The sequence below is a fragment of the Chlamydotis macqueenii genome, chromosome 9 (genome assembly GCF_036417535.1).
Source record: "Chlamydotis macqueenii isolate bChlMac1 chromosome 9, bChlMac1.mat, whole genome shotgun sequence".
Classification (NCBI taxonomy): domain Eukaryota; kingdom Metazoa; phylum Chordata; class Aves; order Otidiformes; family Otididae; genus Chlamydotis; species Chlamydotis macqueenii.
Window position 1 is genome coordinate 17,881,934 of NC_141564.1, and position 69,223 is coordinate 17,951,156.

The window sequence follows — 69,223 nt, forward strand, 5'->3', positions numbered from 1 at the left end:
AGAGCCCCCCAAGAACCACACGGGCACTGCAGACCTCCATAAAATTCCTTAAATAATTTAATTGAAAAAAAGTCTTTCCGTTAAAAAATATTTTTACAAATAACGCACGCTCGCATTAATTTCCCTTGCTGCTGTTTTTCGCTGCCGCTTTTCCTTCACCATCGAACACACCGTTCCCCTGCGCATCTGTATGAGAAGGGAGGTGGCAGGTACAGCACGCGAAAAGCTGCTGGGTGCAGCCCTGGGCGCAAACCGGGCAGCGTGGGGGGCTGAGGCTGGGGGGGCTGCAGGGATGCTGCGTCCCACGCCGGGGGAGCAGGGTGGGCACGGAGGAGGCTGGGAGAAGGGGTTTGCTGCTGGTTTGCTTTTTAAATTGAGCAGAACCCCTCTCTCCTTTCAAAGCATAGCCAGGCCGGGATGGAGGGTTGAGGTGGGATTTTTGGGATGCATCAGGGTCAGTGGGACCCCAAACCTTGCAGCAGCAGGACCCTCGCAGCACCGGGGCTGGGGGAACGAACCGCACCGGGAGGGGGGTTGAGGGGTTTAGCACGCACAAAATTTGGCCACCTGCTCTTAAAAGCCTCCCAACGCCAGGTTGCTTCGCCTGACCTGGGAGAGGGCAAGGTCTGCATGCACTGCTATTTGGGGTCCCACCGTGGTGGGGGCTGGGGATGAAGCGGGGAGCAAGCCGGGGTGCGCAGGGCTGGGAAACCCCAGGGAAACGTGGTGTCCCCGGCAGCCAGCACCCCCGACGCACCCCACGGAGGAGGGATGGCGGGATGCGGGAAGCCCTTTCCCTGGCGCAGGAAGCGATGCCAGCTGCCCTGCTGGCCTTGTTTACTGTTCCCTGGGGAGGAGGATGGGGTTAATGGGAAACCCAAGGGCAGGGGAGTTTCAAAGAAAGGGGAAAAACAACACCTGCTCGGTCAGCCTGGGGAGGAGCAGAGCAAAGCATGAGGGGAGCACAGGGGTGCACCCCCACATTTCAAGGAGCACCCACTTGTGCCTCTGCACCGCCAGCAAAGCACCCTGTAAGCAACCCAGCAAGGTGTACTGCAGCTGAGGGGGCCTTAGGACACAAAACCCCTCAGCACAAGCAACCTGGGGTCCCACTTGCCTACTGGGGAGCAGTCCCCGCTGGGCTGAGAGCATGGGGACCCCCCTGGCCCGGCTCTCCCAGGGACAGCAGCCCCTCGGAAGCGGGGGGTTACCTTGCTGCCTGCGCTGGCATGCTCCCACCTGGCTCAGCAGCTGCCATTTCGCGGGGAGGAAGAGCGAAGCTGATGATTCAGGGATGCTGGTGGCTGTTGCAATGCTCCTGCCCGGGGCCAGACCCTGCCTGGGGAGAGCAGAGGGCCGGCTGCCTGCAGAGAAGCCCTGGGGCTGAGGGACCCGCTGGTGCTGGGATGAGCAGCGAGCCCGGCTGCTCCCCGCTGGCTTTTCACACACCAGCTTTGGCTCCCACAGCTCCAGCTTGACTTGAGGAAGGGATGCGGGGGGAAAAAAAAGTGATGAGCATCTCTGTGAGCACATTAGATGGAGTTTCATGGCTGGCTCTGCCCTGGGACTCGTAACCTCCACCCTACACACCCTGCAGGGGAGCATGCCGGGACCCTCGACGCTGCAGGGTGGGCATGGCATCGCTGCCGAGCCCGTCCCTGCGGCAGCACCCGAACAGGTGCCAGCGAGCAAAGAGGGGCACAGAGCCAGCCTGGGGCTGCCCAGGAGAAGAAAGATCCTGGTGGGCAGCAAAGCCACAGGCAGCCGGGCTCGCTGCAGGGAGAGCGCGATCGAGCAAAGGAAACTCCGGTAAAATTCTTATTGCCTTTATTCTGCCCATTGCCTCACACAGTCCTGCCGGCCAGCACACACCCACGCACGCACGCACACACTCACGCACACTCAGGCACGCTGGGAGTCTCTCCCTCGGCTCGGAGGAACCGGGCTGCAGTGAATCCTCGGGGAAAGGTGAGTGAGTCTTTTGGCAGCAATCACAGCGTGTGTCAGGAGCGGGGTGGCCGCGCCGGCGGCACCCGCTCCTTCTGCATAAAAGAGGAGGCTGGGGGAGGCCAGGCCTCGGCCCCCCGGAGCGACCCCCCGCCCCAGCCCCACTCTCCAGCCCCTCGGGGGGAGCGCGGCTGCCGTGGGTCCGGGGGCGGAGGATCCCTGTGCAAACGTGCTGATGGCCTCGCTCTGCAGTGCAGAGCCGGCCAGGAGAACCAAGAGGGTAAGAGATGTGGAGCCGGGCGCCGGGTCGCCCTCCCCCCCCTTTCTGCTCCCTCTTATTTTTTTAATATATTTTTTTTTCTTTTTTTTTTTTTTTTTTTTGCCTAACTCCCTGCATAGTAAATCTCATGGGGTTCAGGTTCCGGCGTGCAAAGCCAAGAAAGGGAGCGAAGCCTTCCCTTCGGACACATTCCAGTGCAGACCCTCGGGCGGAGGGGCCGCCAGGGCTGGAGGAGAGGAGTGATTGTCTGGGGCCAATGGCCCCGGCCCTGTCGCCGTCTCCACTGTGGGCATCTCCCCTGGCAGCTCAGCCTCCCCTGGCTGCTTCCATGTGGGGACCAGAGTTAGGGAAGGCTTCGGACGTGTCTGACGGACTCAGCGGACAGGTCAACAGTCTGTGGCCTCGGGGTGGGGTGGGAAGTGAGGACTTGGGGGGAAAACAGGGTGAAAAGAAATCCAAGAGCAGAACAACTCTTCAAACTGATGAGCACCGAGACAGGGCGGGAAGCGGGGTGTGCCATCTCTGTCCCATAATCCATCTTCAATATGAAGATGCGTTGCTGCCTCACCGCTCCAGGACACGGGACGAAAAGCTGGGCTCCCTCTCGGCACGAGTGCCTCTGATCCAGGGAAGGGCGGCCCGTCCTGTCCCATCCCAGGTGACCGTCCGAGGCAGAGGAGCGCCATGTGAAGGGGGAAACAGGAAGCCGGGCTGCACTGCAAACTGAACCTGGTTGGCAGGTTCCCTCGGTCCGTTCCAATGCAGAGTCCCCTGCGGTCAAACCTGCACCGGGAGTGTCTGGTTCATCTGCAGCCTCATGTCCTGAATGCTGCTCAGGATCTTCTTCTGGTGTCCTGCTAGCGTCACCCCTATCCTCAGCAGGTCTCTGCAAGGAGAAAGTGAAGACTCAGCTCCCCGCCAGCAGCAATATCAGCACGTGGCCTTGCCCCATCTAGCAGCTGCCAAAGGACCCGTCTTCATTACATCCCTCTGCCAAGCTCCAGTGTCACTCTAACACCACAGGGGACCGTACGCTGAAAGCCAGACCTTAACCCACTTGGGAAAACCCCATGCACAACTCGACTCTCTGTGCTCAGATGGGAGGAGCTGGCTGCCGGAAAGGCAAGGGACGATGTACAGCATTCCCAGCCCCAGCCCTCTTCCTCCTCTGCAAGCGGGAACTTACTCTGCAGTCATCTGTGCCACCAGATCAAAGGAGGCAAAGCCGGCATTGACAAAGTTCTCCTTGTACCGTCCCATTTTGATGGCATCCAGCCAGTCTCCCACGGTGGTAAAGGTGGTGTAATCCGGGACGGTGCGGTCCAGGAGTGGCTGGGAGATGCTAGAGGACAAGAGGACAAGAGCCACAGGTCACAGGGAGCAGTGGACAGAGAGGGGTAACTGGAAGCAGGGGAGATTTCTCATCCCTGCCCTCCCACATCTCTTGTTCCAGTCACCCCAGCATTCCCCAGGCTTGTGGGAAGTCCTGACTGGAGGCAGGGATGCCACTGACCCAGACTGGACGCTGGCGATGACTTTCAGGCTGGCCGCGTTGCGGATGAGCTTGTCCAGCGTGTTGACGATCTGTGCAAACTTGGGCCGCAGGTTGCGGTCCCGCACCCAGCAGTCCAGCATCAGCTGGTGCAGCGCTGTGGGGCAGTCCATGGGGGGTGGCAGGCGGTAATCCTGCTCCACTGCGTTGATCACCTGCGGCGGGACATGCAGAGACTGGCTGTGAGCCACTGAGGCCCCCAGGGGTGGCCTGCAGCTCCCCAGTCCCTGGGGAGAGCACTTACGTCCTGGTTGGACATGTCCCAGTAGGGTCGCTCCCCGTAGGACATAACTTCCCACATGACGATGCCGTAGCTCCACACGTCGCTGGCCGAAGTGAATTTGCGGTAGGCGATGGCCTCAGGAGCCGTCCATCTGATCGGGATCTTGCCCCCCTGCAGGGATACACAGCCCAAATTATTTAGCACACACCCGAGGAGTCTCCCCCCACTCCCAGACTAGTGGGTCCCCCACGAGTGTCCCATACCAGGGAACTGGTGTAGGTGGGGTCAGCCGGGTCGTCCTCCAGAAAGCGAGAGAGCCCGAAGTCAGACACTTTGCAGACCAAGTTGCTGTTGACCAGGATGTTGCGGGCAGCCAGATCCCGGTGCACGTAGTTCATCTCCGAAAGGTACTTCATGCCGGCGGCAATGCCGCGCAGCATCCCCACCAGCTGGATGACTGTGAACTGCCCATCGTTCAGCTGCCAGGGGAGAGATCAGTGGGGTTTGTAACACCCCAAACAGACTAGGAAAGCAGCTCAATGCGCTATGACCACCTTCCTCCTCCCTAGAGCCACCCCTCGTCTCTGACCCCACGATGTCTATGCGCAGTTTAGCATTAAGGATGTCAGCACAAGAATGCAAAGGGATGGAGAAGGGGGGCTCTGAGCTGCCACCCCTAAGCGCTGCAGTCCCCAGCCCAGGAGGGGATGGATGCTCACCCGGAGGAAGGAGTCGAGCGCGCAGTTCTCCATGAACTCCGTGATGATCATGACAGGGCGGCTCTTGGTCACCACGCCCTCTAGGTGGATGATGTTTGGGTGGTCAAACTGGCCCATGATGCTGGCCTCACTCAGGAAATCGCGCCGCTGCCGCTCTGTGTAGCCCACCTTCAGTGTCTTGATGGCCACGAAGATCTCACGGCGGCCGGGCAGCTTCAGGCGCCCACGGCACACCTCGCCGAACTCCCCTGTGGTGAGGAAGGGGAGAAGGGGGTGGCACGGTGAGCCACGCGGCAGGGGGAGAGGCGTCGTCGGTCTCAGCAGCTGCTGTGCCCAGCCCTGGGACTTACCTGCTCCAATGACCTCCTCGATTTTGACGCAGGAGATGTCAATCTCTTTGGCGAACTCCCGGACGGCTTCGTTGGGATCCTCATAGGTGAAGGGGTCAATGTAGACCTTCATCCCAGGGGTGACTGCAAGGGCAGAGAAGTCATCACCAAGAGGGATGCAACATCGGTGACAGATGCTGAGCCAGCTTGGCCTGCTGCCAACCCATCCCCCCTGGTCTCTGGCTCTCAAAGGCTGCCCCTTCACTTGCGCACGGGACAGGAGCTGGGAGAGGGCAGGCAGAGCCCATTTTCTGGGTTGTCATACTCACCGTATTGCTGCAGTTTCTCTGTGTACTCAGGGTCCGTGCTGTTGCGTTGCTTCCTGCCCAAAGGAGATGAGAGGAGCTGTTCAGTAACCATCCCTTTCCTGATGGGGCAAAGACATTCACTGCCAGCTTCCAAATCCCAGCACAGACAGTTTATGCCAGAGAGTTTCCCCTCTGGCAGCTGGCGAGCAGAGCCATCTCTCCACCCGAGGTGCGGTGGGAGAAGATGGCCTAGTTGTGCTGAGAAAGGATAGCAGGAGCCTGGGCAGAGCCCCAGCTGGTGCCGGGGAAGCAGAGAAGCACACTCCTCCCACAGGACCTGTGCTCTGGTACCCACGTGCTTCGCTCTCTGGCTGGAGCTGCCAGAGCTCTACCCACGGGCAAGGGGGAAAGCTCTGGGCCAGACACAAGCAACCCCCAAACTCTGCTCTGAACCCCCACCTCCCTGCAAAGCCAGTACCTGAAGCAGACGATAGCGATGATCACCACAACGATGACGAACAACAGCCCTGCAGTGGCCGAACCCACGATCAGAGGCAGCTCCTGGAAAGTCTTGCTGGTGGAGCCTGATGGAAGTAGAAGCAGGAATCAAAGTCAGACTGGGGAAGGAGCATGCATAGGAGGGCTGGGGGATGGAGGCAGCCCCGTCCTGGTACCTACCGTCCTCCGCAGTTGTCTGAAACTCTGTGGGGAGGCTGTAGCGGCCGTATCCAGCCACTGTGCGCGCCCGGACCTGCACCATATACCGAGCATTGGCCTTCAGCCCATCCAGCCGCACCGTGTTCTTCTGGCTGGTGACCGTGTTGGCAATGCCGTCGCTCTGGCCCTGCTGTAGGGGAGACACAGGGGTGTCACCGCTGTGAAGCGATATCCTCTTTGCTGCCCCTCCATCCCCTGGGCACCATCTCTGCAGGGACCTCTTTGCCAGAAGGGTTGGAGGAGGGGAAAGGCTGCTCTGCCTCCTGCTTTACCTTCTCCGAGTACTTGATCTCGTAGTCAAGAATGATGCCATTGGGTCTCTCTGGGGGAGTCCACGACAGCGTCATGCTGTTCCCAGTGCTGCTGTGGAGGTGCATCGTAGGCACGGCAGACGGGGCTAGGAAAGAGGGCAGGGGAGGAATGAGCCATCTATGCCAGGCTTCCCTCTCCGCCATCCCATGTCGGCTTGGGGGACTCTCAGCCAGGGACCTGCTTGGATAACCCCAGCGGAAAGGGATGGAAAAGCTTAGGGACTGGCCTTCCACGAATCTCCGTAGGGAGGTGCGGTCTCACTGCCTCACAACCAAGGTGAAAAGGGACCAAGGGGACCCTTGGAAATAGCACTGAGGTAACACTTCACCCCATTCCTAGCTCCAAACTGGTCCGGGAAAGGGTCCTGCCAGCCCAAACTGGGGCTCTTTCCCCTCCTCTTCTCGCCAGGAGCTCCACACTCCACCCCACAAACGAGACTCGTGAAATCAGATCAGAGCACGGCGGCTGGAGATTACCAGCGTGCTGGAGCTGGGCCAGAGCGGGAAGAAGGAGGGAATGGCAGAGCACTCGGCTGGCTGCGAAGGTTTGGGCTGGTGCTGAGCCTTCCCAGGCCCACAGGGGAGAAATCTCATTTCCTTCCTCCTCCCTTCACAGCAGGTACTGTTGGTAGGTCTAGAAGATCCTGAGCTCTCCAGAGCATCTGCCAACCCTGCCCTTCTCCGCTTGCATGCGTTCTGATCTCATATCCTCCAGGGACACGCGTTAAACGGAGAGGAGAATTTACCCAGGGGATTAGATGCAGGCGTGGAGAGCCAGTAACGCAGCAGCACAAAGGACTGCAGCCTCCGAGGCTGTCAGCAAGAAATCCTCGCTCCACTCTGCGGCAGAGAACCACCCCTTGCTCTCCAGCAACTCCACTGACCTGCCTGGTTGGTGGTGATGTTGACAGAGGCGAAGTGGGGAGCGTAGGGGCTCTTGTTGGAGATGCCATTCACAGCCTGGATCTCGAAGGTGTACTGGGTGTGGGCCATCAGGTTGCTGATGTAGATGCGACGCTCGGTGAGGCCGAGCTGGCGCGGCACGAACTCCACGTTGTCGTCGCAGCGGGTGCACAGGCGCCGCTCCACGCTGCACTTCTTGCAGATGACGTTGTAGAGCAGGTCATCCCGCCCGCCCGTGTCCTGCGGCTCGCTCCACTCCAGCACCAGCGACGTCTCGTTCACGTTGGAGATGACGCTGCGCGGGGCGGAGGGGACGCCTGCGGTGGGGAACGCAGGGGTCAGGGATGGCATGCCCCCATGCCTGGCTTACCTCCGGCATGGGCACAGCACACCCCCCCCACCCCAGATGCAGACCCCCGCTGCTTCCACACCTCCCCTCCTTGCCCAGGGTGGGACTCACTGGTGCAGGCGCTGTCTGCAGGGTCTGTGTCTGCCCGGAAAAAGCCGTTTCGACACGTGCAGACCATTGCCGCTCCAGAAGTGGTCCGGCTGTTGGGAGGGCAGGGAGAACAGGGACCTTCTCCCTGCTTGGACTTGAAGGTTCCTGGGCCACATGCTAGAGGAAGAGAAAACAAACCCCAGTCACTAAGTGCACCCAGAAAACATTCACGGTTCCCCCAAAGGCTTGGCAGACCCCCACCTCACTCCTTGCCAACACTCTGATCGGTGGCTTGAGGACCACCAGCCACTTTTCTGCTGCCATCAGCCACATCCAGGGATGTGGTGCCCCAGGCTGAGCAGGGCAGACAAGAGCGTGCTGCTGGCACAGGGTACGGGCACCCGTCAGCGCAGGCACAGCTCTGCCCAGGAGACACTGTGCTTCGGTGTCAGACCTGTGGCAGCTGGAGAGGGGAAGAGCTGGTCACTAGCAGCTGTACGGGGATCAAGCCCCATTTTGTTTCTTCACTGCACTTCCCAAGGGCTTTGCCATGCATTAACTCTCCCTTCCTCAACTGGTTTCCACACCTAGCACCCTCCATAGGGTCAGTGATCCATTCCCCAGGGAAATAAGGCTGGGAAGGAAAGGATCCCTCAGCCCTGCCTGCAGCAGCCCCCACGAGAGGCCTCTGCAGCCCCAAACTCTCTGCCTCTTCAGCCACTTCTCAGCCCCGGGGTGGCGGCACCTCCTGATGCCGGCTCAAGTGGAACGCCAAGCAAGATTAAAACATTCCTGCAGGTCCTTGGCTAAAGAGCTGCTTCGGCATCGCTGCCACCTCCTACTCCTGCTTCCGATCAGGGTCCTTGAAGGAGCCACAAGTCCTGGGATCCGGCCCGGCTGGCACCGCGGGTGTTTAGTTGTAAGGAGGAGCACGTGAAAGGATTAACAGCACTTGAGCCAAAGGGCAGAGTGGCCTCAGGAACCCGACCCACACCTCCAAATAGCCTGATTTATCGCAGTGCTGCCCCAAGGAAATGGGTCTCGTGCTCTGTGTTTGCAGCTGGCCAAAGCAGCCAGAGACCCACCAGTTTGCCAGGGCCAAGGTGGCATCAGCACCGAGGTCCCCAGAGGAGGGGGTGGATCCTCCTCGCTCTGCCGGGATTAGGGTAGCTCCCAAGAGCACGTAACCCTCCTGGCAGCCCCGTCCCACATCCCACGCCTGCCGCACATCGCTTGTAAACAGAAGGAAGTTTCCTGGTGCTTCACTGGGCTGCAACAAGTGGAAGCTTCCTGCTATGAGGCATATCCTGACACTCTCTGTGGAAGTTTTCCGGCTGATTGCAGCCCCACGTGTGGGGCGTGGAGCACTGCTGAGTCACACGCTGCCGAGCCAGCCCCACACACAGCTCTGGGGTGTTGTCCTGGCCCCCCGGTTTGGCCAGGCACCGAGCAGCAGCAGCCCCAGAGGAGAAGCCCTGCTCCATCGCGGTGCTGCCAGGCAGGGGAACGTGTGAGCAACCCCATTACGAGGGAGGCATCCTGCTGCCAATGAGGGGACCTGCGGACCTTGTGCTCTCCAGCCTCCCTGTCTGGATGGGCGGCAGCAGCCGCTTCCCGCTCTCAGGGCACAAGCCTTCCAGCAAGGAGACTCCTCTTCGGTCAGAACAGGACCGGCCACATGGCTCGACTCGCTTCAGCTCCTTGACCTGAGTTCACCCAGCCTCTGGGCCTTCCCTTGGAAATTAAAGCTCAGCCCATCCCGAAGGGTAAAGGAGCATGCAGACTGGCAAGCGATGGAAGCCCCCGGTGAGCAGGTCCATGGCTCCTGTCCCCCCAGCCCGGGCCACCCTCACCACCACGAAACGCGAAGATGTGACAACAGAAGCCCAGAGGTAGCAGAGCAGCGCCCGCACAGGCAGACCCACCCCAGCCCAAGTCTGGGGCAGCTCAAACTGGGTGGATGCAGATTCACACATAAGGAACCAGATTGCTGAGGAATGAGAGATGACTGAAACCTCTTGGACAGGAACGTTCTGGGCTCAGAAAGCCGCCAAACATGCTTCGGTTATGGACAGCAGCCCAGATCCATCAGGGACAAAACCCCCTGAAATAACGGGCTCGTTGGGGGAAAGCGAAGCTGGAGCAGCCAAGGCTTTGAGAAGCCGACAGCCCGAGCGCAGCATGGCAGCCGGGGACAGTGAGGTGCTCTGCAAAGGACGCAGGAGGGATGATGATGGTGCTTGGCCTCCTGCGTGCTCAGCGCCAGCTGCTGTGAGTTATGGGCACGGAGGGGACAGTGACCTCCCCTGCTCCCGGACACAGAAGAGGAAGGGGCAGGCAGGGGCATCCTTGGGCAGCTGCACAAGTGATGAAGGTCATTTCTCCGCAGCCCCATGCCATCCCAGGCAGGAGGGGGACGAGCCATGTCCCAGCCCTGTTAGGCAGGGGAAGAGCAGGAGAGGGAACGAGGCCCAGATGCACTCGAGTGTTTAAGTTTCCAACTCCGCTTAATAAATCAGAGCATAAAGACCTCGGTGGCAGCGTGACAGCTCTCACCCGCCACATTTGAAGGCTGTAACCGAGCTGAAAGCTGATCCCAGGTCCCTGGTGGATAAGCCGCTGTGTCATCTCCTCTCTGCAAGAAACTGCCTGTACAACAACCACTGTCTTGGCCGGCACGCCGGGGAACGAGCCTGCGAGCTCTGGAGCAGGAACGTGACTCCATCCAGCCGGAGCTGGGGATCCAGGCTCCTCTCTCCCCACCAAGAGGTTTGCATAAGCACTTTTCCTGCTGAAACGTCCCCAATAAAATAACAACCCTGAACCTCTGCACACAGATCACATCGCCGGGTGCCGGGCTGTGGTCACCTCTGGGGAGAACATGACAGTTGCTGACAGCCACAGGATAACAGGTCAGAGAACCGAAGCGGAGCGCTCTGGTCTGAAGAGGAGCCGCTGGTTTGATGGGAGGGAGACACAGCCCGGCCTGACAGTAGGGATCGGCACGGAAGGGATTTATGCGGGGTGAGGGGCTGGGGGCAGCAATGAAGCCCTGGGGCTGCTGCAAAACTGCCCCCGTGCCCTCAGCAGGGGCATCACACACCCAGCATAGCACAGCACCCGCCCCCGGCCATCCGGCTTCCCCTGGCAGCCCCTCCGGGATTTCCATCAGCTGCCCACCTCTGGACCTGATCCTGCCCTGAAGAGCCGCAGTGCAGGGCTGGGAGAAGAAGAATCTTCCCAAATACAGTCCATACCTCGGTGAATAAAGTCCAAGGGAGGGAGCCGAAAAAACACCGAAATAAAACTCTCCTGGCAGCAGCAGAGAGCAGTGACTCATCCCACAGGCAGCCTCCATTACTGCAACGAACGAAGCAGCAATGAACCCTGTGTGCATCCCCAAAACTCTGGGGTCCCCTCCCTTGGGAAAGGGAGGGATAGCCCATGGTACATTGGGGAACACCAGCCCCAAACCTTCCTGTTCCAGGTCTCGACTGCTATTCCAGCCCGGGCAGCATCCTTCCAGCTATTTCTCTCCGTGCAGGACTGAAGCAGAAAGCCTCGCTTGAGCCCAGATAAATCAAACCGATCGCATCCCTTTGTCCAGCAACCCTGTAATTTCTTTAAGGCAGCAATCGCGTTTGCCAGGGACGATCTGTGCTTTATGAACCTGCACGGCTCGCTCCCTTCCCACTTTCCTAAGCGGCTGCATACGGATTAGAGCCGCGGAATCAACAGCCTGGCTACGGCCAAGGCGGTAACCCTCATTTTTAAGTCTCTCTTAAAAGGCACTTTTAATTTTTTTTTTTAAAAACCCACCCTTTGGGTGGAAATATTTCATGCTAGTGCAGCCCAAAAGTGAATGGAGTAAATTTGACAGGGAGAGAAGGGAAAGAGCCCTTTGGGGTTTGAACAGCAGCATCCAAGGAAGAGGCGAGAAACCAATTTTTTTTTTTTTTTTTTTTTAAAAGGGGGAAAAAAAAATTTTTAAGAAGCAAAGCTGCTTCTTGAGCCACAGTGGGTCACAGGCAGGATGGCAGGAGCAGATTTCCTCGACCATGTTACAAGTGACCCATTGTGGAGCTGCCCGGCTGTGCCCGCACCGCGGAGCCGCCTTTGATCTGGAAGCCGGGCAATTAACAGCAGGCAGTTTCACTTCCTGGGTTTCATGCAGCAAGCCCGTGTTGCAATGCAAAGCTGCAAACAGTTGGCAAGTGCATTGCTTGCTTGGCAATTTTTTTTTTTTTTTTTTTTTAATCCGAGGTGATGTTCCCATTAGTCACCGATTGCAAAGGAAATTTATTTTCACAAAAATTTGGATTTTTTTGCCCCAGCCTGACCTGCTATCGCCTACAGACTGTGCTCAAACGTACAGCGCCCGGTGAGAGCAGAAAAGGAACGTCAAGAAAGCTGAGAAATGGGTCTGAGGAGAGCACGGCGTCGTGCTACACACTGCCTCTCGGGGTGCTTTTACAGTTTGGGTGTCCATCAGCTGCACCACACAGCCCCAGTCCCCCTCCCCTGCTCCAGGACCCCCCCCATGGGCATCGAGGGCCATGCAAGGGCACTCGCTGCCAGCCCCGGCATGGAGGCCAGCCAGAGCCCAAACCTTTCTGCCTTTGGGTGAAGCCAGCGACACGAGGGGTGCAAACCCCGGTGAAGGAGCACACACCCAGGAGCATTTTTGGGGAGGTGCTGCACGTCGAGCTGCTCTGCGTCACGAGCCCCGTGTCCCTCAAAGGAAAATTCCCCCGCCTGCCTGTGCAGCGCCTGGAGCACCTTGACACCAGACCCCCTGAATTATTTGGGTGCTTGCAAACCAAAAGGAGAAGGACCAAGGCTGGGGGAAAAGCTAAACCTCGGGGGACGCAGGGCTCGGGGTGCGAGGGGGCAAAGGCAGTGCACCCCTTTCTTCAGAGGCACGTAGGAGCCTTCGTCTCCCTCCCCGGCCGGCAGCTCCTCTTCCTCCAGGGAGAGCAGCCTCCGCAGCTCTGCGTGGCGGGGAGTGTGTGGGAAGCGGCACAACCCCCAGAAGGGCCGTGTGCTAATTAAATAAAGATAATGAGGCTGAGAATGAGATGCCAAATCAATGCGGTGGCAACTCGGGACCGGAGCGCCAGATACCAGCCTGGCGCGCATCGCGTTACAAAGCACGCCAAAGAAACCGCCTTCAGCCGGGCGGGATGAGCCCTCGGCTCCCGAGGGACCGGGATACGAGCTGCATTGTAACAGGTCTGAATGCGAGGCCTAATCCTGGCTCTGGATGGAGATAAAGAGGAGGAGGAGGAGGAGATCTTCAAAGGCCACGGAAAGTCTGGGGAAAGGGGGAGATTTACAACAGGGCTTATCCCATCTAAGCAGTAACCGGGTATTGTTATTTATTAAAATGCCATCTGGCATTCCGGAGCGCTCCTCGCCCGCGCGGTGAAGCCTTGGCGGCATCCCCGGGGCGGGAGAGCCGAAACCCCAGCTCCGCAGGGCCACATCCGCACCGCTCCCCGCACTGCGGGGGCCGAGAGCCCTCTCGGCAGTGCCAGGCTGCCGAAACGGGGTAAGGGAACATCCAGCCGAGAGCAGAAAAGGGAGCCGCGGCTCCAGCTTCTCCCAGCCCTTCTTCAGCTGTTTCCACTTAAAACACAAGATCATATGGCGGAAAATCTGACGGTACAAGCGCGGCACAGCTTTCCCAGAGAAACGTGAGGACGCCACCGCTTCTGCCCAGCGAGAGGGCAGGCTGCCGGATGGAGAAGTGGCCGCGGCTCAGTGCGGCTTCCCCGCACACTGGGGAAGAAGCCTGGGCTTGGGGGTGGAAATCAAAGGCGCTGGGAGAGCGGCTGCATGGGTGTCTGCCCAGCTGGGGGGATGCAGAGAGGGGACGCAGCCCCAGGCCACAGCAATGCCCTCAGCCCGGCTCAAGAAGCCCTTGGTCCTGCCTTGGGATGCCTCCCCACGTACTGTCTGGAACCGGTGTCACCTTGTGCCCAAACCCCACTCCGTGCTGGGAAAGAGCAAACACCCTGAACGGTCTAAGGTCTCCCAGCCCAAGCAAGAAGGAAACTAGCCCCCTAGGAGCGGGGACCCCAGCACATGCTTTTAAACGTGAGCTCTTCACCCAGCGATGGATGCCTGGCACCAGTGTCCATCGGCTCCGGGAGGAGCCAGGTCGGCTGCTTGCAAGACTGACACAGGGGGCCAGGGCACGGCAGTCGGGGCTGTGCTGGCACCGGTGGTGCTGGAGGTTCCCCAGCAGAGCCGCGGCCCTGTGGAGGCTGAGCTCTCCCCGGCCAGCCACAGCGGCACGGCCGACAGTTACACTGCTCGCAAAGCCAGCAGAGAGGCTGGCCTGGCCCGAGCTCCACGTCACGGGCTGTCCCAAAGCGCATTGCTTCTGCCAAGAGCAAAGGCTGGCGCCAAGCATCCCGTCATCGGCGAGCACAAGGCATCCAGCGCTGGGGGCCCAGCCAGCGTCCCGCTCCCTGCGCAACGTCTCCAGCCAAGGGGAGCAGCAACCTTTCTGCCCTAAATCTGAACCACCCCAGGGCAGGGTCCTGCATGCCGGAGACAGCACCCAAGGACAAAATCACCCCAAGGAAAAGCAACATCCATCCGGGATTTTTCCTTATCAACACACCCATCCTGAAACAGCAACACTAAAGCTGTTGTGGGAGAGCACAGTGGCTCAGCCAGACAGGGCTATCCCACCACCCAGGGCGGCTCTCGATCCCCACAGTATCTCCGTGTGCAGGATGCTTTTCCCTCTTCTCTGAGCAGGGACAGGGAGCTCTGGCTCCTCTGCCTTCATGCCGCTCCCCACCCTCCCCGCTGCAAGCCCTCAGCACTGGCAGTGGAATCATGCATCCACACGGCTTCTCCCGCAGCCAGCATAGCGGGGCCCCGCTCATCACCGGGGTTTCCGAGTGCCTCCGCACAAGCAGCGTGAAATCTCGCCTGCTAGGAACAATCACTTGCCCCAGCCACAAGCATCGCAGTGGGGAGAGAGGGGAGACGCTGGACGCAGCAGCAGGGGTGAGGGGGAGGTTTTGGTAACGCTCAGGGGATTAAACATGCGGGATCCCTGCTGAGGACCATGTCTTGAGCTGCAGCTCCTGGTGAGGAGATGCATCCTGCAGAGGACAGCGCCGGTGGATGCTAACCAGCGTGTCACAGCAGACACCATGCCAGTCTGGACCACAAAGGCTTTAAGGCTTCCAGACACTGAGTCAAACTGCAGACCCCTCCTCTGAGATACCACCCTGCTCCTCCTCACAGAGCCTGACCAGCTCCCAAGCCTCTGAAAACAGACCGAGCTCAACGCAAAACCGCCTCCTAAGCGTCAACGTGTCCACGGGAAATAGAGCCATGGTCGCTCCGCCACACACGTACCTTGGCATTGGGTGTCCTTCATGGCTGGTTCATACCCGGCGGCACACGTACACGCTCCCACGGGTACCATCCACTCGCCGTCGCCGTTGCAGTACAGCTTCAGGGGTACAGACACCTCCACCGCGTTGGGGATGCAGGTGCCCGGGGCGATGACCAGAGAAGTGGGCTCAGCCCCCGTTAAAGTCTCCGGGAATATAGCAAAGCCAGCAATGGTGTTGGAGCATTTCTTGTAGAAAGCCCGGACGGAGATGAGGGACATGCAGGCTCCCAGGTCCTGAAAGGCCAGGTAAAAGCCATTCTTGGAGAGAGGGCCAAAGCTGCGCACCTTGGTGTTCACGCGGCCAGACTCCAGCTTGGAGAAGCTCTCATCCGGGGCAATTGTATCCACTTTGATATAGGGGTTCTCCATCCAGAAAGGACTATTCGCAGAGGCAGAATCAGTATCCGACTCGTAATAGAAGAGGTTGAAGGTCTCTTTGCAGGAGCCGGGGATGTTGGGGATGCTGTTGCAGTCCCGCACAGTGAACTTCAGCTCCACGTAGACGCGCTGGACATCCTGGCGCTGGATGAACTTGGTGCGAAGCCAGTTGTTCTGGTTGGCCTCCCGCACGTTGCACACCTGGTATGTGCGGATGGGGTTCATGGCCTCGTCATAGCCACTGACTTCTTCCCACTGTGAGCGAGAGGAGAGTGGGTTAGACCCCCAGCCATGGACCAGCGCAACATCGCGAACGGCACGGGGTGGGGAGGACCACGCAACAGTCAACAGGGAAGAGAAGCAGCTGCACCTCCACCCGTCCCAACCCTCGTCATCAAGGTGACTAAGAGCAACCTGGGCCAGGGACCATAGTGCTGCTGCTCTGCCAGCACGGAGTCAGGAGGAGATGGTTTCACAAGGCGAGAGAATAAGCATGGGAGGGAAGGAGGAAGACGCAGCCAGCTCTGTGAAGGTGCTGGCGAGCAGCCCTGGTTCCCGTGGGGCCGGGGCCAGCCATGCCCTTTGGAGGTCACGACCAGGGCTGGCTCCAGACTTACCCCCGTCTCCGGATGAGTTGTCCATGCCAACTCAGAGGTCACCCACTTCGTGTCCATCAGGGTCTCTGGAGAGAGAGAGAGAGGAGAGAAAGAGTAATTGGAGACGAAGGCTAAGATTAGAGGAAAAATTAAAAAAACAGGAGGAGTGGGGGAGAGGAGAGCAGAGCCTGACATTTCTGTGGAAAACAGCAACTTGGGGGGTGAGATGTGGTGGGAGGAGGGGAGAGCGGCGCAGACAGACTCCAGATTTCTCTTCTCCCATCAGCAGAACAGGAAGAGCGAGGCGTCCCCGGAGAGCCGTGCCGGAACGGGGAAGCGGCAGGATGAGGAGCTGGCCAGGTGGCGAGGGGGACATGGGGACAAGCTGCCACTCCCGGCACCGATGCGGCCAGCCGTGTCTCCCAGACAGTGTGGGGGGGTGCCAGAGGAGGGAGACCAGGCACCCCTATCCGCGCCCTCCCCCTCCGCTTTGGCAGGGTGCGTATTTACTGTGGCTGGGGTTGAAAGGGCCCATTCCCATGACAGGGCGGTGCGGGCCAGGCAGGTTTATCCAGAGGAGGAGGGACTGGCAGGCTGCTCTCCCAGAGACGCCCCACATCACTCATTTTACAAGAGGGGAGAAGAATTTGACCGTCTGGCCAACATTCCTGGAGCAGACTACAAGACAAACCACCCCGGCAGCATTCCCCAAACAGCCCCAGCCCCAGCCTTGGGGAAGCGAGACGCTTGTCTGGGAAGAGCTGCAATTGCAGGCAGCTGTCGCTAATCCCAAGCAGATCCGCACGGCTCCGCACAAGCACCACGCGCAAAAAACTGGGAGCGAAACGCAAGGATGGCGAACAGTGTGCTGGCTCTGCGACCCCTACTCCATGGATGGCCCCCTAGGCTGTTTGGAAGGGAGTAGGCATCCCTGGGGTCCTCCAGCCCCTCTCCTGCCCTGGAGGGTTTTAGGGTAATAGTGGTGCAAGCACCAGAGCTGGGCAAGGGCCCCCTCCAGACCCCAGTGTGCTCAGAGGGGTTCCAGTACCTGCCCCGAGCAGGGCCCAGGACCAGCTCTGAAATGCCCTGCCTGCTGAGGGCATCCTCCTCCCCAGCTGCAGGCACAGCCCCATCCCAGACCCCACACAGCTCCCCAGGGGATGTCTGTCCATCCGTCCATCCTTCAGCCCACCCAGCCCCGAGACGCAGGGGAGGGAGCTGCGGCTCTCCAGCCTCCAGAGCTGGCAGGGCGCTGGGAGCCGCTTGCGTTCCACGGCTGGGGCACAGGACGTGCCGGGGCAGCTTGCCCATGCCCGGCACCATGGCTCAGCCCGACACGAGAAGCAGTTTCAGCTTAGAATCATGGAACGGTTTGGGTTGGAAGGACCTTTAAAGGCCATCAGTCCAACCCCCCTGCAAGGAGCAGGGACATCTCCAACCAGATCAGGCTGCTCAGAGCCCCGTCCAACCTGGCCTTGAATGTTTCCAGGGATGGGGCATCCACCACCTTTCTGGGAAACCTGTGCCAGTGTTCCACCACCCTCAGCGTAAAATATGTTTTCCTTATGTCCAGTCTGAATCTACCTCCCTCTATTTTAAAACCATTACCCCTTGTCCTATCACAACAGGCCCTGCCAAAAAGTTTGTCCCCATCTTTCTTACAAGTCCCCTTTAAGCACTGAAAGGATTCTTTCCTTCCACCCCAGGAAAACCACAGGCTGACCCAGCCAGGGAGGAAGTGCGGAGGAGGAAGGAAATGTTCACGTGTCGCAGGGTTTTGGATAAAGCCCGGCTGGAAGTAAACACCTTCCTCCCATGTCCCACCCCAGGGAGACCCGCCAGCAGCTCCCGAGCCAGCACCCACGGATAGGCCAGGAGGACAGACTGCAAGAGCTACCACAGCGCAGATAAACAAGCACATTTGGGGACACGTGGGCTGTGACTCGCCTTGCTGTTCACCAGGATCCCAGCCCAGCCGGCGAGCCTGCCTCTTGCCCAGGCTGTTCGCATGGAGCAAAGGCAAAAGGGAGGGCAGCAGCTACCACAGTGAGGACAAACTGACAGCAGCTCTCGTTTGCAAGCAGGAGTGCAGAGTTGGTTCTTGGGCAGTGGTTGTTTGCTGCTTCTCAAAAACACAAACTAAGGGGCCCCTGGCAAAAACAAAGGGAGAGAAGGAAGGAGCCCTCTGCACAGCAGGTAACAAAGAGCGACTTGAGAGGGGCATGTCCGCAAGATGACAGCACAGGATGGGGCTGGGATGGCACTGCCTGCCCAGGGGATGCAGCAAACCGCCGTCCCTCTTCCCCTCCTCTTCCCTTCCCCGCAGCATCAGCGACTGACCGCCAGTAGAGGCCGGAGAGCAGCTCTGCACGGCCACGAGACCTCCCCGAGACGCTGCTGAGCTCCCCAGACCCCTGTGCCGGGGTGGGCTCCCAGGGAAGGCGGACAGTACTGGACCATTGGGGAGCAATTTTTGGAGTGGGGCCACCTGCACCTCTCTGAGGGATGGGTCCCAAGCACCGGCTGCCCTAATAAGGGCAGAGCGGTGTCGTGCAAGGGCCCAGGCACGCCGCGCTGGCGGCAGAGGAGAACCAAGCTGACAGCATGCCGGGCTGCCAAGTCTCAGCGCAGAGACCCTGCACAAGTCCGGCCAGCGAAGGGCCCCACTCCCGGCACAGGGAGCTGGATGGGTGTTTGCAAGGGGGCTGGATGTGGCAGGAGGAGAGGGGAAGGGGTGCCCTGCGTGCTCAGGGCTGGTGTGGATGAGCAGCCATGGTGGTGAGTCAGGCTGGAGATGGGGATCTGGGTGGCAGGGCGTGCCCGCGAGCGGGGCGGCACAAGGATCCCATGGCCAGCCATAGCAGAGCCAGGCCGGACCTGACCGTGTGGGCATCCCCCTGCTCCTGGGGTGGGAGGGGAGCTTTGCTCCCCAAACCTGCCCAGGGTGTGCAGGAACTCTCCTGCCTGCCAGCAGTCCTGTCTCTGGCAGCATCCTTCCCTAAAAGTGCCGGCCTGGGGAAGAAACATGGCTCGGACAGGAGGCTTGCTGCTTGCATCCTAATTTGGCAGCATCTGCCATCTGACCGGCAAAGGAGGTGAAAAAAACCTGACAGAGCCAAGTTGGCCCCTGGCGCAAGAGCCACATAAATTGTACAGAGAGAGCGGGGAGGGGAAATAATAAAAATAAAATCACTGAGCAACTTAGCTAAAGGAAACGGGCCGGGTGCGGAGGGCAGCAGGGGTTTCCTGCAGCCACAGGAGCGAGCGGCGCCAGCGGAGCTCCCCAGCCCCTCACAGCCTGCTGCCCGTGAAGGTCGCGAGCAGATGGCCCCGCAGGCTGCTGCGCTGCGTGGTCCTGAGGCTGGCTCAGCACGCTGAGCTGAGCCAGCCGCAGCCGAACCACAGAAACTGCGCTCTGCCCTTAAAGCTGCCGCAGAGATCTCTCAGCACCCTGGCACTGACCCTGTGTCCTTTCTCCAGGAACCATCAGGGCACAAACGCTGGCCCCCCTGAGAGGGCATGTGGTGGCATCCAGGGCTAGGGAGATGGGCAAGCACCAGGCTTGAGTGGCTCAGGAGGTGCCAGCTGCTCTCTCCCTCCAGCACTGTGGCACATAGTGCCAGAGGCGGGCTCGCAGGTGGCACTGGCAGTTTCCCAGCTCAGTTCAGGTTTGTAGGTGCTTCAGAGGGACGTGAACAGCGTCAGGGCTGGCCGAGCAGTGAGTCAAAGCCACCTCAATCTCGCGCACCACAACAAGAGAATGGTCCCATTAGTCAATGGGAAATTGTCTCCCAATTTTGCCAGCTTGGGGAAGTCACCCTAAGGCTTGCTTTATCACTGTCTGCAGCGGTGGGGAGTTGTCCTCTCCTTACCTTCGGCTGGGCGAAGGATGTAGCTCAGCAAGTGCAGCAGGCCTTGGTCAACTCCACATAAAAGCAGAATTTCCACAGCAAAGTGGGATCCCGAGGCAGGGAAAGACCCTCACTCCTCAGACGAGGCTGTGAGCATCACTCCAGCTGCCTCCTCCTTGCCCCGCAAAAATCTCCTCCTAGGCACGCCCCAAGCTGCAAAGAACAGGGGTCCCTTGCCAGCAGCCTTCCTGTCACCTCTGCAGAGCCCCGAGCTGTTCACTGGGTGTTTCAAGCCCTGTCGAGGACCCATCTGGAGCTGGGGACCTCTTCCACCCTGCGCAGTGGCTCAGGAATGCGGCACGCACTGTCTGAGGCCAGTGAAAAAGTTTGAACTCCCCCCTTAAGAGGCCCAGAGAGCCTGTCTTGCACTGCTGAGCGGCAGACGTGCGCAGCAGCGACGGCTGAGCCAGAAAGGAGGGGGGGAGGAAGGGAAGAAAAAAAAAAATTCTTTCAAGATGAAGCCACTGGGGAAAACTCAATCGTCTCCACCAACCGGCTCTGATTTGAACACTCTTGCCTTTGAACATGAGGACTGCCGGCTTTTATCAGGATGCGCTGGCAAGGTAGGACGCCAGCTCCTCGCCCCAATGAGGAGAAGGCAGCTCGCGCAAGTCCAGAGCATCCTGGAAGAAGGTAAGGGAGGAAAGTTAGTAAAGACGCCCACACAGCCTCGCCGCAAACAGAGGAACCTGTTCTGCAACATGCCCGTGCTCTCCAGCAGCCATGTACACCGTGGCACCATGTCTGCAGGAGCCCAGCGTGGTGCGAGCGGCCCACGGCCGGGCTGCTCGCCCCACGCCAGGCTTCTGCAGACAGCACGGATGGCTGAGCCATTTGCCCCAGGACACGGCTTGCCTTCCACCGCAGCGGCTGCTGGCAGTGGTGCCGGACGCCTCTCCCCCTCACCGCCGTGCCGTGCTGCTCTGGAAGGGAAAGCAGCTTGTTTAGGGATGCACCTTCAGACTTGGCGATTGCCTGCTAGTCAAAAAGCCACCAAAAGGGGCATCTCCCCGCACATTTTTCATTTCCTCCTTAGTTTTGGAGATAATTACGGCAGGAGCGAGCGGCCTTGCGCGCTCCCTATTCAAGCACCTATCGGTACAATTAATCCCGGCATCGTTCTGAGCAGCGGCACAAAGCGCCTTTGGTGTAAGGTCCTTTATCTGGGAACAAAGAGCTGCCTGTGGGAGAGAACCTGAGGTTGCACTTTTCCCGCTGACGAGCGTTTCGCGTACACAAAAGCCGAGCCACACAGAGCGCCCTGCGCGCGCCTCAGGTCCGGGAGACCCCGCGATGCATTTTCTCGGAGCGTGCCTCCCACCCGGATTCCTCCTCCTCCGGGAGGGTCCTTTCGCCTCTGACCTCAGCTAAACTCCATGGCCATCCTCTTCCCTGGCAGGGGATGGCCCTGCTCCGAGGCCAGGGGACTCGCACACGCTGCCTGCAAGGGGAAAGTACTCTTGTCCTGCTCAGCCCAAGGCAGAGCTGTGCTCTGTGGACGGAGCACCCTGCAGATGGCAGATTCGGAGACGTTGTGCTGGGAGGTTTCGGCACTCGGCAGCCCCTCGTGTCGGAGCGGCACTGCGGGGAAGAGGAGGCTCTTGGTGCTGCAGCTGAGAGCCAGGAGAGCAGCGAAGAAGGCTGCGGCCAGGGAGGGAGGCAGGCAGCAGGGAGGGCACCGGTGGGGCTGGCAGCAGCCAGGGTGGGCTGGGGCTACCCATGATGGAGGTGCCAGGCACGGGTTTCGGGAGCCTGGCAAAGGTGCTGGTAGATGCTGTCTGCCAGCTCCCTCTGCAGGGACGGGGCTGCCAGCACTGCTGGCTTGCCACACAGCTCACGAGTCCCTCGGCCTTCCCGGGAGAATCCTGGCTCCTCCAGGAACCCCTCCTGCATGTCCGGCTGCCCGAGCGTCTGGCGCAAGGACAGGGGGCCATGCAGGGTACCACCCTCACCCTCCCCGGCTGTCGGGCCGGGCAGGCCAGGGGTGGTGTGGTTCAGCCCAAGGGAAGGGCTGGAGTGCTCCCTATCGCCGCCCACGCTGGGAACCCGTCCTTACGCCGAGCAGGGCGCCTGCTGCTCCCCAGCGCCAAGGTGGGAGATGCAGGGCTGCTGTGAGAGCCAGCCCCCCACCCTGAACCTCTCCACGGGGGCTCAGACGGCCTATGCCTATCAGCATGCGCTTTCCACAGGTTTGGGGCGAGCCGATGACTTGCCAACAAACTGGGAACAAAGGGAAGAGAGGAAGGGGGAAAGAAAAAAAAAAAAAAAAAAGAAAGAAAAAATGTGGCCTGTATCACAGCTGTGGCCCTTCGTGCCAAGGGCGTTTGGCCCATCATCAAAGGGGATCAGATTTGCTGAGGCAAATGATGACACATCCACTTCAAGTGGGACAGGTTCTGCCTGCTGCTGGAGGCAAGCCACTGGAGTGAAGAAGTACTGTGGGCACTTAATAATAGACTCATTATTTCTGCATTATGGCAGGGCCCAGAGGCCCCAACTGAGATTAAGGCCCCTTTGTACACACCACACACGCACACACAAGGGCAGGCAGTCCCAGGAAAGCCTGGCCGAGGATGGGCAGCACCGCTGGTCCTGGAGCCATTGCTGGATCTGGCCCCAATGACACCATTGCCTGTCTCGGTCCCGCTGGCACCATGGTAAACTCGCAGCACAGCCCAAGATGCCAATTCCAAGGATGCTCCAAAGATGCATCCTCCATTTCCCAACCCCGCACCTGCGCTGGGGTATAACAACCTCATACAGGGAAATGGCCTGGTGACTCTGAGCCATCAGCCAGCTGCATCTCCCTCACAGTCCCCCCCATCCGACCCCAATGTCCCACACATTCTGGATTGGCAAATCCAGCTCCTGGATGATCGGGAGCTGCCTGGCACATGGGACGGAGTGGGATGAGAGCACTCCCTTCAGCCCTGCCCTGTCGCCCACTCGCTGGTCGCTAACCGGCTCAAGAGGGTTTTCCGGCCGCGTGCTCCTCGCCAGGAGCTGTTTCCTGACGGCAGCGAGACAGACTGAAGCATGTGAGAGAGGACAGGTGCCAGCTCTGCGAAAAGCAGATCAAGTGGCAGCACCCGGGATGCGGCGAGGGATGGGCGTTCGCTTCCTCCTGGTCACGCACTGACTCGAGCCGGGGAGGGCAGATTTCTGTCATTTCACGAGCAGGACCACACCAAGCCAAACTCCAGCACCGACAAGCACGCATGCTGCCCCCTCCCTCCAAAGCATGATACTCGGAGCCCAGGGCTTTTGCAGGATGGCAGGCTCCTGCCCCACAACCGCATGCCAAGGACACGTGCAGCCTACTGCCCGAGCCCTGCCAGGTCCCGCTGCCAGGCCCCAGTCCCGCAGAAAGGCCGTACTGACGCCGAGAAAGGACGCGAGCCAGCTGCCCGAGTCCAGCCCTGCACTGCAATTACTGTTCTATTAATACCGCGGGGATTTCGGATGTCAGAGCCTGGTGTGCCACGCCGGGGTCAGCTCAGCCAGGGAAGAGCTGCCATTCCTGCCCACGTGGTGGATGCGCCCCGGTACTCGCTGCTTCGGCTCACCCGGGGGGAAAAGCGGCTTCTGCTCTGCCAGGCTGTGGGCAAGGGGAACAGACAGACCCCACGGACAGCCGCTCAAGCACTGCCTGCTGCCAGACACATTGCCGGTCTTAAAATGACTGCTGCCCACTCAGGATGGGCATGTCCCTGCCCAGGTGAAGGGGCTGCCTGCTGCAGCTCCCTGCCATGGGGACAACGTGACCAGCTGCACCGGGCGGGAAGGAGCTCTACAGGATAGATTTATAGGTCACTGTCCCCAGCAGGAACGGCCAAGCAGCCACTCTCTACTGCCACAGAAATAACTCATCCGATTGGGAGATGCCAGACCTGTTCGAGCTGCGAATGCCATTGACTGGGACGTAGGCAGTAAATCGACCTGGAAAGCTGCCTTCGTTTCCAGGCCCTGCTATGACAGGGATGCTCCTGTTGTCTCCCTCCACAGTCCCATTGCCCCATGGCCATGGCTTCACCGGGCAGGTGTCCCCTTGAGGCCACCAGCCCGAGCTGGGCTGGCACGGGACGGAGAGCCCCAAAGTCCCCGGGGGAAGGAAGGGAACACGGCCGGCGCTGCAGGCCTGCCTCCGCAGGGCAACCATTTGCAGCAGGCTGAGATCCAAAAGGCCCCTTTCCCCCCTCCAGCTCCATTTTTTTCCAGGTTGTACTTTTGGAAAGAGCCCAGGGAAGGAGTAATGATATTTAAAAAAAAAAAAAAAACAACCCACCTCCTCCCCAAAAAAGGTTACTAGCTGCACATCCAAAGGCTCGCCCCACAGACAGGGCGGCTCGGCTGCCAAGCTTCATCCCATCCCGGCAGAGCGGAGCGGGAGTTTCTGCCAAGATCCCCTCCTCTCTCCTGCCTGGGGCAGTTACCCAAATCTCCGCGCTGCTCTCCGCTCGCTTCCTCGGCTCTCCTCAGCACCGAGCCCATCTGGAACTGCTTAAACCCAAATATCCCCCCTCTTCCCCACCTCCCCCACTCCCAAAGTCAGATTCTTCCAGAGTTAAAACAAGCACAGAGTCAGGAGGGGGTGCCGGGCCAGGCTGACTCGCTCCTTCATTTCAGTTTAATTTCTGGGGAACTAGAATAAATCTGTTCCTGGCGATCGTTCAAGCCCTGCACATTTTTCTCATTAATAAAAAAAGGCCTTGGATCGCACGCCGCGTGTGCGTGCGCGCCCATCGAGTGCCCCCCCCTCGGTCCTTCCTGCGCCCCAGCCCTCGCCGGGCAGGCGGCTGAGCACCCAAGGGACAAGCAGGACTGGTCGGGGAGGAGGGGGCCGGTGTCCCCTCCCTGGTCCAGGGACGGGTTTTGGCAGCCCTGTGCGACGGCCACACCTTGGAGAGGAACACGGAGGCCAAAATCCTTCCCACAGCTGCTGCTGGGCAGGAAAGCCCTGGAGAAGAGCTCCTCTGGGAGGGGCGAGGGACCTGGGGAGGGGGCATCCCTGCTGGTCCCCCCTACCCCCAGCATGGCAGCCCCTGCAGGGCCCCCGGGGCATTCCTGGGGAGGGGGCCGGGAAACAGGTGTTTGTCAACAGCTCCTGCCACATGCATGAGAAACACCAGCCCTCAGCAGCGCGGAGCTTAGCGACGGGCAAAAATAAAATAAGAAGACCCCCACAGCAATCTCCCCCTTCCCCAGCCTGGGACGCCCAGCCGGCACGCGCAAGGAGAGCGGCCATGGGGCCGGCGCTCAGCCTTGCTGCCGCGCTCCTGCCTTTTCCCAAGATGGCTCCCTTTCCTCCTCAAAGGGGCGGCCATGCGAAGCCAGCTCTGGGCTCGCTCCCTCTGGCTGCGGGGAGCACGGGCTGGTGAGCTTGGCTGTGCTTAGGGGAAAGCGAGCGGTGGGGGAAGGCTGCAGCCCCTCTGGAAATGGCAGCCCTGCGGGAAGGGGATGCAGCCCTGCTCCGGAGCTTGGCCCCACAAGGCCTCGACGGCCGTGCCGAGGGCGGGCGATGCCGAAGCACAAGCATGGGAGGACGAGGCCTCGCCAAGAGCGCCAGGCTGGGCCCTCTGCGAGCAGGGTACCCACCCGTCCTACAAAATGGCTCCCGTTGGGCTCCCCACAGAGTCTGCATGGGGCTTGGCTCCTGCCACCAGCCCCGCCCCAGCCTGAGCACAGGACTGGTTTTTGAGCAACAACAACAACAAAAAAAACACAACAAAAAACCAAAACACGAATTCAAATGGGACCGTCCCAGCCAGGTGGGAGTGCCACTGCAAAAGGCTGCCTGGCCTTCAAGATGGCAGCCTGTCCCCACAGGCATGGGGCTGTGTCTGGCTCCCCACAAGGGGCTTCACCCCCATACTCATCATCCTCAAAATGCTTTGCTTGGGAATGTGCCTGCTCCAGAAGTGACGCCAACTCATTATGGCATCAACCCTGGGAAAGTACGGGGTGATGGCAACCACCAGTTCCATGGCAGCCCATGGGGATGGTGCCCCTTTCCCAGGCAGCATCTCGAGGCGGGGGGCTGGCACCCACCCTGCCAACTCCGCCAGCCTGGAACGGGGATCCCGACCCCGGGGCCGCCCCAGCACCCTTCCCCCAGCGTGGCTCCCAGGCGGAGACAGCTTAATCCCGACAAACCAGTTTGACTCAGCACAACAGGAACAGCTACAATTTTAAAAACATGCAAGTCTGTGATTCAGATTGCTCGGGCTGTTTTAATTAAACGCCAAGCTCCCCTGCTCCAGTGGCAGCAGCAAACGGCTCACGGAAAGAAAATGCAACAAACTGGTTTCCCCAAATATCTCTCGCAGTAAGTCATCACAACAAAACAAGGAGTTTCGGTTCATTCCTTAAAAACCAGAGGCCGCTATTCCCAATCGCCAGGGCCAGGCGGGCATGGCTCCGCAGCCTCGCCGTACGCCGGGGCAGAAACGCAAGGCTGCAAACGGGCCCCGACACTGCAAGTTTTCCCTCTCCTCCGCTCTCCGCATGCTCCGCTTGACACAAAGGAAAGCCCTTCTCCTCCCCGCCTCAGGAGCATGGACGGGGCGGCTTCCTCAAACGGAGCTTTTAGCAAGGAACAGGAGATTTCATGAATCCAGCGAGCACCGCGGAGCCCCACGACACGACCCGCCTTCCTTCGCAGCCCTACCCCAAGCATCAATAAAACAGCGGGGCTAAATTCCCCCCATCGCCCTGCTGAGAAACATGCCATTTCAGTGAAAAGTAATTAAACGGAAAGCAAATCTCCCTGCCAAGAAAATACCTGGCAGTTCCAGTACAGGGGTCAATTAGGCAGGGGTTTGCCGGCGCAGAGAGGAGCGTGGTCAGCCTGCATAACGCCCGGCGGGGGTCTGGGAGCCGCTTCGGGGGAGTCTGGGTATTTTCCTAGAGCCCAAGTCGGCTGGGGGCTACACGCGACAACGCAATGCCTCTGCACAGGCGTTTGTGGGGGAGCAAAGTGGGGAACCCCCAACTTTAAACAGAGTCCCCTGCCCAGAGAGGCTGCTCAGTGCAGGAGATGGCTCCTCCGGAAAGCAGGTCGCGGTCTCGGCTGACCCGCATCCCTGGGGCGACGGGCAGAGCGAACCTGCGGCCATCCGCACTCCCTCGGGCCAGGGCGTTTCGAAGCCTGGGGTTTTATCCCTGGATGGTCGGCAAGGGCCTCGAACGCAGTGCTCTCCCCGCACCATTTCACCACCTCCACTTCCCGCAGGGCCTCTGCTCCCACAGCCCCACCGGGACAAACTCCTCGTCTCCAACCCCTGCGCTGGAGAAAGGATCCGCTGTTGCCCCCGGATAGAGCATTCCTTCTGCAGCCGGCCTGGGGACTGCTGAACCGGAGAAGAAAAACACATTGTGACTTCAAACAGACCCAGCGCACTTACAGGATCTGGAGAGAAACCATTTTCTCCTCGGCAGCACAAAGCCCTCACTGAGCTGCTGCCGAGAGCGGCTTTTCCCCTCCACCCCCGTGGGGCCTTGTAAAGAAACCCAACTCCCCGCCATCCCCCCGGGGACGGCCAGCGCCATCCAGCCCTGGAGGCCCTTGCCCCCGCAGCCGGACACCGGCCACAAGCCCAGCCCGTTGTCCCCTCAGAGGGAACCAGCGAGGTGGCCGGGGACCGTTGGCTGCCATTGTCGTCTGCAGGACGTGAGCGCAGATTTATGGCCACACCAGATTTATGATTAGCACTAAAATATCCGAATGAACGTGCACGCTAGATTTACAGTAACCGCTCGAACGCGCTGGTCCCCGTCGGGAAGCAGCGTCGCGAGCGGCCAGAAAAGCCCCGCGCAGCAGAAGCGCGGGAGCTCAGTGACCTCAATGCGAGCAACGGCTTCCTGACGCCGGGCAAGCTCTCCCAGCCCAGTTGCAACTTTCCCTCCAGCTCGGACAAGAGCATAGGGGAAAGAAGAAAAAAAAAAAAACCAACCAAAAAAACAACCAAGGGAATCGGGGCCAGCTCCTAAAAGTGCTGCCAGGCAGCCCCGAAGCAGTCCCATGGGGCTGGCACCCAGCTGGGCCCTGACCTCCTCCAGTGGCGTGTTTGGCCCCTGACCCCTCCGCGCGCTCGGGAAGGCGAGAAAATCCAGCGACTCCTCCGCAGGAGCTGTTTTATTTTCTCTCCATCCGGCTTTTCACACTGCTCCATCCCGGGACGGCGGCGGAGGAGAGGCCGGAGCTCCCCGTTTCCCCCAGGACCGACACGGTGCACGCCGATGTTGCCAGCCCCCACGCCGGCTTTCTTTGCTCGGTTCCCAAACCGCTGATGGGGCGTGGGTTGCCAGGGGCTGCCCGCAGGCCTGGGACCCTCCATCCCGAAAGGGCTGGGTGCAGGCAGGATTTCCCCATTCCCTCCCGGAGCTGAGGGACCCAGCAGGCCCACAGCTCGGTTTCCTATGACGTACAGAGCGTGATTTTTTTTTTATGTTTTTCCTCTTTAAAGGAAAAAAAAAAAACAAACCACCACAAAAAAAACTCAAACGCAGGAAGGGAGAAAGGGTAAAAAGAAACACGAGCAAGAAGCACCCCCCCCCCAACTTTCTACAAAGCCCAAAGCCGGAGGAAACGCGTTGCCCCCCTCCCACCCGCCCAAAGAATCGGCAGCGGGACGGGCTCCTGCCCACTGTCACCCCCCAGTGCCGCAGCCCAAACCCCGCACCGCGGGGCGACGGCGGCGGAAGCCCGCGCACGAAACTGCCACAAAAGACACAAAAGCCCCCCTCGCCGCCCCCCGCCCGGGCAGAGGCACCGGCAGCTCCTCTCCGCCGGGGTTTCTCCCTCCCTCCCGCCGCGGGTTCGGTTACCGGACACCGGAGCCTCGCACACTTTGTGCCGAGACAAAAACCCGCCCGGGGCCCCCTCTTCTCCTCCTCCTCCTCCCCCCGGCGTCGCCCGCCCCGGGACCCCCGGTCGCCAAATCGCTCCAAACGCCGCTTTTCTCGCCCAAAATCGGAGGGGTACACGCGGCGCTTCCCCCCGGACCAGGCTTCACCCTACGAGGGGGAGGCAGCTATCCGCCTCTTACCCCCAACTCCACCGGAGCGCGGGGGGTTGCCCTCCTCCCCACTTTCTCTCCCCCCGTGGATGCAGCACGCGTGGCCGCTCGGCCCGGCGGTCCCACGCCGGAGCGTCGGGGGTTAAGGCAGCGGGCCCGGCCGGGGAAGGGATGGAGCCGGACACGGCAAACGGACACTCCTCCGGCGGCCCCACCAGTTCTGGCACGCCGCGAGCTTCCACTGGAAGAAATATTAATTTTCCAGCCCTCTCGGTCGTGGCGAAAAGCCTCGGAACGTGAACCGAGTATCCAACGAGGCGCCGCTCCCTGCCAGCGGCCGCCGACCGCGGCCGCCGCTCCTCGGCCGCGCCGGGCTCGGTTCCACGGGGCGTTGACTCTGAAACCTACTGAGGGCGGCTAAGCGCCGGGAGCGGGGCTGGGGCGCGCTGCGGCAGCCAGCTTCCCCGCGGGGACAGCCGGGTGTCCGCGACGGGACGAACCGGCGGCGGAGACCGACGAGGCCGGGTGGGCCGGGGACACCCTGGAGGGTGTGTGTGCGGTCGCACGGGCCCCGGTGCGGCGGGCGGGAGGGCGGGCGAGCCCGGTACTCACCCTCCAGAGCGCGGCGGCCGCCGGGGAGCAGCAGGAGCAAGAGGATGGGGAGCAGCGGCGGCGGGAGGGTCCCCGGGCGGGCCGCAGCCATGGCGGGGGGGCGGGGGGAGCGGCCCCGCCGGGCAGTCCCGAGCTCGGCGCCACGCGCGGCTCCTCTCGCCGCCGCGCCACGCTCGCGCTCTGGCGCCGCCGCCGCCGTTGCCGCCGCTCAGCCGTGAGAGGCGGGGCCAGTCCGCCAATCAGCCCGCCCCTGGCAACCCGGCGCCCCTGGCGACGGCGAGCGAGGCGCTCATTGGACAGCGGAGGGGTGGTGGGCGGAACCACAGGGGAAAGATGAATTGGAGGGGGCGGGCGCTACCCGGCGCGCCCCCGGTGGCCCCGCCCCTCCCAGCGCGGGAGGCGCAGGGCAGGGAGCGCGCCCCACCCAGCGGCCGCCCGCGGAACTGGGCTCTTAAAGGGGCCGCGCTCCCGGCTCGCCCCGCAACCACAGGCCGGCCCTGCCCTGCCCCCCACCGGGTGCGGGTGAGCGCGAGCGCGTGAGCCTGGTGTTGTGTGTGTGTCGATGGGCCCGTGGGCCACTCTGTGCCCCACCAGCCTGGTTTACGTGTGCTACCCATTGCTGTCCCATCCCATCCCATCCCATCCCATCCCATCCCATCCCATCCCATCATCTCATGCATCCCACCCTGTGCCATCCCGTCCCATCACACCCCACCCCATCCCATCCCCACCACACCAGAATTGCCACCATGTCCGTGGATGCCTCAGTTCTCTCCCCACATTGCCAGGGGAAGGTTTTGGGACCCTGTGCGGGACAGACTGCTCCCTCAGCCCATGCACTGTCACCGTGGCCAGAGCTGGCGCTGCCACATCCTTCAGGACAGACATCCCCACAGTGCCAGGTACGGGACATGGGCTGTCACTTGGCCATCCACACCACACTGCAAATCTCCTCGGGTGCCTGGGGAGGCTGGGCCTCAGCTGTGAGCTGAGCAAATGCCCTCAAGTCCCTGATTTTGGGGCATTTTGATGGTGACTGTGAGCTCTGGCAGGTTCAGGGTAGGGGGGCGCATGGCTTGGGCTCGTCATCCCGGGGCAGCCTGGCCCCTGCGACAGCCATCTGGGCTGCCCCCGCCACAGCCGCCTGCCATCTGCAACCAGCGCCTCGCTGCAGCGCTCCCCGCCCCAGAAACCTGCCCCAGAAACTCCCTCTCCATGCAGCCACAGCCCCCTCCCAACGCCAGCACAGTAGGGTGGCCACAAGCCCTTGCTCCCAGCCTCTTTCCCTGTGGCTCCTGGGAGCAGCTGGAATTTGGGAAGTTACCAGGGCTGACCACAGCTGGCCCCTGTGCTACGTAGATGGATGCAGACTGTGTCCGCATCGCCTCCTCCTGCTGCACAAACCCACCAGGGCCTGGACGGGCATTTTCCTTCCTTTTCCCACCAGGATTTGTCTTGCCAAGCCCTGGCCAGAGAGATTGGCATGGGCCTGGGCTCCGCTTGGGCTTCTGAAAATTTGGAGATGACCAATTCCTGTGGCAGGGATGCTGGCATCTCCCAGGAGCTGCAGGGAGCCTCACTAGGACGCTGTGCCTCGAGGGCTGCCACAGTGCCTGGGCACTGCTGCCGGGCACGGTTCCCGAAGGGAAAAGACGTGCTTGAGAGAGCCAGCATGCTAATTTAAGATGGGCCATGACATATGGCTGTGATAAATCTCTGCAAGGGAAAGGAGAAGCCGCAAGTGGGACTTCAGGTAAAAGGATGCGGTTGGGGAGCAAAGCAGCATAAAGGTGGAAAATACTAAAGTTTGAGCAAAGAAGCAAAAGTCGTTGGTTTGGACATGGCGTAGCTCAAGGAGGTGAGCAACGGAGAAGTGAGTGGCAAAGCCAGTACCATGGACACCTGTGTTGGGGTACGGTGCTGTGCCAGCAGGGAAGGAGAGCGGTGGGGGCTGATGGAGACCCTGAGAAATTTAACCATGGGCCAGACTCAGGGTGGGAAGGTTTGCTGTCTCCCTGCGAAGTCACTCCTGGGAAATCCTCTCCGCCGGAGATGCTGTACCAACCCCTGCAGCCGGAGCCTGACAGCTTAGCGAGCTGCAGAAACCTCGTTTATTCTGCAATTCAAGAGGTCTGAGTTATCCAAGCACAAAATTTCTGAACGGAGCACATGGGGAAATTGCTTATTCACACTTGAATAACTTAAAAATGGCTGAACCAATTTTACTTAAACTTTCCCCAAGAATTCCCCTTGGAGCCAAGCCATGCCTGGCAAATTTCAGCCCGAAAGGAATTTATTTCAGAAAAAGGACGAGAAACTGGAGCAGGGAGCAGGGGGCGGGGCGCGGGCATGGGGAGGATGCTCCATATGATCCCCCCTCTCCCTGCACACTGTAATTAATGAGCCCCACTTGCTCCCACCGGGCCGGTGCTGCCAGTCTGCGTCTCTCTGGGGTCTCACACTCCCCTGGTGCAGGCAGAGGCTGCAATCCCGGCCAGGGGGTGAGCGTTTTGGGGCTCGGCCAGCAGTGGCACAGGTAGCCGGCCGGGGAGCCCCAGATCGCTGCTCGGATGTTGCAGCGGACGGGGTGGCCTGAGGAGCAGCGCTGGCAGGGCTCCGGTGCCTGCACAATAGGAAATAACTGTGGTAACTGTGTGGTATTTGCTGGCAGGGGCTGGCTCTGTAAAGCCAACCCGTCGGCTTGTGCAAGGCTTCGGCGCTGAGGATGATGCTGCTGCGGCTCCCGGGGGACGGGGTGATGTCGCGGCCAGGGGACATGCATGCCCGTACAAAGCCAGCCGCCTCCCAGCCCTGCGATGTCCCCACGCGGTCGCACGCAGCCCCGGTCCCTAGCACTGACACCTCCCTGGCACCTCGAGGTGATGGCTGGAGCTGGGCAAGGCTGCTGCAGGGATCGTGCTGGCACGGCGTGGGTTGGGATGGGCTGAGCGGTGACACGCGGGGCCGTGGGGCACGCAGGGGAGCGTGTCGGCAGCACTGACCTGGGTTTGCGATGTTCTGCATTAGAACTGCCCTCTGGCCTGCGCAGCAGAGCAGCAGTGTCCCCGGGAGGCATTCCCACGCAGACGGGGAGCGGCGAGATGACAGGACCTGCTGAAAAGAGATGAAAGAAAAACCCCAAAAAGCCAGCAAGGGCCTTGGATGTTCAGAGGACAAACCTCCCAGCCCAACCCTCTCTCCATGAGAAGTTTCCTAACCAGAGACCCCGTCCTGCTGGAGCAAGCCTGACATGCACTCCCGCTTTCCAAATGGCCCTGATGGGTGATGGCTCCACATCACACAGGCACACGCGCCGTGTGTGTCAGACCACGGCCAGACTCAGGGCTGCACCCGCATGCCCTGCCCGCTGCGCCCAGCCACCGCCCCTCGCCTGGTTTGCATGCGGCAACCTCAGCTGCGACTTAATAAAGAGAAAGTGATTAGGGAACAATTATTTCTGTTTTCTCAGAAGATCTAAGGGGCATCAAATGAAATTATCCAGCAGGAGTTTTAAAACAAACAGAAGGGAGTGCAGTGCTCACCGGGCAGCCAGCCCCAGGAGCGCATCGCCGTGAGATGGATACGGGGACTCGTATTTGAAGGGTGGCACAGAGTGGATGGGAGAAAAGGAAAAAAGCCCTGCATGAAGCCTCCGTTGCCTGCTCACCAGGAGCACAGCTGTGCTGGGGATTCGGGAAGCTGGAGTGAGGGGATCCCTCCTGCTTCTGGGCTGGGTACCGCTACAGCCGGGGCTGTCGTGGCATCAGGTGGCATCTTCATGTCCCCTGACTGAAGGGCAGCACCCAGAGGGTGGGCACCTGGGGCAGCCCTGTGGTGGCTGGAGGTTCCCCTGTGCCACCTCCGGTGCAAGGGGGTCCCCGTCGCCCTGCTCCCAGGGCGGGGAACACCACCGCGTGCCAGCTCACCCAGCCGCCGTGTCTCCCGCCAGGTCAACGCTGGCTCCAGCCTGTCTCCTTCCCAGGCTCCTTGGGCGCTCGCCCCTCTGGGCGCTCCTCCTCACGCTGCCGGGCGCTTGGCACTACCAGCGGGATCGGGGCGGCCGGCAGCGCCTGTGCCAGCCTGGCTGGGCCCCGGCGAGACAGCCACCTCCAGCCTCTCCTGGTCCCCACTTCAAACCCCTCTCCCGTCCCACCCGCACCCACCACCCCTCACCTCTGGCAGCTTCAGGATGCAGTTAAACACTTCAGCACTTAAAATTTCAGGTGCTAATTGCTTAGTAATGAAAACTTTAATCACAGGGCAATTAAAACCTTAAGTAGCTGTGGGAGATCCATTCCATGTCAACAAAAAACGAGTGCCGTCACTGCTCCGGCACCGCCCTGGCACGGTGCGGCACGGCACGGCGCAGCCGGGAGAGCCCATTCTGCAGCTCCCGCTGCCTCCAGCTCCGGGGATCTGGGGACCCCCCACCCCAGCTTCCCACACCGAGCGGGAGGTGACTGAGGAATGATCAGCTACCGCCGTAAAACTTAAAACCCAGCTAATTTCGGATTAAGTGCCATATGAAAGGGTTTTGTTATTTTAAATCTCCTACTTTCCAAATTCCCAGGATTAAAATTCTCTGCATTTATTTTAACCACATAACATTTGCAGACAAATCACTTCTCCCAGTGCAAAGTTTGAAGCAGGCTTAGGATAGAAAACCCAGCCACAAGCTTCAGCGTGGAATCGCTGCAAGCTCCTGCCAGCGGCCGCCAGCCCCATTTGCCGGCGCGCGCGCTTGCAGGAGAGCTCAGCCACCATTGCTGAGGGGGGAAAGGGGGCCGGAGCCATGGGAGGCATGGTGAGGAGGAAGGGTGGCTGGAAACCTGGCTCCTGGGCTGACTCCCGTGCTGGGAATGAGCCCCTGGGGAAAAAAAATCCAATGAGATTTGTGTGTTTGCAGAGGGGGCCCTGTCCATCTGCCGCGGGTGCATGTTGCAACCATACCGATGCTGTCCAGGTGACACCGTCCACTTCTGTGTTGGCCCTTTCTCACCAGATGCTGACAAATGCAATGTCAAAAAAAAAAAAAAAAAGAAGTGCTTGTGCCTTTTTCCCTGCTGCTCTGCAGACCACCTGGTCCAAAAGGGAAAGGAGGCGTCTGGCCTCGCACAGCTTCAGCTCTGCCAGGACAGCGCCGGGAGGGCGGGAGGCAAAGGCTCCAGGGCCGGGGGACAAGGCTCAGCCCCAGCTGTCGGGAGGTGTGGGGAACGCGGGTGCCTGCGGGCAGCAAACTGCCCCCTACTCTTTATCAAAACCAGCATCGGCGTCTGGCAAATGTCACTCTCCTGTGCGCTTCCCGGCTGGGAGGTCCGTTTCCTCCCGCCACCCGCTTCCCCTCGCTGCCTCCCAGACCCACAGTAAGACAGGGCACGGTGGGACGCGCTCGCGAGTGGGTGACCACAGGGCTCAGGGGCCAAGAAGGGGACATCAATCGCAGCTACATGCGTGGTGGTGCCCCATGGTGGGGGTCCTCGCCCAGCCCACTGCCTGCTTGGGCACCTTTACTGGCCAGGCAATTAGCAGCCTGGCCCCATTAGTGATTTTTTAGGAGGCTGCACCTGAAATGCCAGTGCAGACATCCTTTCCATGCCCGACCCTGAGTGGGGGGTGGCCTGGTGCCCACCTGAGTCACAAGGAGAAGATGCTCTCCAAACACAGAGCAATTTAGGGGCTGAATCCCACCCTGTGCCCCAGCCTGACCCCACAGAGCCATTCCCAAGTGGAAGGTAGTGACCCCTAAGCAGGGTGACAAGACATTTAGGGTTCACACTCATAGCTGAAGCATGCAGAGGTGCTAGGCAGGCCCTCTTGCTTGCGAAAAGCTGAGAGGCCTGGCTTGTCCCTGTATATCCCACAGAGCAGGTTACTCCTCTGGACCGAGCATGCAGGCACTGGCACCGTGTCCCACTGGGGCTGTCTGGGAGCAGCTGGAGGTGACAGTGGCAGTGGGCACAGCGAGGCAGGGTCTGGACCCCTCCAGCCCCCGCCTGCCTGCTCCTTCCAGGCACCGTGGGCCAGAGGCAGCCCACAGAGCACAGGGCGTTTCCCGGGCCCCAAGCTGAGGCTTTGGCATCCCCCAGCCCCGGGGGTACCCTGGTCCTACCTCCCACTCCACCTGGAGCATCCCTCGCCCAAAGCTGGCTCTGGATGCTGCGCCTCCCATCACCATGGCAACCCGCATCCTTGCCGGGTTGCCATGGCTCCCCGGCCCCCAGCCGCAGCCGCATCCCCAACGCAGAGAGGACCCAGCATTTCGGGTCCTCAGGGGCTGCCACCACAAGGATACCACGTGAAGCCTGGGAATGGAGGGCTGAGCCGGGGCCCGGAGGAGGGCTGATGATGTGCTGGCACCTCCACATCACACTGGTACCGCAGGGGGACGGGTTCTGGGATCCCTCGGGGCGTTGAAGGCCTGGTGGGGACAGGGTCCTCCAGGAGCATCACGGATGGTGGCAAGTGGCTTCACTTTGTGGGTCACCCTCACACTTTCCAAACTTTTCTCCTCCCTCCCCAGGGTTTCTCCGCTTGGCCTCATCCCTGTAGGGCCGTGTTGGTGGGAAGGCAGGCAGGTGCCAAAGCCCTGCAGTGCGGCTGCGTGCCAGCAACATCAACAGCACCAAGCACGAGTGATCACCGTCCTATACCCTGTCCACCGTCCCCTTGAAATATCATCCCACCCGTTGCGAACACCCTGCCAGGCACTGAGGAAACCTCACCATGGGGCTCCTGTTGCTGCATTTGCTGCACCGGGGTTACGGCTCCGCTCACTGGCAGCGCGAGAGCCCGCCGGGCTTCAGGTTAGCCGTGCTAAATAAACACAGCCACCGTGAGAAAAAGGCAGCCAGGAATAAATAGTCAAACAAAATAATAAGCTGTCGGAATAAACAAAGCGGAGACGTGCCCAGGCATGGCACAAGCCTCCGACTTTGCATTTTCAAGCCAGGCTCTGACCCAGCCCCGCTGCCCCGCAGGCGGTGGAGCCTGGCCCGCTGGCAGCACCCTGGCCGGCTGCGCCCACCCCGTCCCCGCCGGCTGCAGGGATCCCCTCTCCCCATCACACCACATTCCTGGGGCACCCGAGGACGACGGCAGCGCAAACACCCCCGGAGAGGTGCCAGGTAGTGCCTGGCCTGCCCGGGATTTGCATCCACTGCCCTGGCACTCGGCTTGGGAGGGATAAGCCCAGGCTGAGCTGTTGCTTCCCCCAGGGCCGGCTCCCAGTTCCTCACCAGTTTTGCCGTAGCCCTTTCCCACACTAACTGAGGTCAAGGGAGCTGCATGGCCTCTGTCCCCCCTCTCTCCTGCAGTCTTGGGAGCTCTCACCATTTAAAAAGTTTGCTGCAAAGTCGATGGTGCAAGGGTGGGAAAGGGGCAGCCCTGGGGCAGAGGTCTGCGGGCAGGGGGACCGGCAGGAACCCCCAGGGGATGCGGGACTGCGGGGTGACCCATCGGCAGGCTGCAAAGCTGGGGAGCAGACCCACGGCTGGCCCCTTTGAAGCCTGCATGAGGTTTGGGTGGTGGGCGGGGGCCAGCTGAGAACTTGCTAACTCAGTGCTTCCTTGGGAAAACCCACGGCACGGGGCCCAGCCAGCAGCGAGGAAGAAGTAGGGGTGCAAGACACCATCCCCATTAACACAAACCTCCTTTGAAACTCTCCTCAGGGCCCTGACACTTCACCTCCCTCCCTCTCCAGCTGGCATCCAGCAGCGCTCAGCCGGGGAACAAAGGGACGCGGTTTAAAGTAGCCAGTTATTTTAAGAGCCTGCACTGGCAGTAATAGGCAGAAAATAGAAAGAAAACCAGAAGAAGTGACAAAAGAGCATTCCTCGATACATACTTTTGCAGCAGTGCTTTCATGCATTCGGTGTAAAATCTGTTGCAGGCAACAGAAAAAAAAAGAAATAAAAGGGAAACTGCTGCAAAGCCCATCCGCAAAGCAGCACCTGGGCGTCCCAGCAGGGCAGGACACCGGTGACGCAGCGCTGCCAGCAGCCAGGCACTCAGCCGGAGGGGTTTTGCATGTAAACGTCTCATCTGCAGGTTCCCCTTGGCTTTTCCAGCCCAAAAGCACGAGTACAAAACAAATTGTTGGCACGCCACGCTCCGCTCCGGCGGCTGGGCAGACAGAGCTGCCGGGGCACCGGCAGAGCCCGGCTCGCCCCGGGAGCCAGCGATGGTGGAGCTGCAGCTTTGGCTTGGCCCGGACATCTGTCATGTCCTCTGGCACAATTTCCCAGTGAGCCTGGTTTGATCTTTGTCTCCACACGTCTGGAGGAGCAGCCCAGCTTCTCCCTGGCTGCGGTGGGATGTTTCCTATGCTGCTCAGCGGTGAGGCTCTGGGGACTCAGCTTCTTGTAAAGAGATCAACAATGTAAGATTTATCACCTCATGACCTCTATATTCCTAAAAAGAGCCTGTGATGGTGCAGTCCTCTCCACCACACGCCAGCTGGGATGCTGTACCGGCCGTCTTGGCTTCCTTGATGCGGGAAATGGCCCCCAAAGTTGGCAGCAGCGTGGGCTTTTGCTAAAAGCACCTTTATATTGGGGAAAACCCTGTGAGGAGAGGTACAGGAATGCGGGATGCTGTGGGTGCCGGGGCTGGTTCGGCGGGCTCGTGGCTGGGTGACCCCAGCGTGCCCCTGCCTGCCACCTCAGCGGGAGCCTAGCAGGATGGGGAGGAGCAGGGTGGTGAGGGAGGACCTGCCCGCCCCATACCAGCCTGGAGGAGAGCGCAGGGAAAACAGCCAGGCAGAGAGACGCACCTGGGACTGCACTAAGTGCCTGGGCAGCCCCCGTCCCAAAATTCCCCCAGGCTGAAAGCTGGTGGCCCCAAGGCAGGAGGAGATCTTCTCTGCTTTGGCAGGCTGCTTGGGTCTGGTCCCCTCAGCACCAGCACAAAGCAGGGGAGGCTCTTGGGGCTCAGATGGCTTGGAAATGGGGGCCAGGTGTAGCCCCCAAATCAGCTGCACCCCATCAGAAAGTGGCAGCTCCTGAGCCAGCCAGGTACGGCTTTTTCCCCCACAATGGCTACCTGGGGTGCAGCGGCACATCCCCAAAGCTCGCAGGCCAGCATGTTTTTTTTTTCCTCTTAACTGCTTACCAGCCTCCAAAAGTGGGGTCCTGGAATGCCCCCATGCTGCACCCAGCCCATCCTTGCCTGCAGCGGGGATGGCAGCACGTGGGGATGGAGCCATGAGGAGCAGGGACAGGGACCGGGGAGGGGACACTGACCCCAACCCTCCCCCTTGGCACCCACAGAGACCCCCGAGCGGTGCCCTGAAGGCAAAGGTCCTGTGGAGGAGTGCTGAATGCGGTCCCCAGGACAAGCAGCACCCACTCAGAGGGTTTGGGGCAGGGACCCCCGGGGTGCCAGGGCCCCCTTAGCCAGGGGCTCGGCAGGTGCAGCTGCCCCACGCGTCCCCCGGTTCCTCACCTCCAGGAGAGCATCTGGGGGGAGGTCAAGCATTTTCTTCTTTCTCTCCCCCCTCCCTTTCCAAGATGAAGAATTTAATTTTAGTTTTTACAACTCCTGCTAGGTGGATAAATCCCTTCCTGGCGAGTCCAAGCCCTGGAAAATCTTGTGAATCTAACGCTGGCCCTTCTGGCAGTCGCTGCAGCAATTCCTGTTTCTCTCCAGCCGCACTCTGTAAAGTTTTATAGTTTCCTGGTTGTAGCTGCAAGGCCCCAGCCGTGCCGAGGAGGGTGGCGGGGGGAGAGCTCGGGAAACTCGGGGCTGGGGAGGCAAAACTGGGAATTGCGGCCAGGTGGGACGTGCTGGGGAGCTGTCAGGTCCTTCCATGGGCTCCTGGGCAGGGATGTCCTGTGCGTGGGGTGGCACAGCCTTTCACCTGGGGACTCGGTCCCTCACAGTCGTCATCCTGTCCCAGGGAGGATCTGGCCCAGCTCTGCCCACGTGCCGTCGGGTGGTGGCGGGGAGATGCTGTCTGTCACCCAGCGTGGGGCACGTGCCTGAGGAGCGGGCAGAGCCGCTGGCGTCGCGGCCTCGCTGGGCATGAGTGGGGCCCCATGACGAGACCTGGCGCTCCTCGAGACTGCTCTCTAATGAAAATCAGCTTTATATCTGCTTTATATCAGCTCAGAGCTGCTCCAGCCCCCAGCAGGACGAAGGATGTGGATAGCAAGCAATGCCACAGCACCTTGCTCATCCCCATCGGCCATGTGCGTGTCCCGGGAGGGGTAACGTGGCACCTTCGCAGATGGGAAAGCAAGGCACGGAGGTGCTCCATCTGGGACCAGCTTCATCCCAGAGTGGGATGTGGTACTCCACTGGCCGAGTGATGCGGGACCCTTCCTGTACCTCTGGGAGCAGTGGCAGTGCTCCTCACGATGATCCACCGCCCCAGGAGCCGTGGGCGCCCGTGCGTGGGGCACACGAAACACCAGATCACCAAATCTCGCTATTTTCTTTTTGAGTCTAGCCTGTATTTGGCATCTTCTGATGGAAAATTTTGCCTCCAGCGAGGTCAGGGGTGAGAGGATGGGTCTGGCGGCTGCAGGGAGCAGCAAGAAGCCCCTGCTAAATGCACTGTCATGGCTAAACATCCCGGCTGATGTTAGGTTGTATTAGGGAAGTGGGAGAGAGACAGGCACCAATATTGTAATGGCATCAGCTCTGTTAATACTTGTGCTCTGCCTTTGAACGCCAAAGTCACTGTGCATGGCTCTGGTTGCTCTGTCGCCAGAAGGATACGGTAAAAATAGCCCAGAGAAAAGCAAGGAGGGCAATGGGCAGGAAGGTGAGCTCTGGAGGAAAAGAGAGAGGATAAGCGCAGAGAGAAGAGGAACAAAAGCGATGTGACAGCGGTATGCAGCCCCTCGAACCGGCCTGGTGTCCTGCCAACGGGTGTCATGGGGCTGCAAGGCATTGCAGGAGCCAAGAGACAGCAACTGGGATGAGGACGGCTTGATGGGAAACAGTGTTTCCGCTGCTGACCCTGCACTGGGGCTTTCCCGCATCCTCCCCAGTCACCCAGCGGCTGGGAACCAGAGGGTGCCTGCAGACGCCAGGGCACCCGTGGGTGCTGGGCCGGGCTGCGGCCCAAGGAGGACCTGGGGATGGGGATGCTTTTGGGTCAGTGCTGCACGGGGAAATTTCTCCTCGTCTTCCTCGAGCAGCCAGCCTGGGACATTGCCATCTCCTCTGCCAGTGCCTTGTCACTGGGGACATCACGGGTCACCGAGCAGCAGAGAGACCTGTCTCACCCTTTGCGCCCTTCCCAGAAACAAGGGGCCGGGGGGAGGTGGTGAGGGAGGCCGTAAACTCTGCATTACCACTAATTAAGCACTTGGCTGTCACTGAGGCTTCCCAACACGCCTTTTTCTCTGACACTTTTACTGTTTGGGGAAATGGCGTCTCAGGCCTTTGATGAACTCGCTATGAAGTTGAAAGGAGCTTGTGGCGCGATGCCAGGGCCCGTCGCAATTGTCTCTCAGGCTGGGGATGGGAAATGACCCATTTATAAAAAATGAGGTGATAAATTAGACCTGGGAAATGGGAGCCACTGACTCCGTGGATAAAAGACAGGATGGGCCGGACCGGCCGCCCCTGCCTGCCCCCAGCCCCAGGTACAGCCTGGGGAATGTGCGGCCAAGGGCACTATCAGAGCCCCTGATGCTGCTGGGGGCATTGCCCAAAGTGCCACCAGGACACAGGGGCTGGTGGGGTGCAGGCAACAGTGAGTGTGACTGTGTCTCTGTGCTGTCCTCGCGTGGGGACCCCATAACCACCACCAGCACAGACCTGTTGGGGCCAAGTCCACACCTTGGGTCAAGGTGGGCTATGGGGGCTGACTCATGTCAGGGTGCAGAGAACCTACAAATTCATTTCATGCAATGTGAGCCAGGGCTGTGGGGCACTCCCAGGCTTCTCATGTCCTGAGCAAGTGAAGGTGTGAGCATGCTGATGTCCGAGCTCAGGAGCCATCACCTGCAGCCACGTCATCAGCCACCTTCGAGTCACTCCTCATCCTCCCCATCCACCCCTCTCCGTACCTCCGTCCGGCCATTGGCCACGGCTCAGCTCCAGGGTGGAAAAGCTCCGTGTTAGCCCAGGGTGGCTCCCAGGAAGGTGGCCAGCTCCCCATGGCTCCTGTGCCCAGCCTTATGAAGGCAGTTGCAGCCATCCCTGTCCCCATCTTCATCCCAGTGCCCCAGGCTGGGGTATTTGCCCCTCTGCAGGGCTGGCTCCAGCACCCACTGTGGGGCAGGGGGGGACCAGTCCTCTTGCAGTGGTAGATTGACACGGGCTTTCTGGAACAGACTGGAGGAACATAGCGCTACGGGAGGGCTAATTACTGCCAATTAGCACTCATCAGGTCCTGCTGGCAGCTGGGAAGCCTTATGCAGGGCAGCCTGCTTGGGCCTTTCCCTCCATAGGAGACTGCACCTGTATCCCATCCTCTGTAAACTCACACCTTCTTCACCCCCCTTTTAGGGCTCGCCCCCGTGCCCCTGCTCTCTGCCCCATGCTCTCGCAGCTGCTGTAGCACAACATCCCCCAAACATTTGAGCCTTAACTCTTTTTAACGCTATATATATGTGCGTGTGTGAGTATACATATACATATTTTCATCTTATCCTCCCTGCATTGTGTTTCTCATTAATTATTCACATCTTATAAAAAAGGAATGAAAACACATTGCATGATGCTGGCCGGAGTCTTGCAGGAGGGAAATCGGCCTGAAAATTTCTCACAGCCATTTGGGCTCCAGCTCAAAATCCTTCATTCCAGGTACAGAGCACCCGGTGCCGGGGTGCCCCACCGAGCATCACCTCACCTGGGGGAAAGGGACCCTGACTGGAGGGAGGCTGTGGGGAGCCCCCTGGCCACGCAGGGTGGAGGACGGAGAGCTCTCCCGGCCCCCGGTGAGTTCCTGTTGTGGTGCGAGATCCGCTCCAGCCCCCGGCCACTGGGTTTCATTATGTGTTTTTGACTGAAAGAAACCCCTTCCCATGGAGGTGCGTGCTGGCTGCGATGGAGTCACACCCTAACCTGGCCTGCGATAGACTAAATAGACAGGGGCCTGCCCCTGCCTTCCTTCCAGAGGCGGTTTCCCATATTCCTGAGCCCTCTCCAATTTTTCCATGTCGTTTCTTGAGCCGGGATGCAGTGTCCGCTCCCGGTCTCACCCACCGTACACAAAGCTGGGCGCATCCTTGTCCTCTTCCCCACCTTCTCTCCTCGGACACGCACGCCCCAGCCAGCGCTGGGGCACTGGGGTCACCGCCCCTCGCGGACAGGAGCCGCTGCTCCTGCTCCACCCAAGCAGCACTTGCTTTTTAAAATAGCTCTTCCCCCTGCATGTTATTTAAAAATCTGCTGCATACACTTGATCTCTTCCATTTTTAAGAGGCTGTCAGGAAGAGGGGGCTGAAGCAGGTCCCTCTTTGTGCCCGTTTAGCCTCTCACCACACCAGCCCATGCCCATCACCCTCCTCCCCTCCACGTGCGGGATTGATTTAAGCAGCAATACTGCAATTTTTCCACTGCTTTGCTCCACACTCTCTGCCCATTGTAATCTTTTCTTTGCTCTTTTGACCATCAGCATATATTGAATAAGAGCTCTTAATTGAGCTGTCTGCATTGACATGTTGGGCTTGTACTTAGTGGCTGTAATTAATTTAGGACGATATACGTGAATTATCTTGATTAGTCTATTCAAGATGCATCATCTCGCACGGGCCCGTGGTGAATGTCATATATCTTCTCGCAATCCTTCCCCACAGCAGCGGAGTCCTTCAGCCTTAACTAACCTAAATACGTCACGTTTTTGCTAACACGCTGCCTTCTCTACGTCGTTAATAAGCGTAATAAACCACACCGATGCTAAGGCTCAGCAGCCCGCTCGGCCCTCTGCTAGCCTCCTGCCGTGGGAAGCAGCGACTCTTCCCCCAGGCTGGGGTTAAGAACCAGGACCTGGCGAGGTGGAGGTGCTCGGATGCCCAGATGGATGCCAGGACAGGGGTGGCTTTGTGCGGCAGATGCCGCCGGGGGCTTTTCCACCTCCCTGTCATGTTGGCCCATGGAGAAAGCAGCCAGTGAAAGGTCAAGCCAGGTCTCCTCAGTGGTCTACACTATGGTCAGCACATGAACCTTGAGATGCAAGGCCATGTTTGCATTTCTTTAATGTCTTTTTCGGGGCGGGAGGGAGGATGCCTCTGTCAGCTTTCCACAACTGAGGAAGTGTGATTGTGTATCCGCTCAGCCCTGCTCCTCCGCCTCTCTCCAGCCATGTTTTGGCCATGTGCTTCCGCACCTGCCGCTTGCACCCTGCGGAAAGCCCTTCCCGGGGATTTTGTGGAACTGCTCAGTGATGCCAGAGCCTGTTTTCAGGCTCAGCTCCTGCGGGAATGCCGGCACACCTCTGGACCCACCACCGGCAGGACAGGTTATGCTTATGGGGATGTGTAGTGGCTCGACCTGGAGAAGGGCTGGCGCTGGCTCCAGGGCAGGCCCTTTTTTAGAAGCGGTGTGCATCACCGCTGAGGCCTCCTTTGATAGTTGTACTACAAACAAACACGCAAACAAACCAAACAGCCCTTCAGATATCACTCAGGCAGATAAATACAATTACAAGGCTCAGGTTTCCAGCACCAGCCTCACCTTGGTGCTTTGGGGAGCCCTGAAACCAGCAGCTGCTTAGCTCTGCGTCCATTTGCAGGTCTCTCCGAATTTCCCAGGCACTGCAGAGGTGTTTACCCAGTGCAACAGCGCACCAAGACGGAGGAAACCTCGGCGGCCCCGGCGATGCCTGATCTCAAGACAGCAGAGAGATGCGGCACGCAAACCCCGGCACGCAAACCCCGGCACGCCGGCAGGCTGACCTTGCCCAAACAACCAGGCGCTGCAGGATCCTGTTTGGGACAGGGAGGGAGAGAGGGGAGAGATGTTTAGGCTAAGTCCTCGGTATTTAGCCATCGGAATTTAACCCCGCTGGTTCTGATTATGGCTCAAGAAGTTCAGTTTCTATCCCAGACCACCAGTTTTGCCCACTTAAGAGCAGTCGGTATCACCTCTGACCCCCTGGCAAGCTTTATTGCTGCAGCCCGCGAGGAAGCAGCCGCATCAGCTGCCTCATAAACCCCAGGGCTGTGGAGGGCTGGTCCCAGCAAATAAAACCCTTGCAGATGCCGTCAGCCCCTGCACTCTCCCTGGGGTCCCCCAGGGCCACCCAGCATCGCGGGCCCCATTGCAGGACCCCCTGCGGGTGCGTGGGAAAGGGGAAGGGCTGTGGGCACCTGGAGCCATGCTGCTGGGTGGTGGCCGGTCTCCGGGGAAGGGTCCCTGGTTGGCACAGGGCTGGGGTGGCATTTCCTTGGAGCTGCTTCAGTTCAGCTGTGAGTCAGTACAGTGCCGTTCCCCAAGAGCAAGCTTTCTCATCTCTCTTATGGCACTGCTGTGAGGGAGATGTCACAGTGGAGGACTTTCTCTCCCCGGCCCTCGGTTGAATTACTGACACCCAACCGAGATGGGAGGGGAGCTAACTCCAGAAGGAGCACTCTCCTTTCCCACTTTGGGGATTCCCCCTTCCTGGCCTTGCTTGCGTCCTTGCTGAGGCCACGTGGGTGATGGAGAGGAGCAGTCCCATTCTCCTGGGTCTGTCCCCACTGGGCTGGGGACAAGGTGGCCCCAAGTCGCCCCCATCCCCACCAGGGTCCCTCCTCCTGAGCCCACTTTCTCTCTGGCTGCCATCCCAGCTCCTCCTCCTCTCCCCTAGGCACACGTGGCCCCAGGGGCTGCTCCCTCTCACCCAGATCCCTGACTCCACAGCCTGTCCTGGGGGTGCTCGGCTTGGGGATTTCTCCCACTGGCCTGTGACTTCCCCAGGGACACTGCAGCCCGTGCCTGGGCCGCTTCCAGCATGAGCCTCGCCAGCATCCACTCTGCCAGCACCTCTTCCTCTGCTCCCAGATGTTCTCAACCGCAGCCACTGCTCCTGCCGTGGCCTGGGGGTCAGGAACCGGCACTGGTGACACCTCAGCTGCTGTGTCCCTCATCCTGGCTGCAACGCTGCTGGGGATCCTCCTCCAGACAAGCTGAAGGAAAACCTCCGGGAGCTTTCCCATTTCTGTGTGGTGAGCCAAAGCTCAGGATTTTTTTTGGAAACTCTCCCAGGGGAGGCTTTTTGGCTTGAATTTGTTTTCCCTTTAAAAATATGAAGTGTGCCCAGTTTGGGCTCCCTGGCCCTGCCTGGGGTGGCTTTGGGTTTCTCCCAGGACAGTGAATGAAGCGCATAGGGGAAAAAAAAACATATGCCCAGGCTGGCTTGCGGGTCCCCTCCAAGGTGACACGGCGCCATACGCAGCCAGCATCCTCCAGGAGATCTGAAACCCACACCGCTAACATGCACAGCAAGCAAATGCACAGGCAGTTAAATTAAGAAAACTAAGTTAGTTAGCCTTCCATGTTTCTCTGGGCTTCATAAAGGACCACAAAAACGGCATCCACCTGCCGTTCCCCCTTTCCAGCCTGCCCCTGGAGACGGTGCCCGGTGCCAAACCACCACAAGGTCCCTTGTGCCCGATGCTGCCCCAAATAGGCTGCAAAAGCCCCAACTTGCTCCCCGGCTGTCCTTGCCTCACTGGGGCACAGAAACTGCATCTCTCCCCACATGAGAGCCCGGGGAAGGAAGCAGACCTGGCAAATGGTACCCAAAGGGGCTCAGGGCCCCAAAGCACCCTCAGGATGCTGCTGGTGCCCGGGCTGCACCCTCCATCCTCATCTCACAGCTTGCTAGGAGGAAGCCTGTTTTGTCAGCGGAGAAGAGTTAGCTTTTCTGGGGAGAAGAGAGAATTTTGGCTGAGCTCGAGGCCCCCCACCTCCAAACTGCTGCATGCACACAACAGGGACATTCAGGGGCACAGCTTGCCTGGGGGATGCTCTCCCCGAGGACACAACGCCGATGCTCATACTCCAGACACTTCAAACGGTACCGGCCGAAGCCCCCGAGAGCAGACTGCCGGCAGGGCTGCTGGCGCCGTCCCCAGACGGGCTCCTCGGTCCGAGGAGGGCTGCGAGCGCTCGCCTCTCTATTTACATTACCAGGAATGCATAAAACAGGGGGGCGCAGGCTGGGGGTGGGGGGTATTGGCTGATTGTTCCCAGGATCCCCTTGTCAGAAACCCTCCCTGCTCCGTTAGTGTCTCTTGATATATGGCTTGCATTAGGGGATGAAAGTGAGGCATAGCTTGGGGTTTTGGCACGACAAACCCCATTAAACTCTCTGGGAAAATGAATCCAAAAAGCATTTCGGGAGCTTGAGTCACTTACAGAGCTGCGAGCAGCATTTACCCGCACCTCTGCCAGACTGGCCCGAAAACCCAGCCAGGGCAGGGTGCTGCAGGGCGCCAGCAAGCAGCTGACATAGGAGACCCCACTCCACTCCTCACCCCCAGGACCCACTGTCCTGCCAGGGACCGGGGAGCGCTGCCGGAGGAAGCCATCTGGAACCTGGTGCCACTGGGAAATTTGGGGCTGGGTGGAGGAATCACAGGGTTAGGGATCTTCCCTGCTTTCCCAAAGCTGTTCCTAGAAAGAGGATGGGGACAGGACCCTTCCCCATCATGGCAATCCAACCTGGGGGTCACCCCACATCAGACCAGGAGCGAGCCGTGACGGGGGACGGCAGTGGGAGCTCTTACAGCCTGAGCTGCTGGGTAAACCCTCTTCTCCCTCCTCAGCAGCCAGGTTATCAAAGCCAGGCAGGGAGAAGGGAGGGTCAGAGCACCCCTGAGCCCCCCCGGCCCCTTTGCTTGTCATTCCCAGCCCAGGGGGGACCAGGCGTCGCAGCCACCTGCCTGTGCCTCTCGCCCGCAAAGGCCACTCTGCAGGTGATCCGCTCCAGGGTGAGGGGAGGGGGCTGCCGAAAACTTTCCATCATCCAGTGAGGGAGCAGGAAAATCCCCAGAGAGGCTGAACCCAGAGTCAAAGCAGCAGCGGGTACGGCTGAGTGCAGAGGAAAGGAAAATTTCTTCCCCTGGAAAAGGCAATCCCCTCCAGAGCCAGCCCGGGAGGGATGACACAAAGGTACCCAGGGACCACAAGTGACACTCAGGTCACCACCCTGCAGGACGTCAAGCCCCAGCCCCCCTGGCCTGCCATCCCTGCCCAGTGCCCAAGGCACCCCAAGCATCCTCCGGCACGGTGACGCTGCACAGGTGCCCATGGCCCTGGTGGGAAGGGGGCTGCTGCCAGAAACGAGAAGCGAGGCCCTGGAAGATGTCCAGCTCCCTTTTAATTAACCTGAACAAGCCAGAGCTTAAGTTTCTGAGCTGAGGCGAAGTCTCCCTGTTAGGAAAAGCCTGCAGTACCTGGCAGTAATTTAATAACTCTCATTTCGAGCTCTCTAATAGTGGTGCCATGGAACGGCTCCAAACCCGCTGGTCTCCCTGCCTTTCCGCAATCAAGTTACCTTTATTGCTTTATAGCAATATTAACAGAGATACCAGTGTTAACGCCTCACCTCAAACTCAGCTGGCAGGGAAGGGCCTGGCACGGCCAAGAGGAAACCCGGTGGTGCGTGGTGGGGTTGAGCGGGCTGGCCCCCAGCACCCAGCCCTCACCCTGGCCAACGTGCTGCCATGCTCCAGTCCCAGGCACCCAGAACGTGGCAGGGCGAGCACTGGCTCAGTGCTGCCTATCCTTGGGAGCACCTGGTTAGGTGTCCCAAGGCAGACACTGTCACCCTGGGATCCAGCCCTTTTGGGAAGATGTTTGTATCACTGCAGGGGAGCAGCATCCAGCCCCTTCCCAGCTACCACAGGATCCACCAGGATCCATGGGGGTTGTGGTACCAGCCCCTATGCCCAAGTAAGGTTCTTCCCAGGAGTCTGGGGATCCCACATGGCAGGGGCTGCCTGCTTACCCCCCACCCCTCATGCCACTGCAATTAACTTGATTGCACTAACCTAGAGGAGGGCTCCACAGCTCAAGGCGCTTCAGAAATATTCCTTCCTCAGGGAGAGTGAGGTAGCTTTGCCCCTTCAGGCCAACAAGCAGGAGAGGGACAGGATGAGCAGACAAGAGACAAATCCCTCCCCTCTAAGCCCAGACCTGGCAGGGAAACAGCCCCATCACCCAGCTGGGGGCATGCGAGCTGTTTATAGGAGCCCCCACCCTCCATCACTCACAGGTGTTCCTCTGTGGGGCTTTTCTTGGCTTTGATCTCCCCCACCTGGGCCCTGTCACCCAGCAGACCTGGGCTGATGCTTTAGAGGGGTCCCCCCGGCAACCCCAGCTCTGCCGTAGGCTTGGGATATAATGGCATTGGGACGGCGCGCGTCCTCCTTTCTTGCCGGGCGTCGCAAGGAAAGCTTCCCCTAAACCACAGCCCTGACCAGGGGTGCCACACAGGCATGGGAGGGTCACCCTGCCCTCCCTGGTCTCCCCTGGGTTTTGGGGAGCTGTGCCACTGGCCTAGGTGGCAAGGGGCAGATTTGTCATCACTGCCTCGAGCACCAGGCTGCAGTGAGGAAGAGGAGGGGCTGAGGAAGCGGCCGGTGCTTGGCGTCTCGGCTCTCCAAACCCTGGCGATGCCATGAGTGGAGCGGGGTGCTGGCACCGGGAGGGCACAGGTGCCCCAGCCCTGCTGTGGCAGTGGCAGCACCACGTCCCCAGGGAGAGCAGGATTGTTTGAAAGCCCCCGTCCGTGACCGGCCGCTGGCGCGGGAGCTGACAAAGCAGCACTGTTCCAGTTTATGGGATTGGAAACAGCTGCCCACGGGATGCAGACAACCTGACACGGCGGGAACAGGACAGGCTGCCCGGGGGGATAGCCTGACACGGGGCATGCCCTGCTGGGGCTCGCCCAAACCCTACTGGTCCCCACTGGTCTCAGCTGGGAGCCGGGCTGGGGTGGCAGAGGCTCCCGGAACCGGCGGTGGTTTCCTTGTGCATCTCCCAGCTTGGGTGGGAGATTTCTCCCCAAGCCAGGGGAGCGGAGCCGAGTGTCAGTCTGCTGCTAATACCTTCTTTGCTATTTTTAGCTCAGCAGCCTCGTGCTGTTGGTTTCAGCGTATTTTTTTTTCCCCTCCCAGTAAATTCCAAATCTTTTCCCTCTTTCGCCTTCTATTCCGGGATGCTGCCTGCGCCATTCTGCTTTGATCTGCACTGATGCCAAGTGTGTTTTGAAACTCTAAGTATAGCACATCCCTTGAATTCCTCTTATCTAGGAAAGCAGTAATATCCTCAAAGAGCTCCGGCAGGCTGGTTAAACACCTGACATCGCACGGCTCGGTCCACGCCGGCTGCTCCTCAGCCTGGTTCCCAGGGGTCCTCCCCTCCAGAGCGCTCCGCGGGCTCATGACCCGGGCTGCACTTTGCTGCTGGTGTCTAAAAGTTGCTGTCAATCTTATTTTACAGCTCAGAGACTGAAAAGGGCAGCTAGGAACAAAGAGGGCAAATATTTCCTTTTTTTCCTGCTCTTTTTTATTTTTTTCACAAAGATGCCCGACTGCAGCCTCTATTTTTGCATCTGTAAAATGATTGCAGATAAAAATAATAGTATTTAGGGCTTCAAAATAACTGATTTTCCAATGTAGGCAGGTAAGCGGATGGCCAAACGCTGTTGTTTGCGACTTGCAGCGGATTGCAAGGCCGAAGATCTGAAGCCTGCTCTTAAATCCGTCCCCAAAATGTCTAGTGCTCCGTACACAAATACTGTAACAAATTAATGTCAGATGCTACCCTTGGCGTAATTAGACAGAATTTAGAGTGGCAGAGCCAGCAAATTGCTATGATTTACATGAAGCCCCTTCCCAGAAGTCCGCACCCGCTAAAAATTGCAGCTAAAAAATCATTTATTTGTTGGAGGCTGCCCAGGGTGAGCTGAGTCCTTCGGGCCACTTTCCTGGGGGAAATCGGGTGCTTTGCACCACTGGGCCCCAAATTTTGTCCCTGAATGGGGCACTGACACCGGCTTCTTGGGACACGCTTTGAGGGGTGGGGTCTTGTGGGGGTACACAGCAGTGATAAACTCTACATCATCCGTTAAAGACACATACAACATCCAGAGCCGGAGCACTAGGAAGCACCGATCTTGTCAGTAAATATTTTTCCTCCTTTCCCCAACACACAGAATGAATTAAAAAAAAAAAAAAAACAAAAAAACCAAAAAGCCCTCATTCCCTAGTTCTCATTAAGGGATAAAACCGATCCGGCCTAACTAAGCCAAGCTCTGGCAGCGGCGGGAGCGTGAGCAGCGCGGGTCTGCTCCAAAGTGGAACCAGCTCCCAGCCCCACGCTTCAGGAAACGTCTCATCCAGCGAACCTCGTATTTTTCCCACAAACTCCCCTCGAGCTGTAAAGCACATCTGGATAATTTTAGGCAGAAAGGGATTTTCCCAGAAAGTTGGAGGGGGAGGGTAGGGAGAGGCAAGGGGCTGGTTATAGTTGGAAATCTCTTCAAAGCGCGGAGACCCCGTCGCGGCTGCAGCATTGCGGGGTGATGCTAAGCGGTGCGACATGGTGGCAGGGACAGTTGTTGCACCAGCATGGAGAAAAGTCCCCGTGAGCAATTCACGGCCACGAGTGGGTTTTGCTCCCTGTAGCTGAATTTTGGGGTGTGGTCCTGCCCATCCTCCCTCGGCTGTCCTGGGATGAAGCTGGGACCCAGTGAAACGCTCCTGAGATTTGGTCCAGTGGTTCCAGGACAGCTCCAGACACGGCATTGCTCAAAGGCAATGGAAAGGCAAAAAAAAAAAAAAAAGCCATTTTGAAAAGACAAGAAGTCCCGAAGGCCTCGGGGCCCAGCCAAGCGTTGCTCAGAGGGGCCGGGGTTGAGCGTGAGTGGAGGCAGCTCATCAAGGCCTTATTAGCGCAGGAACCGCTGAGCGCAAATTAACGTGCCAGGCTCCGGCTCGTCCCAGCCGTACGGGTGAGCACCGCGCGCGCAGCCACGCCGAGCCGTTTAATCAACTCAGAAAGCAATTTGTTCTCTCTCTGTTTATAACCTTGACAAGCTAGCGGGTTATTTTTAAGCACACCGGCAAAGGCAAAGGCAATTCCCAGCCGGGCAGGAGCCGGCAGGCACACAACCGCAGCGGGCAGGTGAACATCCCTGCCAGCCCCGGCATTGAGCCGGGAAAACCCTTCGCCTCCGCGCCCCCAGGTCAGGGGCACTCTGCCGTGGGCATGGTCCATCGCCCAGGGACAGCGTGACACCCTGACGCCATTGCCCTGGGGACACACGCTCGGCCACCTTTGCACTGCATTGCATTCCGGAGAGGGCGAGATTTGCTGAGCCGGGTGCAGGGCTTGGTAGCGGAGTTGGAACAACCCAGCCACGATGTTTCCCCCAGGGTGGGCGAGCGATTGTCGGGAACTGTGTTGTAGTGATATTGCTAACCCTGCCTGATCCCTTTCTCCTGGAGACAGCTGTCCCCGGGAAGGGAGGATGGAGGACACGTTGGATGGCAGACCCCCTCTCTGCAGCCCCGGCTCTCCCACCGCGGCATGCGCCCGGCTGCCCAGCCCACTCGCACCTCTCGCACCTGATCTCCCGGCGAAGCAGGGCAGATGTTCTGCCGGGCGCGGTGCCGGCCGTGCAGCATGCCCAAGGTCACCCAGCCACCAGTGTCAGGGCATCAGCCCTCCTTTTGGCCAGGGCGGCTCCCTCCCTCTCTCACCACTGCAGCATCCCTCCTCCCCGCTGCAGGTTTCCCCTCTGGAGCATCTTTATTTCCAGAGGCCAACCGGACTGCTGCGGTGGGAGAAGGGGGACCTGGAAGCCTGGGAGCAGGCACAGGGGCCTCTGATGTGCTCCCTGTCCTCAGCACACCCGGCCGTGTTTGCTTTGGCCTGCCACTGCCCCATCAGCTGCTCAGATGTACTGGTGATAACACAATTAGCAGCAAATTGGTTAATGCTTTCCCAGCCAGCAGGATAAAGGGGCACAGAGACCCCCTCCCTGCCACGGCCATCCCAACCCCCTTGGCCCCAGGGGTGCTGGGTGCTCTTGGGGACGATGCTCCCACATGGGTCCCCCTGAGCTGGGAGCTGGAGAGGACCTGGGATTTCTGCCCCAGCAATGGTGCAGTTCAGTGCCTGCGCTTCCAGCTGATTTAAAACAAGTTCGTAGAGAATTAGCCAGGCTAAGGAACGTTATTTTTCTTTATTAGGTTAAAGGGTAAGCAAATACAATCAATCTTGTCATGTATCACAAGACGTCAGCAACTTCCCACCTCAGCCAGAAAATTACCAGCTCCTAAGTGGGTTGTGGAATTACATTCATAACCGCAAAAAACAAATATATACATGTATATTTTAATGAAAACACTGAAGGTCGCTACATCACATCATCATCACAAATAGGTTACTTCTTAGCTAATTTAATCCACAGCCGTGGAGGAACTCCCACTTAGAGGAAGATGCAGACCACGTAGGGAGAAGAAAGTGTTGGTGGAGGGACCTGCAAGGGACAGAGCCAGCAAATGCGACACCAAACCTCAGCCTGGGCTCGTGCCCGCGGGGAGCGGACCACCCAGCACCCAGCCGGGCGCAGCTGCGGTGCGGTGCTCTGCCCCCTGTTTTAGTGGTGTGGTAATTTTGCATTGCCCCCGCTCTGGCTCAGTTTGGCTTCTTCATTTAACAGCTTCCTAATTGAATTGCTCTCATCCCCGTCCTTCCCTCACTGTTCCTGGTGCAGATAACCTCACCGAGCTCCTCTTGGAGATTTACCGGCAGGAGGGAGCCCATTCACTGATCTAAGCTTCAGAGCCGTTAATCAAAGTTAATGAATTAACCAAGCGGGCGTTGATTTCTGATCTGAACATTTAGGAGGAGGTACAGGATCTCCTCTTCTCTCTGCCTCATCTCCCACATCCCAAGCGTGGTCCCCTGCCTGATAGTGCAGGGTGGTCCCCGCTCCCCTCGCTCCGCGCTGAGTCCCATGGGCTTAGGGCCAGCCAGGAGTGAGGTGAGAGGGGAGCCCTTTCGAGCTGGGAAAACAAAAATAAGCATTGTAGTAACGGCTGGTAAGACCCCGAGCTGCCTGCCAAGACCACGAGCTGCTCAGAGAGCCTGAAGAGCAGCAAGGATGGAAGTCACCTGGCAAAGAAGGGGCTGCCTGCAGCGGTGGGACAGAGGGCAGGGGACGGGCAGAGGATGCAGAGAGGCGAGGAGGAGCGTGGAATCGAAGGCTTTCCTGCCTGGCAGGATGAGGGATGTGGCCCAGCAAAGCCAGTCTCACTATCGTGGGCACCGTGCCACAGAGGAAGCTGTGTGCGCTGAGCAGAGGGCTGATTCTGCCCGGTGCTTGACCCAGCTCTCTCCCTGCGGTCTGCACCGTGAGGGTGACAACTGCTCAGGCAGCTCCCAACTGCCAGTTTATCCGAAACCAGGCTGTTTGTGTGGCTCAGTGTAGACCTGTGCTCTCCTCTCTCAGCAAGGGACAGGACCGAATCACCCTCTTGTCAGCACTGGGCTCCGTCTCTTCTACAGCTCTGGGGCCCCAGCTCCACTGTGTCCATGCATCAGAGACAAATCCAAAAGCAAAAACTTCAGGTGACACTCAGCAAGGTCCCCCGGAATGCGGGCAGCGGGAGGAGGGGGTGGCCTGGGCAAGCCCCACAGTCCTTGTGCAGGGAGGGGACGCAGCAGGGTTTTCCCACTCCAGAGCAGTGGCCCCTTCAAAAGCTGATGTGCAGGGTGGGTGCTGGTGATGATGCTGCTCCGTGGCATCGTAGCTGAGCTGGCTGATGCTGTGGTGCTTCAGAGACCCTTATGGGCAGGTGGTCTTGGAGGCGCATCCTTCCTGGAGATGATCGGCACACAAAGCTGGTGATGCCCGTCATCCCTGTTCAGGTCACTGTCCGTCCCCGTCCTGCAGAGCCATACAGCGAGATCTCCATCACCCAGCAAGCAGGGACCGCGTTTCCCAGCCGTCATACAGCAGCATTTCCCCAGTATTTACTCTCCAAACCTACCAAAGCCTCCAAAGCCACCCACCGTGGGGCACGCAGGCAGCCTGAGCCCTGGCAGAGCTGCTGCTACGCTTCAGAACCTGACTGGTACCCAGACCGCGGTGACAGGTACCATAAAACATACCCGCATGAGCAGACGTGTGGTGGTGCTGAGGACTGCCTTGTTGGCTGGCTGCCTCCTCCAAAGAGCGTTTTCCCCAATTCAGAAAGTGACCGCGGTTGCTCTGCCTGCCCAAGGCTCCTCCAGCTAAGCCAGCAGCTCTGGCACAGCCCTGGCTAATTGAGGGGAAACCGCGGCAGGCTCGGAGCTGCACTGCGTCACTGAGGTCACATAACTTGGTTCTTGCATGGCTGATGCGGGCTGAGCCGAGCACACGCCGATGCTCACCAGGACCTGCAGCGGGATGCTGCCCATGTTCCCTGTCCCAAGTCTGCCTGCGCCACCCGCTGCCCATCGGACACTGGTGGCTCCAGTGTGCTAAGCCCAGGGGCCAGCATGCAAGCTGGCGGCGTACAGCTCAGCGGTCACACAGAACAGCATGCCAGGGGAAGCCAAAACACGTGCAGGCACAGACACACACGACGTGCAGCCCCCTGCAACTAGCAGCCCCCCAGCCTTGAGCCAGACTCCTTCACCTGAACCCAGGGCTTTCAGTTGAACCCAAATACTCTTAAAAAAAAAAAAAATAAAAAGTCAGTGTTTTATTTTTGGCAGGGCACAAGGATGCACACGAGGACTGGGGCGAGCAGGCTGCACCCGGCGCCGTGGGTGCCCCACGTTTGCAGCCACGGAGCGCTGCCTCTGCACAGGAGCAGGCAGCCCAAGCCCGCCCTGACTTATCTCCCCCTCCAAATTGTGAATGAACGAACTTTCTCCCAGAATAAATAACAATCGCTCAAAAGTTATTTTAGGGCTGGTCTCGGTCGCTGGCGTTTCCGCGCCTGCCGAGGCCCATCACATTGTTTTCTGCTGCTTTCCTTGGCATGGCCCCAATTCAGGGTTCAGAAGTTATTACTATAAAAGTCAAATTGCTTTGGGGGTGGGGGAGGCTGGGTCGGGGGGGAGAGAGGGGATGGGATTCCTGGAAAGTCTCCAGCTCAGGATAATCGGAGCCGCGCGGGGTCGGACGCGTCCCTACCGTGCTCGGGGGAGCCTTTCGCCTGGCCCGTGGCCAGCGGGAGCCAGGGCGAGGAGGAGGGCTGGGGCATCGCAAAAGGGGTGCTGGAGGGGCTCCAGGCTCAGGGCTGGATCCCTGCGACCTCCTGGAGAGCCCCTGCCCATCCTCCTCCTCCTCGCAGTCCCTTCACCTGCCCTCACCCCTCTTCCATTGACTGCTGGTTATTTCCCCACCGACAGCACTAATTACTTCCCCGCCTTGGCACTGAGGCATTAACGTTTTATTTCCCTTCTAAAACTTCCTCTTTCAGTGTTTGCCACCACAACTTTCGGTAAATTTTGGCCATCCCTAAAAGCAAACGTCCTGCCTCTTCACGCTTGCTTGCAATGAAGCTGGTGACAAGATGCCTGTCCCTGTCCCTCACAGAGCAGCTCCTCCCTCTGTCCTTTGGACCCATTTCCCACCCCTTCTGCAGCCAGCGATTGCCCTGGACCTCAGCGCAGTGGGGCAGGAGCAGCTCCGTCTTGTGAGACCTCAGTGGGGACAGGGGCACGGGCCACCTCCGCAGCCTTGTGGGACTGTGCCCTGGCTGCTGCGTCCCACGTCCTTCAACCTAAGCTTGATGCTTTTTTCCCCCTTTTTAAAATGATTTCCACAAAATGATCATCCGTGCAGCCTCATTAGGATTCAGTTTGCTCTCTCATTCCCTCCAGGCTGCCTTATTTTTATTATTCCCATTATTTAAGGCTGACCTTACAGCAATGACCAGCATCTTCCTGGCAGACGGAGCCCTCGCTGCACCGGCCCCTCCGCTCTGCTGAAAGCAACACCTCAAAGCCACAGCTACACACGCGATGTTGGGGAGCTGCCGCGAATGTGGTGCAGCTGGGACTCCCAGGCTGGGAGCAGGCAAGAACACAGCCAGGAGATAAGATGTGGTTCAGCTTTGATACGTGCAGCTCGTACGCCTGGAGCAAAATCATCAAATGCGGGCATCCGCTCGGCGAGACGACCACTGGGCAGCGCCGGACGATGAGGCTTCATCAGAGAAGACATCTTCGTGGCGTCCCGGCCAGGAAGAGCCCGACTCTGCTCCCAGCACTGCTCCTGGTGCTTCCGTCCCGTTGGCTCGGCCGCCCTGGCACAGCACAGGGCGCGTCCCCGATCCCTTCCCTGCCCTATCACCTGCCAGGGCGGTGGGATGCTGCGCTACCTGTGATGCTCAGTGTGAGCAAATGTAAAAGCGTGAGTGGAGTATAGAGAAGGAAAATCGAGGAAAGCAGAGCAAGTGGGGTGAATCTCAGCTGCTGGAGCAGGGCACCCCTTGCCCAGGGCTGTCAGGCTGCTCTTCCATCCCAGCAGCTCTGCTTTTCGCAGCAGAAAGCACTCCCAGGGCCACATCCAGCTGGGCTGGTGGACAAGCTAGGGTCCTAGCTCCCCCAGACCCCTTTTCCACCAAACCCTTGCTTTTAACCCTCCGGTGCCTGTGAGCCCGTACTGCCCCGGCAGCCCCTCCATCACCCCTCTCCTGCGACAGCCACCCACCAGGCAGGGCTGGTTCCTTCCCTAATGGATCTGGCAGCTGCTCCCTGCGCTGAGCCGGGTTTCGGTTTCCCCACATTGAGGTTTTCTTGCACAGTCTGCTGCAAATCGAGAGCCGGGGCTCGGCCAGGCCGCAGCGATGCTCCCTGTGGCCCGGCATGGCCCCCTTGCCGGTGGGACATCCCGCCAGTCCCCTCGCAGACGGTCACCGGCATGCCGGGGAGGGGAAGGAAGAAACAGTCGCAAGAATCAGATTATGAACTGAGTAATATCACGTGCGGAAGAGCCTGTGGGGAAGGGGCTTCCAGGGTTATTTTCACCCAACACAAGTTGCAATTAATTTGCAAAGGAAGTTGCTCAGTATTAAGAAACCCTCCGGGCAGAACCCGGACCCGGGGATGCACATCACATTATTTTCTCGTTTAAAAACCATCGTGGTGGTGAAGGGGGGCTGCTCCCCCTGGGTTGGAGGGGGCTGGGAAAGGGGGAAGCCAGCTCCGGAGGGGCAGGCACGTTTGGAGAGAGAGAGAGAGAGAGAGAGAGAGCAGAAATTAACCTTGGAAAGCATTCAAATTAGGCTGTGTAATAAGAGACCCACTTCTCTGGGTAAATTTGTTAGGATTAGGGCTCACTGAGCTGTTGAGGAGAATTCAGCGTGGCTCGGAGCCAGGGTGAAATGAAGCTCCTGGCTTGGTCGGCTGCGGGAAAGTCCAGGCTAATGGGCTTTGGTTCAAACTTTGATAGGAAAAAAATCCAGGAACAAAGGCACTAATTCTTCCAAAAGCCCCAAAATCTCAGTTTATACATTTCTGTTTATGTTCATTCATAATAGATATACACAGCTGTTCTTATCATTCATATTCAAATTCCATATGCATCTTTAGCAGTTATTACTCCTGCCTCACAACGAAAAAGGAAAAAAAAAAAAAGCCATGTGGAAGATTAAAACAAAACAAAACAAAAAGCAACCTGCCTTGGGGTGTGAATTCTCCCAGCATCTGGGTCCAAGCTCAGGTCCTCGCACCGGGGCCCAGCCTCTTGGCAGGAGATGAGCCCGCTGCCAGCCTGGGCTGCGTGTTTTAGGGAATTATTTGAAGGTCTTTGTCATCATTCAGAGCTTTTTGGGCTGCCGCAGCCCTCTTCCTCTGCCCCAGGGTAGCGAGTGGGCTGTCAGGGGTTCATCCCGTGCTGCTGCTGGCACTCTGGTGAGGGCACGGCTTGCCCTGGCGATGCTCTGCAAACTGGAGAGGACTGGACAAACCTGAGCTGCTCCCCAGGGCCAGGGCCATCATCCTTGCACTGTCCTGGGTAAGCAGAAGGCAATTTTTCCAAATTCAGTGGTTTTAAGTTTAAAAAATAAAAATAACTGTTGGTTTTTCTAATTTTGGTCTTTTCTTCTAAAAAGTTTCCGTATCTCACATTCTGAAGGATGTTTTGTTGCTTCCTTTAAAACTTATCCCTAGACTCCAGGCTAAGGAACAACAACAAAAGACGTTTAAATCTGGATATCTCACAGAATATTTGCATCTTTAAACCTTACTTCTTGATCCCCAGACGTTGCTCTTACAGACAAATCTAGTGCTGTTGAGTAAAGCTCATTGGTAAGAGCTAGGTGCTAGGATGAGCAGTGGGGACACAGATAGCACAGATACTTAAAGTGTTGTCACTAGGTTTCAGAGTTAATCCTGCTGAGAAGTTTCCCTCTAAGGCTGAGCTGTTGTTATGCACATCCAGGGGGGCTGGAGGGGTTGCTATTGATTCTTAGGATTATTACGGCACGGCTGAGGCTTCATCAGTCCACCTCTGGACACACAACCCACAGTACCTCGCTGCAGAGAGCGTGAGCAGCAGCAGTGGGACTGGGCCGCTGCCATAATCCCTGACCCTCCTCCTCCTCACCTCTGCACAGCGCCCAGGCAAGATGCGGGCTCTGCCGTCCCGTGGCGTGGATGAGGTCTGAGCTGTTGCAGGCAGCTCTTGCCATGGACCTGGGACCCGGAGCAGGGTGAGGCACTCCCAGAGAAGCATGCTGCTGTCGTATTTACATTCCAGCATAAATTGGCTTCTCCTCTGGTCTCTCACGCGTCCTGTCCCTGTTCCCTCCTGCCGCATGTTCCTCCGGCCACCGCAGCCCTTCTGTCCAGTTGAAATATCCTTTAATCAGGAGCTCATGTCTTCCAGCCGCAGCAAAGGGGAGCATCAGCCTGGGGACAGGGGACAATGCAAGCCAGGGCCCCCCAGCCTGTGCCACGTGCCCCCCGCACACCGTGCCCCAGCATGGTTCATAGTGCCTGGGGGGGGCACAGGGTGGTACCAGCACCTGCCCCCTGCGTCCCAGAGCCGCGTCACCCCCATCACCCAGGGCACAGGTTTAATGCTGAAAAGGGGCATCAGGACACGTTTCACGGGACATCACCCATGCGCCCCCTGCTCACGCAGCCCCGCTGGGTGTTTGGGTGGGTGCCTGTGAGACATGAAGGGAGGCATCATCCCGAGGCCGAAGGATCCTGTTTGGGCTGCAGGAGTGGGGCGGGAGAAGTGGAAAGTAGGCTTATCCAGCCGTCTTTCATTTAATGAACAAACACACAAAGACCTGGAAGCAATAAATCCAGAGTTTGGACTACGAAACCAAACACGGCTGCAGCTCCCTCTTGGAACAGGGGAGCGGGAGGAAGAGGATGGCCGCAAAGCCAGCCGGGGAGCACAGGCACCGTGTCCCTTCCTGCAGCCGCCCTCGGCAGTGGGACTGCCTGCTGAGCAACAGGGGTGCTTCGAAGGGGCCTTATCGGGGTGCTCTGGCCAAAAACACAGCCACAAAAAACAAGTCACCATACCTGAGGGGTGCGCAGAGCACCCTTGGAATCAGCCGGGGTTGGCAGGTCCCAGGGAGAGCAGCTGGCCCTTGCAGCGGGAGCAGAGCCTGGGGGTGCAGAGGGTGCAGGGGAGGCCACCCACCCTCCAGGTCTTTGGCACCACCCGCACACAAGGTGCCAGCCGGTGCAGGCAGCCAGAGCCCCCGAGGGGGCCGTGGGCCATGCGTGCTGTGCTGGTGGGGCATCTGCCTGCTGTCCCAGGGGTGCTGCTGTGGGATGGGGCTTCCCCGAGCTGGGGAAGCTGCTGGGCACCGCTAGCCTGCAGGTGCAGAGCGGCACGGGATGGCCAAGATAACTCCCCACCCCCAGCGCCCCATGGAATTAGAGCCGGGAGCTGCCAGATCCCGCCGCTGTGGGCTCCTAGCTGGGTTGGGGAGACCTAACATCTCCCTCCCACTACCAGCCCCCCCCCTTTCCTGCTCCCTGCCTTGCACCCAGAGCGGAGTTTGTGTATTGCTGTGCAGAGACCCTCGGGCTTGCTGCCGCCTGCCAGTGCAGCGTGGCTGCAAGGGCGGGTGTGCACCGAGATTGCCCCCAAGCCACCACAGCTCACTTCAGGAAGCCCCGATCCCCATGCAGCAGAGGACATCCCACCCCAGTGCCTCGGGAAGTCCTGCTCGCACCGGGCTGGAGACCCAGGGAGGAGGATGGGGATGGAGAGGCGACAGCAAAACCGACGGGCAATACAAACCCCATGGTGGCGGGATCCCTGGCCAAGCACCCAGCTCCCTGTGGCCACCCTGCAGCAGTCCCAGCTTTGCCCACTCCGTCCCCACTGGGTGCGAGGGCAGGCTTGGCACCCCCCCGCCTTTCCCCCCAGGACCCCGCTCACCTGGCTGCCAGCTCGCCCTGGGGACCCAGGCATCGCCCCTCGCAGCAGCGTTGGAGCCACCTTCTCCTTCCAGCGCTCGGGCAAACTGCTATTTGTGAAACAGAGGTGAAAACATCAAATCAAACGGATGAGTCAGAGGAGAAGTTCAAAAAAGGGGAGCGCGGGGAGGGGGAGAAGCAGGATCTCCACCTCCCCTCCCACCTGCCAGTGGGCAGGGAAGCAGGCAGCCAGCCTCGCCCGCTCCGCAGCCCTCACCGCTTCAAAGCGGGCGCAGATGGGATCGCGCAGCCAGAGACGGCACCCAGCAAGCGCAGAGCGGAGATGCCTCCCGATAAGCCAACATGCGAACTCCCAGGTTTAAATTAACTAATGACTTCAGATGCTGCCGATAGTCTGCAGGGGATGGGGAGGAGTGATTTATGGGGGAAGATTAAGCAGACTAATTAGGCTAGCCTCACCGCTGAGGAGTTTCCCAGACAGGCCGGGGCTGTGCCAAGGAGGACCCACTGTACCTCGTGGGAAAGGATGGGCCGCGACCCCAGCCCCCTGCCCCATGCAGCCGTGAGCACCCCGGCAGCCTCTGTCCCCAGGAGCATCACTGCCGTGCGTGCCACCCTGGGGAACACAGGGCACCCCACCACACGCCCCAGCCCGCACCTGCCTGCTGTTGGGAGCAAACAGGATGCTCATGGGCTCTCTCCTGCTGCGTGACCTGCACCTCCACACGCCCCGCAGCCAGGACGGGGGGCCCAGGCCCCTGCACAGCCCACACTGGGCCGCTTTATGGCCGCTGTAAATTACAGCCTGACTTCCTACCTGAGCTCAACGCCTCTTCTCATCTGGGCTTTTCCCACTAGTGGATCATTTTTATTGTTCCTAGACAACCCACTGCTGCTGTTAAAACGCAAAGCCAGGGCAAGTGCGTGGCTCGGCTCTGCCCTGCGCTTACCTGCTGGCGGGGGCGTGGGAAGGGACATGCCCCCCACGCTGCTCCCCATGGTCACCGTGCACAAGGCACCATGACTGACAGGTCTGCAGGGCAAGTACAAGGTCAATGGGACTTGTACTAAGGCTTCTCCAAATCCCAGTTACATACATTCCAAGAATCAGTGATTTCCAGTGGCTGGGCAAGTGCTGAGCTCAGCCCCGTGCTGTGCTGACCCGCTGCTCTCACGTGTAACAAGTTGCTGTGGTCTCAGCCAGGAGAGCTTTTTATCACGTTATGGGAAAGCTCTTGCAGTTCCCTTTTCCAGGAGCCCTGGCTATAATAAAAAGGCCTCCTCGGGCTTCAAAGCAGGAGGATTTTCACTGCTTCCCGGCTGAGAACAAAGCGCTACTGAGCACAGCCAACAGTTGTTGTCTCTGTCCCTTGATGTGCATCAAGCATCCCATCCTTGAGGCTCGGTGGTGGCACTGAGGTCTGGGTTCATGGGGAACGGCAAGCTGGTGTGAATGGAGACTGGTTCATCCTGCCCTTGGGTTGAACTGGGAGCACTTCGAGACAGGTTTGCCCCCCTTGAGTCGCTCAGGTTTCACCGTGAGCTGCCAGGGTGGCCGTGGGCAAGACAAGAGGAGCGTTGGTGGCCTGACCCCGGGGCTGGCATCCTCTCCCCACCCACTTGGTACCTGGGGGACAGAAGGCTGCTGCCGCAGCGAGTAATGCTGTTTTCAGCAGGGATTGTGTGCATGACTGTGTAAATAACACAGTTAGAGGCACCATGAAACCAGCCGTTTTCATGTTAAAATGGAAATTTAATAGAGTGATGAGCAGGAGCTACAGGGGATGCAGCACAGGCTTCCTCCAGGAGCCTGCACTTAACACAGCCCAACAGCAGCTGCGAGCCCCCTGCCATGCCCAAAGCTCAGCCCTGCTGCCATGCTCCCCCGGACCCATGCAGGAAAGCGTGGGGGCTTCCTGCCCCTCGCCCTCGGTCGCCCACGGGGAGCCAGGGCCCTGCTTTCAGCCTGCCGCCCACGGCACCGCTATACGCCGGGGACAGAGAGGCAGCTGGGGACGTTTCCCAGACCTCTTTGGAGAAACAGAAGTGCCTTGTCACTGCTGTCGGCGCTGACCTCCTGGGCCCTTCCCTGCCCGTGGCTGGGACAGGATGTCTGGGGTCCTTCGTCACCAGTGCGTGGGGACCAGCTGGGGAGGGCTCTGCCTGGCACAGGGCCACCAGCCCCATCCTCTGGAAATAGGATTTTTGGGAAAAGAACTGCTGCTCTCCCCATGGCCTGTTCTCTCCCTCGTGCAATGCAAAATGCCAGGCCACGTGGGCATTTTGCATTTGCATTGCTCCCGTAAGCCCCCAACATCTCCAGCTGCCAGCCCATGCTCCGGTCCCACCACCTCTCCCCAGTTCCCTGGGAAATAAAAGGCCTTCACGTTTGCCCAGAACTAGAGGCAGGAAAGTTAACATGGAAAAGAAAAATAAAAATAAAAAAGGAAACAAAAACCAGAGGAAACGATCTGCGCTGTGCCGCACCACTAACACTGCGCTGCTGCGGTCGCCGGTGACCCGCTTGAGCAATGCACAATGTCATTCGCAAGCAATTACTCACTGCACAGTATTTTTGTTTCCCCAAACCATTAATGAATTATTTAGACATCTCTAGCAGTTACACGGAGGATGATCAACCGCTGCTCATCCTGGGCTGCTGGTGCAGGCTGCCTCAGCACCTGCTATGGATCAGCTTTAGGAAAAGCATCCCCATCCCTGCGGCGCTTTGCACCGGTGCTGCCTGTGCACCCAAGCACAGCTGCGGCCCCATGGAGCTCACCGCCGCGCTGCGGCAGGCAGCGAGGCAAAAATAACACCAGCTCTCCCTGCAAAGGCTGCCCCATCAGGAGTAGGAGCTTTTTTCCAAAGCTGGAAGAGTGAAGTTCACCTGCTTCATCACCGCCGCCTCCCCCAGCCTTTCCCTCCCCCCTCCTCCACCTTGACACAACGTGCTTCAGGCACCTGCCTGCTGCCAAAACCGTTGAGAAATTCGGCACTGATTTGTGACGCGTCGAGGTAATCCACCGCTGGAACACACCACCGCATCAAGTTATGGGCTGACCTTGGCTATCTGCTAACAAACACAGGGCTGGGACATTTGAAAGTTGAAGGCTCCTGAACCTGGGCAAACCCTGAGCAAGGAGGGTTTCCCAGCTACTCCAAGCATCCTCTTTAATCCTGCAGGTAAAGGCACCAAAAATGGAGCAATGTGGAGGCAAAAGCACTCACTAAGAAAACGTAGCCCTTTCCTAAAAATCACCTTTCCCTGTTGGAAAGGCACGTGGTAAGCAAGGACTACTGCCGCTCCAGCGCTGGGTAACGCTCTGGAGGTGAGCGCAGCAACCTGGTGCCCGGCTGCTGAAGGACGTGGGAGCTAATGGGGGAACTGGGGAGATGGTGCTGGCCCCCAGCGCTGGAAGGCTGCGGGGGCTCTCTGTCCCGGAGCTAAGGAGGAAGGCTATGGTTTAAAGCCAAAATCCCCGTTGAGGGATGGGGAGCCTTGCTCCCGGCTCTCCCTTGCCTGTCGGCACAGCCGGCAGGTCGCTGATGCCAGGAGAGATGCTGGCCCCATGGAATGATAGAGGAGCCCCCGGGGCTTCCAGCTCATCCATAAAACCTCCTCATCCCTTCCCTCCCTCACTCCTCCCCGTGCTCTCGTGCTGAGTTTACAACCTTCACCACAAACCCATCTTCGGGCTCGTCCTGGCCAGGCCCCAGGCTGCACAGGGGCCCTGGTGGGGTTCAACCTTGCCGGCCGCCATGGACCCCCCTGCTCCCTGGCAAGGCCGGCATCCCTCCCAGCAGCCCCCAGCCCGCTTGGCCATAGGTCTCTCCTGACATTTTGCCCTCTCCCCTTTCCCCAGCTCAGCCCCCCGTGCAGCTTCACTTACCAGCAAAGGCTCCCGCTGCTCCCAGCCTTTGCCTGGTGGGGCCAAGCCCCCGGTTGCTTGCAGCTGATTGCAACACTCATCTCAGACCTGGGGACCATCACCAGCCTCCCCTGCTTCCAGCTCATGAAAAATGTCCAAATCCTCTTGCTCACAGCTTTGCAACTGCCTGATGCTTCCTCTGTCCGCAGCCCACCTGGTTCACAGCACCCCCGGCATGGTCACCCACCTGCCAGCACCTCCTTCCATCCCAGTCCCTATGGGGACACGTAGGCTATTCTGAGACAAATATTTTCCTCTTTGGGGGCTTTTACTGGTGTTTCCTGCCCCCATGGCTACTCTGCCAGCTCCCCAGCACTGCAGCGGCAGTATCGGCAGGGGCGAGCCCAGCGCCCACTCAGCACCCCACAAGCCCAGCACCCTCCTGGCTGAAAGCACCCAGTCAAACTTTTACCTTATGAATGACTTTTCCTGTACTGAGGGGTGGGGCAGAAGGAGCTTAGGGGTATGGGTAAGGATGGAGCAGAGGCCCACACAAACCCAAGCCTGGGCACCTGGGTGCCCAGCTGCTGTGATTTCTAGGGGACAGTGGCCTCCCCTGGGGAAAGCACTCAGCCCGCTTTGCCTGCTGCAGAATTTGGCAGAGCACCTCACCCAGGCTCAATGTTTCAGGCAATCGGACCTTTTCCACAACGTAGGGCTTCCCACTTGCTGGTCCCTCTGATGTCTCAGTGGTGAAAGCTGAGATGAGACCTGGAGGCAGGGACCCCCCCCATAAATTGAGAGGGAGTTCGCAGACATTGCCACAGCTCCGGCTTCCCCTCCTTCATCTCCAGCCTGGCCGTGCATCATGCAGCTCTTCGCCTGCAGCAGGGCCTCAAACCAGAGAAACACTCGCTTTTTTTTTTGTGAGGGCTGGTCTCCGTATGTTTATTTCCCTTTGCTGTGCGAGCAATTTCCCCTTCCCACACAGGCAGCAGCAGCCTGTAGCCGTATCAAACGCGGCCAAGGGGATAGGGCCAGCTCTTCCCCGCACCGGCAGAGCCAGGCAGGGACGAGCAGCCGTATCTCATCCGCCGGCATGCAGCACGCTGCCGCGCCTGCAGGAAACATATGTCACCGGTTAAGCAGATCGTGAAAGCTTCAATCACTTCCTTATGGCGGAGCCGGGCTGAACTTGTACCAACAGCCAGTATCTCCTGCGTCCCTTCCCGCGAGCAGGACCGGCCCTCGCCCCCGCGTGGTGCTCCCCTTGCCCCACGGGAATGGGGCAGCCCCACTGGAAGACGTGAAACACCATCCAGAAAGACTGACCGGTTCTTGTCAGTACCTTGTTACCTCCCCACGATGCTCCTTTCTGCCTGCAAACCTGCCTCACAGGGAGCTGAGGGATGGAGAAAGCCTCTCCCAAATGCACGCTCCATTGCCAGGCTCCATCCGGCAAGTAACGCCCAGAGCCTTGGGCACAGCTGCAGCGGTTGAGGCACCCTGCACCAGCTGGCAGCACCCAGCCAGAGCCCAGTGACAGCCTCGCCGGTCCCCAGCCCCTCACTGTCCCCTGGGGCAGCCTTGCAGGAGCTGGGCACATTTCATGGCTGTGCATGGAGGAAAGGAGCCCCTGGATCTGCCTGTCCCCAACGGGTTTCATGCAAAGCTGTCTCAGGGTATCTCCTGGGCATCTCCTGCAGCAATCTGCTCTGGAGGGACATTAATCAGTCTCTCCTGCTCCCCTGATGGGGTTATGAAAGCTTCCAGTGCCAACAGAGCAGGTGGCCCCGGCCAGACCACCCTCCCCACTCCATCCCCTGTGGTGGGGGTCCAGGGCTGCCTGGCCGGGACGCCTGCCCAGGCGGGTCCCTTCTCCCGCAGACGTGGGTAGGTGTCGGTGAGACGATGCATCATCGCAGCGTCTCCGCCGTTACGCTCAGCTTTCTCCCGTGGGCTGGAAGTTGCTTTTTTTGGAAGAAAGGCAAGCAGAAAAGCTCACGTGGGCTTTGGTGATGAGACTGGCGGCTGCCGTCACCCGAGCCTGGCAGCAGGCAGAAGCTATCAGGCCAGGCCAGCCTGGCTGTCGGTGCTGTTGCGATGGCAGAACCATGTGCCAAAAAGCTCACCCGGCTTCTCTGCTGCCACCCTGACTTGCCCTGGCTGCCCCTGCCTCCGGCCGCCTCCGCAGCACCACTCCAGTGGGACAGAGGGGAACACTTGACAATAACATCTTCCCTATGTGCCTGAGACAACAGCCAAAATCTCAGGCCTTTCCTGGGATTGCATTTCAGCAAAATCCCCATATCCTCATGAAGAGGCAGAGCAAGATGGTGACAGTCTTATTTCTGCAAATGCAAGCACCCACAGAGACCCCTGCCCACTCCAGGCGTTGGAGATGAGGGCAGGAAGCCTGGGGTCACATCTGTGCGTCTCCCACCTCCCCAAGCTCCGCTCCCCAAGACATCACCTCCTGTAACGGCCAGTTTGCTTGCAATGGTTCTCCCGCCTTCCTGCTTGGAAGAGGCATCGCACCAAGAGCAGCGCCTACTCGTCGGCTCCGGCTCCTCACTGTGGGATTGTGTTTTCATGTTTGTTTTGCAATCCGGCTCTCCTCCGCACGGCTGTTTTCCTTAGCTTCTCCCCGACGGTAGCCAGCTGGATCATCCCTTCCTCTTGCGAAGGATGAGGACCGAAGCCCTGCCTGGCCTCACTGGCGTGATCCACCCGGGCGCCTCTGTCCCAGGACCATGCGCTGTGTCAGCAGCTCCAGTTCTGTCGGTATTGGCAAATCCGATCCCAGCCAGAGCGGTGCCTCCTGCCAGCTCATTAATGAGGGAAGTAAATAGCAGAAACCTCCCTACCCACCCCTGCAAGCCGCCTCTGGGATGCTCTCCTCTCTTGGTTGCCTTCTAATGCACGCAGAAGCGAGCCAGTTCCCCGCACGGCCACAGCCTCGCGCGAGCGATGGGAACCACCACGGCTCTGCCGGATCCTGCGCCTGCCCTGGGCAAGAGGCAGGGTGGCTGCAGCCCCCTTCCACTCTCGTACACCCATTCCAGACCCCAAAATCCTCAGGGTGGGGTTTGCCTCCTGCTCATGCCTGCTGCTTTGCTGGCGGCCAAGTGAGCACTGCAGAAGCCGGGGCAGTAGTGCCTCTTACCTATTGGGGGGCGGGTGGGGGTCGAGTGTCCGGTGATCTGTACAAATTACACAATAAACCAATTTTAAGGGGACGAGAAGATGCAGACTCACTACACAATTTGTTATGTGCTCTACAACCTGCTCGACCTGTGCAGCTCCTCATGGCTGTACACGATTCCCATCGCCGGCCCCCAGCCTGTATCTCTGCAACGCTTTTTGGGCCGGACCCTCCATCCCTCCCCATCCACAGCTCCAGGCCCTGGAATTTACCAACATTTAAAAATATTTTACGCACCCCTGTAAAATCACACACATTTAAAGCCAGTTAAAGCCTGAATTATGCTTTAAGATGTTGTCCAATTTGTAAGTATCATAAAAACCTGAAATAAGTTATCTTAGGAATAACCACAGGGAAATTACAGCCATGACTCGCAGCTGAGGAGGCCGTGACCCCGGTGCACGAGCAAACAGCTCTCCCCGTGCTAACACAGCTGGTGAGCGGGAGGGCTGCCGGGGCTTTCAGGGGCTGTATTGTAGCCACCGAATTTGTTGCAAGCCCAGGCAGCTTTCGAGCAAGCATTACGTGGCTCACCTCCTGCCACAAGAGCTTGGCTTGCTCCGAGCACATTTGTCACCTGCACGGGTACAGCCGAGCCACGCCGCATCGAGGGAACCTCATGGGCACTGGGGGCTGCCAGGCAGGGGCAGCAAGGGATGGGATGAGATGGGATGGGGAGCCCGAGAAGGTGGGTGTACCAGGACCCTCCGCTGTCCTGGACATGTTTGGGAATGCGAAGGAGAAAAGAGACAGGGGGTTTTCCCTAAAAATGTTACCCAGAGTCAGGCATGCAGGGTGGGATCCTGCTCATGCACATCCTTCCTGCTGAGCCATACCAGGGCTCAGTCTCATGCTTTGCGTTTTATTGGCGTAGACAAGGGTGGTGAGCGGGGCTGCAGACCCCCAGCAGCACTAAGCATCAGACAGCAAACAGCGGGGCTGCTGCCTCCCAGGCCTTCTCCAGTTCATCTCTGCCCTCTGCTACATGAGCATTTACTGCATCCTGCTTCATTTCCAGAAACCAGAAGCATCCTGGCTCCATTTTGATTTTTTTTTTCCTGAATTCCCCTTGTTTTAACTGGCAGCTTCCAGCAAGGGAGTGGCACTGTGGAGCAGGACATGCCGAGACCTCACTGGGCTCCTGGACACCTCAAGGGTCTCCTGCTGCAT

At 59.2% G+C, this 69,223-nt stretch overlaps 1 protein-coding gene across 3 annotated transcripts; it reads right to left on the bottom strand.

Moving 5' to 3' along the window:
• Positions 1–1,810: 1,810 nt before the first annotated feature.
• On the bottom strand, positions 1,811–29,764 carry EPHB3 (EPH receptor B3). 3 transcript variants are annotated; one of them, XM_086754201.1, is made up of 16 exons: positions 29,666–29,764; positions 16,147–16,211; positions 15,112–15,784; positions 7,750–7,905; positions 7,271–7,606; positions 6,348–6,472; positions 6,037–6,205; positions 5,837–5,942; positions 5,380–5,432; positions 5,072–5,194; positions 4,722–4,969; positions 4,266–4,481; positions 4,024–4,173; positions 3,741–3,934; positions 3,414–3,569; positions 1,811–3,113 (listed from the first exon to the last, which is right to left on the bottom strand). In XM_086754201.1, exons 1-16 carry the CDS (start codon positions 29,754–29,756, stop codon positions 3,005–3,007), a joined length of 2,970 nt encoding a protein of 989 aa, XP_086610327.1. In that variant the 5' UTR covers positions 29,757–29,764; the 3' UTR covers positions 1,811–3,004. The 3 variants fall into 3 exon arrangements, with proteins under 3 accessions (XP_086610327.1, XP_086610326.1, XP_086610328.1); XM_086754200.1 differs by having other exon boundaries at positions 5,380–5,477; XM_086754202.1 differs by lacking the exon at positions 29,666–29,764 and adding an exon at positions 16,319–16,375 and having other exon boundaries at positions 5,380–5,477.
• Between the last annotated feature and the right edge of the window lie 39,459 nt (positions 29,765–69,223).

What these genes read in the sequence shown, in the direction of transcription:
- EPHB3 (XM_086754200.1), bottom strand. Translation starts at nt 29,756, where the DNA reads ATGGCTGCGGCCCGCCCGGGGACCCTCCCGCCGCCGCTGCTCCCCATC. An exon ending in TCAGACAACTGCGGAGGACG is followed by an intron (nt 5,943 to 6,036) that starts GTAGGTACCAGG and finishes TACTTCCATCAG; the next exon opens with GCTCCACCAGCAAGACTTTC. An exon ending in CGCTCGACTCCTTCCTCCGG is followed by an intron (nt 4,482 to 4,721) that starts GTGAGCATCCAT and finishes CTCCCCTGGCAG; the next exon opens with CTGAACGATGGGCAGTTCAC.